Below are 50,625 nucleotides of genomic sequence, written 5' to 3'. Positions count from 1 at the left end.
CACAGTAAATGTAGTTTTGGATAGTTATGATTGGTAAGAAGAGTTTTACTATACAGTATCATTATGATCATGTTGTGAATGTTGTCTTTAATCAGGACCATTATATCACCTGTCAGTGACTGGATCTCCCTGCTCTCTAGGGATGACAACATACAATATAATTTATACAGTAATCCCAAGTAAGTTTATGAAAGATTAATGCTACTCATTTGTCAAATCATGCATTATTAAGCATATTACACAATGTATTATATACTTAATACAACTAAGGAATTATATTTAAGCTCATTAAAGGTGTAAAATGACATTTTAATCAGTAGTCATTTGTTGACATTTGTCACTTTTTTTTGTATTATTAGTGTTCTCAATTGCTCGTTTTGGATTTGATATTGCTGTACATTACAAAGGTCAGCTGTGGCTGGCACACTCACAGCCAAATGTTCCCTGTGAGGACCTCAAAATATGTTACATCATCAAAGGAGGTACTACACGTTACCATGTTTTTAATACTTTCACTTTTTTTCCCACAGGTGTGATGTGGGTGTGTATAATAATGATTGCATTCTTGTTATAGAAACACTTTATGACAGCCTACCAGTGTATGTGTCAGCGTTTTACCCCCCAGAGGTGAGCAAGTTAATGATACTAAAATGTACTTCATTCAGTATTTAGTGGGGAAAAGTCATTTCTGGTGGGTATATTTGTACTTGCTTTTAATTCCTCCTCAGGTTAAACCATCAAAATTTACAAAACACCAAACCTTTAAGGCATTAATTAGACAAAATAATTCTACTTGAATACAAAGTTTTTAATAGCCTATAGCTTTAATAGTATATTTGAATATGAAGGAAAAACGTAAATTTTGGAAAGTTACACGCTACTTTTGACCACTACTATATATCTAATGTGAGTCTTAAATACTAACCCTTACCAAAATGAGACGTGTTATGAAAACCAAGAAACAAGAAATGATTATATAAATCATATTTTATTTCTCAGGGAGAATATCAAATTTACTTGAATTGGACATTTGTTGATGACCTTGAAAACGCACTGACAGCACGTTTTAACATCACTGGGCTAGTGAAAATTGCTGATAATGGAGGAAAACATTTTCGTCTATTGTGACAAGGACAATTAAGCCATGGTATACAGCTTCACCTTTTTTCTTTCACTGCAGATCTTATTGAATTTTGCTAGTAGGGTGATGAAGAAAAAATGTAATGATTCCGTCATCATCAAAAGTTTATTCACTTTCATGTCATTCAAAACCTGTATATGACAATGAAGATATTTCGAGAAATGTCTCAGTGGTTTTGTGCCCATAAAATGGAAGTCAATGGGAGTCAATGTTGTTTAGCAACCAACACTGTTCGAAATATCTTCTTTTGTGTTCTGCAGAAGAAAGAAAGTCGTACGTTTAGAATGACATCAGGGAGTAATTGATAAAGGGGTTTCATTTCTATTAAAGTCAGATGAATTATACATAAATATAAATAAATAATTCTTGTTAATAAAAATATCTACATCTTTACAAAATGTAAACAGTAATTGATTGTTTCAATGATTTCTTTGAATTAGACCTTTACAATAACCTGCTAATCTTTTTTTCTGTGAAGTTTTCCTCTTATTCCAGCAGTATGCTCAATCTCTGCATGATGCCATATGTCCTCTTAAAAATATTTTTTGTGGCTTTACAGACAATCCCTTAGCCAGATGTTTTCTTATTCATTTGATCTGTATTTTTATTATTTGATCAAAGCTTATGAACGTGTAAACAAAGTCCTAAACATATGCTATTAAATGCATGCTTAGTAAATTATCTCATGACCAGAGTTCCTTTTTTCAATAAGTTTCCTCTTCACAAAACCGCTGGTATTATACAAAGGAAAAACCAGTGACGGGTTGAAATTTAAAGGGAAGTTATTACAATGCAGTACATTTTAATATCTCTGTAATAGTGTAAGACCCATTCTAGACGCGTATTTACCTTGAAACTAGTTCTGTGTGTGTGTCAGTCAGCTTCTAGGCAGAAAAATCATCACACTTATACGACCATTCAGACAGAGGGATTTTACCACTGGTATCGCAAAGGTTTACCGTTATGGTGTTGTCAAACCCTTTAGCTTTTCTTTGTTTTACGGCAGTATGGTCTTGTATGCCCTCAGCCTTTGTAGAGAGAAGAGTATTGTGCTCCTCCGAAAATTTTAATGTTTGGTACACATATGATGGTAAGTTTTAATACAATTACTTTTGTTTGATTTGTACAAAAAAATCAAATGTCATATGTTAAAATGTTGCGCAAAGTTTATTTTTGGTTAACAGTCAATGTTCTCTTCAATCAGGTCCCTTGTATTACCTGTCAATAAATGCTTCCCCCTGTTCTTTTGGAGTGTCCCTCTACAATGTATCTTATACAGGAATCACAAGTAAGTGAAAGTTGAATGTTCTGTACTGCGATCACCTAGAGTTTATATAACATCAATTTTAAGCCATTATTATGTAATGTACAATTCCATAAGTTTATATCGTACTTTGAAGAGAGCTGTTGGCATTTGTCCTTTTTTGTTTATCAGTGTTTACAATGGCTCGTGTTGGATATCACTGTGCTGTTCACTACAAAGGTCAGCTGTGGCTGGAGTACACACAGCCAGATCTTCCTTGTGAGGATGCAAAAATATGTTATATAATCAAAGGAGGTATACTCCACAACGCAACATTTTTATTTATTTTTCAGTAATACAATATGATCACTGATATTTCCTTTCTTTGTTTCAGAAACTCTTCATGAAACCTTTCCGCTGTATGTGAAAAAGATGACTGGCCCTGAGGTGAGAAATGAACAGTAGTGCTTCATCCATAGCAGAATTATATAATAATTGCAGAAATTGTACTAGTTGTAAAAATAGTATAATATAAAAACGGTGTACTGTATATAAGCAGGGCTACTTTTAAAATGTATTTCACTACAGATTACAAAATACATGCTTTAAAAAGTAATCTGTAAAGTATTTCGTTAGATTACACAAATTTTGTAACTTAATCTAAATACTTTAGAATACTAATAAGGTACATCAAACAAAGGGATCACCAAACAGAGGACTTGGATTTCCTCTGCATATTACTTTACACAATACCAGTTTTACAGTTTTCCCTCATTGAACATTATAGTCCAAAATTGTGTCTCACAATACTAAGAAAAGAAGTCAGAATTGTGAGATATAAACTCAATACAGAACTCAAGCATGAATACAGTCGTTGATCATTCAGGTAATGACGGACAATAAAGATTCAAGGGTATGTACATTTTTTAGTGTGGCAATTTTATAAAAATGAAGTCAGTTTGTCTTGTGGACTATATGTAAACTTCTATTATATGAAATAGCTTATTCAGGACAGTACTAAATAAAATTGCCATGCAATTTTTATATTTTGTTAATTCAAATTTTGCATATTCGGCAAGAAGTATGAAACTTATCAGCATAACTGTAGTTTAGGATGCTTTTGCAGATTGTCAGAGTCAGAGAATCACAGACTGCTGTTTACATTAATAACTGTTACAGTTTATAATAATGTTTAAATGAAATAAATGACATTAAAATTCAAAGTAATCACTTTTTGGATGTAACTGTAATGTGATTACCCATTTAAAAGTAACTGTAATGAAATACAAATTTTGCATTTTAAATACGTAACTAAGTTACATATATTTCGTTACTCCCCAGCCCTGTACATAAGCAATAATCATAATTGTTAGAATAACAACAAAAATAATAAACAATATACAGTAAACCATGTAATAAATAACGTTACTGTTATCGTATTAATAATAAAAAAAACAATTTTACATTTCAGGGAGAGTATCAGATATTTCTGACAGTGATCATTATTGATGACCTTCAAGGACCATTGTCATTACGTGTCAATCTCACTTTAGAAGTAAAAAATGATAGTAAGAAAAAAACATTTTTTCCACAGCTGGGAGTGCTATAGGACAAGCTGTAAGACACGGCTTCCTTTTGTCTTTCTGATATATTCTTTCATTACAGCAAGGCAAGCCCTTCTCCAAGTGTTTTGAAGTGTTATAAAGAACATCTAGATTTAGCCGTCTACCATTTTTGGATCTTCTTCTCAGCATTATCAGCTGCTGAGTATTGTCATTCATTGAAGAACAGGCCCCTATTTGATTTCCAAGCTTGAACAGACTGAAATAGTTAAAGCAGGTTAAAATAGGAGCCCTGGGTGGCTTTATCCGCTGGAATGAATGTCTTTCATCAGCTACCAGCAGCTCTTGTTCATTTCTTGTAAATGTGTGAGTCACCGCCTTAACTAGAGACTCGATCAGAGCAATGTTCTGTCTGCACTCAGTTTATGTTTAGGTTAATGTGTTGTTAACGTATGCAAATTGAAATAATTCATTATGCTATGTGAAAGCCAGTTATTGTCAAAGTTCTTATTGATTTTTTATCAATCTGTATATTTATGTATATTAATGACTGTGACTAGTCACAAAAAGTTCTGTTGTATTTATAAAACACAATCTGTCGTATATGTCTTTTTAATGGCCAAAGATGAGGAAATTTGCCCAGCACAAATATGTTATTCACCTATATGTAGACTGGAAAGTCAGGGCCTGGTCGAGCTCTTGTCAAGAGGGTTGGGTGTGAGGTGGCGTATTCGCAATGGGAGCCATGTTACATGGCTGACAAGGGACAGCAGGTGTCACAGGACAGGTTGACCTCGCAGCTTTGACCCTGGGGGGCTATCAGTCTAGATCTAATGGCGGGAGGTGTGTGTGTGTGTGGACAGTGGGTGGAGCTAACAAATACGCTTAATACGGTGGCTTCAGAAACTTCCACTGCATGTTTGAAAAAGGAAGTTGAGTGTGTAAAAGTTCCTCACAAGATCAGCTGAGAAATGGAATATTGACACTGTAAGAACACCCACATTCTCCAAGTGAATATGTGTCCAGTTTATTTTGGAAAGGAGTCGACATAAATTCATACTGTTGCCAGTTGTACATCCAAGACTGTCATACTTGATGTAACTAAGCAATAAAAAAGATTTGAACAGTTCACAATGTCTCTTTAACCATACAATTTTCTTTAGAATAAGTGATGACTTGTGAAATATGAGTCAGTGTATGTAGTCTAAAATGGCTGAGGTTTTTCACCGTCTCCCATTCACATACCATGAATTCCCTGTAACCGACGCTGTTCGACCTTGACAATTCTCGCCGAAATGTTTCTCACAGGCTCTAAATTTGTCTCGACCAGTTGTGTGTGAGCAAAATGATGCAAACCTTTGTCATGAACGTCGAGGGAGTTCCATTATAGCTGCATGTGTCATGTGAACTATGTGACATACCTTTGTACGTTCCTCTTCCTGTTAGTGCGTCAGTAGGAAGTTATTGATGCACAACATCAAGTGAGAAGAATCTAATGGCTGCTAATGATGAGAAATCAATCTCTTTGGGTTATGCCTTTTGGCGGAATTTCCAGTTGAACCTCAGTATCTCTCTTATTTTATACTATAGTGCTTCTAATGTGCAACAGGCACTTTCTATAAAAACTTCAGTGCACTACAGGGTCCATGTTCACATGCAAAAAAAGATCAACAAAGCAGCTGGTGCGTGACCTTCCACTTCTTGCCCTCCCGTGAGCTCAGAGGAGGAGCGTTCGGTCATAGGCTGGCAAGACCCTCACGCCGCTCAAATGCGACCCTCTCCCCGCCAACAGCAGCTGCTTTGCACTATTTTGGTCTTAGGATCACCACAGCAGACCTCCAGACAAGGAACAATTTTCACAGCCGAGGGGGAAGGACTGCTCTAAAATAAAACATACATGTGCGCCTATAGGAAGATTACATGAAAGTATTGGGAGTCCCCTGCTCAGGCTCTTGCTTGTCTAATCATTTTGTCTTTATTAACAGTGGTCATTGCATAAACTCATGTGACTACATGTGAGACAGAACAATGTTGGGACATGCTTCAGAATTGTGCATTGTGACATTTTTTAATTATAATTGACTTAGATTTTCAAAAAATATATATGTGCTTATGTATGTTCATATAATGTTTGTGTACGTGTGTCAAAATCATTCATATGGGGGGAGAAGATCATATCAAAACCTTTATCAACATTTTTCAATACGTTCAACCTTAAAATGAAAATACATTCAAATAAGTTTGACAATGTAAAGGATTTAAATATAAATATATATCAAATACAGCATTTAAGTTAAATACCTTCGTTTAGAAAATACTCGGTGCTTTGCGTAGATGCTAAGAAACAAAATGACAAAAATTTATTGGTGGAAGAAAAGCCAAATGTCATGGGGATCTTTTTTTAATTTCACATTAAATTGCATAATTTTATTTTTTTAAATTACACATACATCTAATATTTAATAGGTTGGGATTGGAATAAAAACATACATAGAAAACAAAAAGCAAAAAAAGCCATGTACATAGCCGATGTGTGTAAATCAAAGTTTTTTCCCTGGCCACAAAAAAATCTTCCATTAAAAATAAGTAATACGATGATAAATCTCCCTTCTCCATTCTGATGCTCCTCTTTTCTCTCCTCCTTTTCTCTCACATACTTTGCAGTCTGACAAAACCCCTGAAAAACAGTCACCCTGTTACTGCTGTAATTTACACTTCACACGACACATACAGCTCCATATCCTCTTGTCTATGAGCCCCGAACAGAAACCAGAGCCGCAAAATACACCATGCACACAGGATGTTCAAATCAAGCAGAAGGTACAGTGCTGTAGAGTAACTCTAGTCAAGGCCATTCAGCATCCAACTGTTGACTAAAAATATTCAGACTTTGTATATAAAATAGATCTATTTATATGTATACAACTTTCATTTAAATACCAGTGCAAAAGCACTATGTGCACAATAGTTTCAATTCACATCCTCATGCACCACTTGACCAAAATAATTGAGAATAACAGCAGACTTGCACAAAAATCCTAATTAAGACAGTGTTCAAAATCACATATTTTCTGAGGTAAACTAACACGGTTGCAAATGCTTTAAATGCATCCATCTATACATTCGCGTTCAGAACCAGTGGGTCAACCTGATTGCATTCAACACAAATTTGCAGGCATAATACAGCATAATACTGCACATGTCGGGTTAAAGTGATACTTCACCCAAAAATAAAAATTCTGTCATCATTTACTCACCTTTAAGTTGTTCCAAATCTGTATAAATTTCTTTGTTCTGATGAACACAGAGAGAGATATTCTGAAGAATGCTTATAACCAGACAGATTTTGCCCCCCCACTGACTACCATAGTAGGAAAAAATACAATGGTCGTCAAAAGTGCCCCAGAACTGTTTGCTGTCCTACGTTCTTCAAAATGTCTTCTTATGTGTTCAACAGAACAAAAAAAAAACTATAAAGTAATTTTTCCTACTTTGGGAGTCAATGGGGGGCAAAATCTGTCTGGTTATAAGCATTCTTCCAAATATATTTCTCTGTGTTCATCAGAACAAAGAAATTTATACAGATTTGGAACAACTTGAGAGTGAGTAAATGATGACCGAATTTTCATTTTTGGGTGAAGTATCACTTTAAGGGGTGGTGCGAGGGTCTGGGGGTTAGATACCACACAGTCTCAGGCCATGACGTTTAAAGGTGCAAAACCATGTAATCATTACTAATTTCTCAAAAAAAAAAGAAAGCCATGCATTACCTATAGTAAATGTACAACATCAAACATAATCCCTAGTTTACAAAAAAACACAATTCTACAATATGAATTTTTTATAATAAATAAATAACATCAAACCACGCACTGCACTGTTTTCTAAAGGGCCAGTCTTTAAAATAATTTGCGTCTGCAGATAAATAATACTTGATTTATTTTTCTATGGGATATCGTTGTTTTAACGCAAGACTTGCCGGTGACGTGCTGTTATTTCACTAGAGATAGTTTTGTCATTGGCAGCTACAGTAAAAGTACAGCAAAATAACACAACAGGAAAAAGAAAACAGTCAAGACGAAAGTCATTAAACCAGTACCATGCACATGGCATGTCACGGATAAACCTCCTAAAACAGGAGCAGATGTTAGACAAGGCTGCAGAGATGGGTAATGGAATAAGACTGGCAAGTGACCCTTTCAAAATGTGCATGGTGTTTTCAAGCAAGTGGAAAGCGGACACTGGTACACGCTTCTGCTGCCCAAACACACTGGCAACCCAGCCCACATCTCCCCATTTAAAACGTCAGTCGGTAAATTAGTAAGGCAGCTGTTCACTTTCGTCAGCTAAAAGTGCATCTCCGAACATATCCAGTTAAGTCCCCCCATTCCACCCCTCCCCATAGCAGTGGGGTGGTCATGTACTTGACTGGGTACGGCTTGGATCAGCAGATTCTTTTTCTTTCCCAACGACTGCTTGCTTCAGCTTTCAGAGCCCAAGCGAGTCACAAATCATCGCCAGAGGAACTGGGCTGGCTCATGCCAAATGGTCCAGGTTTCATCTTTCTCCCGTGATTTGCTCTAATTCCAGTCGTCCAGTCCTTTGCCTGTGTCTGAGTCTGACTGGCGCCATTTTGTTTTAAGTGCCATTGACGCAACTGCAGAGAATTAGGGGCCTACGCCGCTAGTTTTCATGAGCTCACTGAAGGGTCGAAACAGTTAGAGGGTAAGTAATTATGTTGAATAACATTCTGGCACAGCTGAAAATACATGGCAAGAGTAAGGTAGACTACATTAGCGGGTGACTGACATGGGGGCATAAAAAAAGAGGCTCTGTGTGAATGGAGTAAACCTGCAGTATCCTTCATTACAAGAGTCTTACCTGAGTTTAAGGTTCCGTCAAGTGAGAAAATGGACAAAAATAATTGCCAGTCCAATATTTATCAGCATCACTAGCATGACCAATATTGAGTTGGGACCCTGAAAAAAGACAGAAAAGACACAAAGCTGTAGATGTACAGTTGACTGTCATGACAATTCAAATGGATGCTCTACATCTCGCAATCCGGAATACAGGACTTAAATGGATAGTTCACCCAAAAATGAAAATTCTGTCATCATTTACTCATCCTCTTGTCATTTCAAAGCTGTATGACTTTCACAAAAGAAGATATTTTCAAGAATGTTGGTAACGAACAACAGCGGTAGCCATTCACTTCTATTGTATCGACACAAAACCAATGCAAGTCAAAGGGTACTGTCGTTGTTCGGTTACCAACATTCTTCAAAATATCTTCTTTTGTGTTCATGCGGATGAAAGAATGTCGTACAGGTTTGAAATGAAAATAAGGTGAGTAAATGATGACAGAATTGTCATTTTTGGGCGAACTATTCCTTTAAAACTGAGGTTTGTATTTCTATAGATAATAAATATTAATCAAGACGATTTTGCACCTTAGTTGATGCACTGCATTGAAACTTTCTATACATATTTTGGTGCTTTTGGACTTTATTAGCATATTATATTAAAATAATAAAAGATGGCTATATTGAATATCGTTTTCATTTGGTGACACTAAAGGCACATAAACTACATAAATCTGCTCTAACTGAGGTTAGACAAAGGAAGTCATTTTTTGGTCACTTACTGATTCCTCCTCAACAACGTCTGTAGTAATTTCCATGCTGGCTTTCTTAGTTTCTGCTAGGCTCTTTGGCTTCAACGATTCCTGTTTCTTCAGTTTTGGCTCGGGTTTGCTCTCTTTGGGCATCACCGGTTTGGGGGTCGGAGCGCGATACTGCTTCGCAGGTGGGGGCATCCTGGCAAGCGCAGTTGAAGTCTCATGGTGTTCCTCCACCTCCAGCTCGTCAGGTGGGATCATGACATCCGCCTTCACATAGTAGCCGTGATACTGGGAATGCAGCTCACCGTTCCCAGGGCTGGAGGTGTGGGCGACCGGCGCCGTTGACTTGTAGGGTTTAGGTACAGGTACTACTTCCTGTTTTACTTCCTGTTTGTCTGGTATCCTGGAAGTAGCATTGCTAACACCCGCTGCCTGGTTTTCAGCAGCAGGGGGCTTGTTTTCTTTCGTGGCTTTCGGGGCGCTTCTGTTAAAGAAGGGCTTTTTCTTGCTCTGGGGCGGCGAGGGGGGTGGAGTAGGACCTGGGCTTTGGCTGGGGGACTGGGTTGGGGTCGTGCCTTTGCGATAAAAGTGCGGACTTTCTGAGGGCGTTTTCTCTTTCTTCTCTTCTGGGACTTCTTTAATCTCGATGGGCTCACTGGAAAACCTCTGCTTGATATAGTCTGGGCCTTAAAAAGGGTATCAGGAATATCAGAACTATAGTGTTTGATTTAAAGCAACTCATCAGAATCTTAAAAAGTAAAAGTTCAAAAGTTCAGTAATTATTGTATGACAAAAAAGGATCAGGCATTTAATGCTTTGAAACGAAATGTCAAGAGACTTGAAGCTCAGAATGAAAAATGACACCACAACAGATGCAATTTCAAATTTTTACAGTCTCAGTCTGTTACTGTTTATGCAGGAATGGACATTAAGAACTTTGCCACTTGCTTTATGATTCAAGTGTGAGCTTCCAATCATTCACCAGATTCTCCGGACCACAGATATGGCCTCACAGCTGACATGGTTGGGCTTTCTAGATCTTGCACTGGACCGTGCCCAGGCATAGGCCCAGGGTGTGACATAAAGTGCACTGTTTATCAGCCATTTCACAGAGCTGACGTGTGCTACACGTACAGCTCAGCTGCTAAGAGCCTTGATGACAAGCACTCTCAAAAGACTGCCAGGACATTACAAGATAATATAAACAGAAGTTATTCTGATAATGACTAGGGCAGAAAAAGTTGCCTGTAAGATGGAGGGTTCTTGACATCGTGACTCTATAAACTAAAAATGTATAAACCAGCAGCAGCCCATTTAAGTTTTATTATGTTGGCATACACCTTACTTTGACTCAAAGACAGTAAACCAAATTGTGTATTGAACTAAAATCAGTGTCAGTAAAAAACATCTACAATTCTGATCCAAATCATTATTTAAGATGTATTTCTAATTTGACCTCTTTCTTTAACATAGAGTAAAATGGAGTGGAACAAAAATGCGGAGGTAACAGTGCTACACTAAAACTCTATTTAAAATATCTTCGCTGTCCTTCTGAAACCTTGTATGTCCAGATTCACTGTTTTTCAGAAAATGAACACTTTTTAAACCATCAAATACTGTGTTATTAATACTTTTTATCGATTGGATATTTGCAAAACAGTGACAAACATAAAGGGTGACTATGATAACAATGATTTATGGAAAATATAAAAATCACGAAATATGGAGATACAAGGTCTCAGAAAGACAACAGCGATATTCCACTCAAGCGGTGCCTGTTTGTAGAAACGTCTGACCTTGTTAAGAAAATCCCTTACACTGTATCTCAGAAGATAAAAACAAGCAGTATGCTTTATACTTTCTGTACGAGGGTTGTAGTTTACACACAGCTGCTCGGTGGTGGTGAATTAGCAATATAATTCATTGGAACAAAACTACACATTTCAAAGAAGTCGTATCCTTTCAGAATCTTGTTTAAATATATTCTAACACATACACAACTTAGAGCATGGCACTAGCAATGCCAAGGTCATGGGTTCGATCCCAGGGGATTGCACATAGTCAGAAACAAAATGTATAGTACAATGCAATGTAAGTCGCTTTGGATAAAAGCGTCAGCCAAATGCGTAAATGTAATATACTAACTTCATATGACAGACAGCACTAGCTGGCCATACAGACCTACAATCGGGGTGGGTGTGAGGGATTGAAGGATTCTACTCGCAGGGTTTGGAAACTATCCTGAAACCATTTGGCAATGTATGGACAAATGCCAAAGGTTTAGAGAGGCTTTATATGAACAGAGATGTTTCAGAAACTCTGGCCCAAATAATATTGAAAATGAGTCAAATTGAAAATAATGATAAGGAGAGAATACGAGCATATGCATATTAATGTATATTGCATGTCATCAAACACAAAGAAAAACAATCCATGTTACTCAGATAAAACAGGTAATTGGTTGGGAGAATATTTCAATGTTATATAATATCAGCAGCCTTCTGCACGAACACTTGCTGTCAGTGTGAAAATGCGCCCCTCATGTTTTTCTAAATAATTTGAAAGCATTAAAATAAGTCTGGCCTGAGAGGGGCAGCAGATAATTTATGCAAATAATATTCATCCCCTTCACAACTAATTTGCAATCGTATCTGCTCTCTTTTTCTCTGCTTGACGGTGAAAGCAGGAGACACTTGACCCAGACACAAAGAGGACATAATTAAGAAGGGGCCAGAGGGTGGAGAAAACGTGTGTCTGCGTGTGTGAACATACATATGTATAATAGAAACGTGTTTAGAATAGAACGTTTGATGTTTCGGTGCTGGCAACACCAGGATATGCATTTACTGATGTCTCTTCGGATAAATGCATCTGCTAATGCATAAATGTAAATGAACGTGTGAATGAATGTGATACCTGGTTGATGAAAGTTGGGGGACAGATCTCTGGCCACAGCTCTGGCGATATCAGAGTCCTGGCTGCCAGACAGAGCGGCCTGGTCTGCCGCTTCCGCCTTAACCCTGGCATGTGCGGTTCTAAGTAGAGAAAAGAAACAGAGCTTGAGTCAGACAGCTTGGAAGATAAGAAGAGACGGGAGGGTGCATCACTGTGAAACCGCCCCTGGTACCATCAGACACAAGCACTAGTAGCTGTATGGGCCTAAAGCACTGCTCACAACCAACACACAAGGATGCATTCATTCACAAATGAACAAGTTACTGTACTGTGTGCGAGTGTCATTTTCTTATATGTATAAAAGCCAGCAGTGCTAGGAATAGAGTTAAATAGTATACACTGTTGTTTTGTCAATTAGTATATATTCCACAGATGAACAATTTCATTTATTCCATTCCATTTATTCTAATCTATAAAAAGCTAACTTGGCAGTATGATGTAACATCAGCCCAAATATTGCATAAATAATTCATCAGAATAAAACGCTTGATGAATTGATGTGACTTGAATAGTAAACAGTTTATAATGGCATTTAGTGTGTTTATACAGATGTACAGTATGTACTGTATATGACCCAAACAGGTCCTCCATATCTTAAATTTTTTGTTGAAATATGACAAATGTTAAATGTTAGTTCTGTCTCCTCCCTAATGATTGAACAATTGCTAGACGTTCTTCCAGCATGTGCACCAACATTTTAGCAAGCTGTGTAGTCTAACATGAATGCATGATGCAGGAAATGAATTACATCATTGTGATAACAGGCATTTAAGGACTTGACCCATCATGAAACATTCCAGACATAGTATCTTTCGAAGCCCATCTACATGGCAACTGTTATGCTAAGCTTGCTTTTAAAGGATCACAGTCTTGGTGAAGAGCTTTGTAGTCATCATCACATTCTAAGTATTCATAAATTAAATTCAGTCTAAAGCTCTGGATGAATAAATTATAGGCACTATTTTCTTTTTCTCTTGTATTGTCTCTACACTGCAAATAAATGTAACTAAAACGTTTGTTACAAATATCAAGTTGTATTTGTAACTTATAAGATGAAGTTAAACAAAATATAACTAGTCAGTTTAATATAATTTAAAGGCACTGTGTGTAATATTTAGAAGGATCTAGTGACAGAAATGCAATATAATATACTGTACATGTCTTCAGAGGTGTTCAAAGCTTTACAAACCTTACATAATTCATTTTATTACCTTAGAATGAGCTATTTCTATCTACATACACGCGGGTCCCCTTACATGGAACTCACCATGTTGTTTCTACAGTAGCCCTAAATGGACAAACTGCTCTACAGAACGCGTTTCGTAAATATGTTATCTCCTTCGGCAAAGAAGCGAAAAAGCGCCTACATCTTTGTCCTGTGGGAGCCTTTTGAACTACAGTTTTATAAGTTAAAATAGGTGACATTTTTACGGTGTACTCTACCTAGTGTAGTATATACTTTACATATCCATGAAATAGATAAATGCAGCAATATTATTAAATGGAAGCTTGAGCAGCAAAAAATATACTGCAAGCTTGGATATGGATGTTATGTAAGGAATAATGTACAGGCAGTCGGTTGTTCCGCAGAAATAAGCCCGGCAGTGTGAGGGTCTTGTATCACACTGAAGGGGCTTATTTCATGATAACAGCCGGCTGCTTGTACATTATCCCGCTTATTACTCGGCTACTTGCAACACGAGAAAAAAACTGGACATGAAATGTGAATTTGAAATATTTTATTAGCTCATTTTAACCAAATGCAGACCTTCTACGAGGAAAAGTCGTTTACTTTCAGTTTTAAGGTAAGAAACGACGTTCAAATGTCACGTACAGGCAATTTGGTTTAATCATTTGTAAATATAATGTCATAGCCTATATGCTATTAAAAGACATATTTATATTTAATTTGTCAAAAAAAAGTGTCCAAATGATTTGCTGCATCCGGGTTACCGTGTCGTATTAGTTTTGAGCAGTTGAGAATAACGAACCTGCAAATGTCGCGACTGGCCAATCAGAATCAAGCATTCCAACGAGCCGTGTAATAAGCTAAGATAGCAATAAAGCAAATATACTAGAATTCAGATGTTCATGTAGAGAAAAAGTGTCTCTAATGCTCTGTGAGCGCAAGATTAATGCTTCATTAGGGCTCCTGACAGTAAGGCCACATCAGCTCGGTTCCGCTCAACTTCCTGAGGAGATCCATCTACCTCACTGGGCTACAGTATTGAAGGTTTAAATGAAGCCTCTTACAGTTTTAACAATAATTCAACAACAACAAATAAACCCTGTCATTATTTATTTCTATTTTCCCTTTGAATTACTTGTTGCAAATCTGTTCATCACATAAAGCTATCATATAACTTCAGCAGAATTAAAATATACTGTAACTTTTGGTCACTAAATGCTGCAATTTATACATACTAGGGGTGTGACACGACATCTCGCAAGATCCAATGTGTCTCGCGAGATGCGACTGGTCTCGCGATAACACAATTTCCTTATGCAATTGGTATGATGGAGTGCTGGGCTCGAAATTGCGACCATTTTAGTCGCACATGCTCCCAATTAAAATAGAATATTTCATCATTGAGGATTCCTTCAAAAAAGTCTAAAAATCTTGTCTCGTTATCGTGAACCCAGGCTCGTGTCTTGTCTCATCTCGTAAGATAAGTGTCTCGTCACACCCCTCATACACACACAAAACTGTTTAACATTATAAATCCATTAGGGTGAGTACATGAGTTTTATATAGGGATGCACCCATCCGATACTCTGGATCAGAATTGGGGCCGATACGGGTACTTTTTGCTGGATCGGGTATCGGACTGACGGGTTCCATTAAAATCCGATCTGTTGCGTTACCCATGGATGTTACTCTTAAGCGTCAAAAAATACTAACTATCAGGAAACCAGCGTAAAAGTTCCCTTTCTGTTGGTCTCTCGACGTTGTGTCGAGACAGAATGGGGTTTGAACTTGAGAACCTATCATCTCTGACTTGACTTTTAAAAGGCCAATGAAGTTGGCGAATGGCATGAGCATGCCAGTCTCTGCCCCGTACATACAGGTATAAAAGGAAGATGGTGTGCCCCATTCATTCACCTTTTGTTCTTCGGAACCTGCGAGGCTACATGCTGAGCAAATTCATCTTTGACAGCGCAATACTGCTGGATTTACGACGCAAGCAGCGGATCGTCCCCTCTTCTGTGACTTTCCCCTGGGCGTTTTGGCAGAGGCAGAGGAGTCTAAAAGAGCAAATTTCTTTCTCTCCGCAGCGTGTCTCTCGACATGTCTTGCCGCTGTGCTCGTGGATGCGGCGGGCTCATCCTGGACGGGGACACACATGATACCTGCATCACATGTTTGGGTCTCCAGCATGCTGAGGTAGCATACGTGGATACTGCCTGCCCGCACTGCAAGCAGATGAGTATCAAGGTGTTGCCGTCATGGGTGTCTGTGTTCTGTCTGAATGCAGCCACCACCTCGTTTGCTTCCCGATCGACGACGTCTGCCGCTTCGACGCAGCCGTCTGTCTCGGCGAGCAGCGAGGGTGATATGGGGATTCCCATGGACGATAATCCGTCAGCCACTCGCTCGCGGACCGTTCGTGCCCCGTCATGCTCGCCTAACCCGTCCTCATGAGACAGCACAGAGCCGTGCACGTGCCTCTTCCGTGCACTCAACTCGAGTGTGCAATGAGGATGAGCTGTCTGTCACGGCATCGGAGGGCGATTTGCTGGCATCACACCTGGATGATTCACTGGACCTCCCGCCTTCGGGTGGTCGAGCCCAGGATGAATCGGACGTGGAGATGTCGGCCATGTTTGCCTGGGCCGCCGCGGGCATCGGGTGGCAGTGCACAGCACCACCTTCCACCTCAACGCTCGCGGCTGGATGCGTGGTACCTGGAGGTGCATGAAGAGCTCACGAAGACGTGGAACGCCCCCTTCTCGGCGCGTTCCCGTCAGATGGGCTCTGTCGCTCTGACTTCCCTCGACGGCGGGGCAGCTAGGATCTATGTCAACCTTCCCCAGGCTGAGCGCGCTGTTGCGGTGCACCTTTGCCCGCAGACAGCTGCCACCTGGAGAGGTCGGCCTAGGCTCCCCTCCAAGGCGTGTAAGTTCTCGTCCGCACTCGTGTCGAGGGCTTACACTGCTGCGGGCCAAGCTGTCTCCACCCTGCATGCCATTGCCGTCCTGCAAGTACACCAGGCCAAGGCGTTGAAGCAGTTGCACGAGATAAAGTCCTACCCAGGGGTTCTGCAGGAACTTTGCACCGCCACTGACCTCGATCTCCGGGCGACTAAGGTGAAGGCATGAGCTGCTGCAGAGGTAGCAGAAGTGGTAGCAGAAGTGACCCTGACGGGATGAGCCCAGGGGGATTGAGAACCACAGACCCGGCGTCAGTCATTCCATCGCTGCCGGGTCCGAGTGGGTAGTGAAAAGTGCTTAAGTACTATCCACCTCTGGCAATAAAAGATAAAAATATGCAATTCTACTTTCTATGAAAAACCGTGCTAGTATCGGATCAGGATCGGCCGATACTCAGAATTCAGGTATCGGAATCGGCACAGGAAAAAGTGGTATTGGTGCATCCCTAGTTTTATATAACAATGAGTTTTGTATTTGGGGTTGAATATTATATAAAGTGTATACTACAGAAAAGCAACATTTCACTGATCAGCCAAGTAAAAGGCAGCACCTTCTCAAGGTGTTAATTGACTGGATTTAATGCAATATTCTTTGGAGTTTGAGCCAAAGAACATCTCCTTGACGACAGAAGGAGCACTTGCAGAAATTCAGAGGGTTTTAATTTGGCAGTCTCTCCCCACACTCGCCCACTCTCTCTATATATCACACACAAGAGCTCAGATAATGATGTGAAGAACATCCACTGAGACAACACATGTCATGATTCTGATCGTTATCTGGCCAATCAGCCGCCGAGATCATTCTGTACATTTCTGGATGTATTCTCATGCTAACGTATGTGAATGTCTTCACTGATGAGTCGGAAATGTTTGACAGCAATATAAACACCATCACGAATAAATGAACGTGAATTGTATAAAGAAATTAGAATTTGGAAACTTGCACACGCACGTATGGTTTGTCTTTTTGTAAACAACTTGCGTCAGCAATCTGAAAATTAATTTGGCAATTAGCAGATTCACCACATCTAAGATCACGAGAGAGATAACATACTGTATAGAGAAGATAAATTAAAATATCCCCTACATAAAACGCTGAGGAGGACAAACAGAAAATTGTTAATCTGTGCAGGTAATCTGATGCACAGAGTTATGAAATCTCTCATATGAAATCACTTTATAAAAAATTAAAATATCACCTCAATACCCCAAAACTATGGCAAATGCTATATTGTGCATAATAAAGATTGTGCAAATGCAAAGATTATTGTGCATAATAAAGCAGAAAGGTAAACATTATTTGAACAAAAAAATACTTTTAACAGTTATTTACAATAAAACTAAGGTCGATATTAGCTACTAGTGTCGTCAATTAAAGAAATGTACAAATGAGTGTTACAGCAATAACTGTAGTGACTATTTTGACAGAAACTACAGTACATTTGTGTAAGAATGGCACTCAGTCCCAAACTGTGTACCTTGCTGAACGCAGAATAGGCGCACACACATACGTACAAACACACAGCTCTAAACCTGAGTGCTCTAACAGATGATAACAGAACTCAGTCCGGCTACTGTATCAGTAACAGCTACAAGACTATATTCTTGTCAGTGGTCGAGAAGTCAACTCCTGCCTTGCCTTATTTAGTAAGGCTCAGTGCTGACACACACTGCACACATGTGTGATAGAGCACAGAGCTGAACAACTCTCTCTCCCCCTCTCCTTTTTCTAGGCTCCTTCAAGGCAAGCCAAAGCAAAGAGTCTCCACACATTCCCTGAGCCCTCACTGTGCTTATCACTTCTCTCCACAACAATCTTCAAAGGCACTGCGAGATATTTAATTCATCCTGCTGCTCTGGGACATATTACTATTTCATTAGCTACACGGACTGTGGAGCCCTTATTATAGCAGCTTTCATTAAAATTCATATTCTTTCAGCTCATCAGAATGAGGCGCATGGTAATGAATGAGCTCCGTCAGGCAACAGCGCGAGGACATTGCTCTCGTGCTGACGGAAGAAAGAGAATCACTGCGCTAATAGAGTAAAGCAAACTCCATGACGTCTTCTTTAGTTCAAAGTGTTAAATACACGAACATGGCAACCAAATAAAAGATGAAGGATGTTAAATTAGGCTTCGTGTTGTCATGCATTTGACTGTCTGGTTCATTTAAAATGAAACTACAGAAATGTGATATGCCATACAAGTTGTGTATGTGATGTAGTATCTTGTAATATACTGTATGATGAATGCATGTTCTTATTTTTATATCTATGAAATACATAAGGGAACATAATCTGTAAAAAGACGCAGATGGGACGCCAGAAAAAAACTACAATGTACATGTTTTTCATAGTGTTTTATATCCAACATGTAAATTTGCAGTGTCTTCCTGTTGAAGAGTTAAGCCTATTGCACATTGAGTCAGAAATTTGCGTCAGAAATTTTCGCACGTTAAAAAATAAATACGACCTCACGTTGTGTCAATCACATTTACACACTGCCTCCGATATTTTCGTCCGTCATAAAAAAATTCGGACCAATTCCGATTTTCTGCGTTTTGCGCATCCGGCAAGCATTTTGAGTGGCCATTTTGAACAATTCAGAGACACCGTACAAACGAGAGCCAAATACGAAAAAACGCATATGAAAATTTCGGACTGTATGTGCAAAGACCTTAAGTGTGAGGGCACATTAAAATACTTAAGAAACCTCTGCCACGTCAGAATCAGGGTTTAACACTAATATAAGCGCCGTCAGCTATAGTTTAAACGTGCATGTCCTTACATGAACTAGCGATACCACTCAGTCCAAACGACAAAATGATAAAGTCAATTTTTTTAACGGACTAGGTTCTTCACAACCCGCTTGAGCTTGCAAAAAGAATCAATGTACAGTATGCCTTGAGCCAGCTATTAGCGGATTTATAGAATGGGAATGATTTGAAAAATACGTTGTAAAAGAAAAAGTTTAGACGCTACATTCTGACTGACTGAATGTGTTTGAAGCTGTGGTAAAATGACTATAAACGCACACTTGTGTTGTGACCACACATTGTATATTAATGGTCCCTGTTGCTTGGCAACTGCAAACTCTCACCGTTATGACATTTAACTATTTATATTAGCAAAAAATTTGACTGTTTGTTACAGTAAACACTGCTGTCTTTGTCTTTTGTCTATTACTATTGTCGCAGTGTATAAATGCACAGGTTTCTATGCAGTACAGTATTTTTACAGCACCTGTTACCTGTGGTAAAACCACTGACATACATCGCCTCGTGGCTTACTGCTTTATTTAACATTTCCTCCACTTGTCCATGTGCCACTTCAAGGGATTCTCCAATCACAAACGAAAATTCTGTCATGATTTACCCACCCTTCAAGTTGTTCCAAACCTGTATAAATGTCTTTGCTCTGATGAACACAAATGAAGATATTTGGAAGCAACTGACAGTTCTGAGGCAACAATGACTACCATAGTAGGAAAATTTACAATGGTAGTCAAAAGTGCCCCAGAAATGTTTGCTTTCCTAAATTCTTTAAAATATCTTCTTTTGTGTCCAACAAACAAAAAAGAATACAATAATTTTTCCTAATATGGTAGTCTAAGGTGCCACTGAAATGTCAGTTGCTAACATTCTTCCAAATATCTTTCTCTGTGTTCAACCGAACAAAACATTTTTAAACATGTTTGGAACAATGTTAGGGTGATTCATTCATGTCAGAATTTTCTTTTTAGTGTCGAGAATCAATAATGACATGTTAAATTAAACAACAACAGCAATGCAATTCAATCCCACAGGTACCATTTGATTTACACATACCACCACATCACGTACTGTAGTTACATAAGTGGATCTTCTATGTTTTATGGTCTACTCATACATCAGTTTTTAACTTTCCTTTCTACGCTTTGTAAAAAAACTCTAATGTATAAAAGTACTGTGAGAAAGGTTATGCCATTTCCTATGAAACTCTTCTAAAATGTTATGATCCCGACTGGCGCTCCCGATTCCTCTGTGACTTCATTCAGCACATCCTGTTGGGCATGCATTGATTATGTGATCAGAATGAGAGCTATGGCCGAGGGGCATGTGATGGCACTCATGCAAACAGACTATTCAACTAGGCTCTACTGCACAATAGCTGCATGCTCGTGTGTTTGTCTGGCCATCCCTTCTTGTGTTATGTGCTATGCTGGAACTGGGAGGTAATTATTGTGATAAATATAAATCTGAGGTTAGTAAAGACTGAAGTCCGGTCTCATTGGCAAGATTCAGAAAGAGAGAAAGCAAAAATGTTGTGATTGCACTCATGAATGTGTTTGTGTGGTGTGTAGGGTTGAAGTAAAGGAAGCATTAACCTTGATGTGGCAATTTCTACTTTCGTTCGGGCAATGGCGGACGCCCTTATAGCTCCTTCCACCGCACGGTCCACCTTCTGCCTTGTCTTTGTGTTCTTAAGGGGAATGAGCTGCTTCTTGATGCCACGCACCAAAACGTTGTTTTTATACTTCCCCTCTTCCTTCGTCCCGTCTGGGAATATCGTGCACCCATAGCCATGGCGTTTGTTGTTCACCCACTCTCCCTCGTATTTCATTCCATTGGATCTCTCGCTCACGCCGAAACCATTGCGCTTGTCGTTCTTCCACTCGCCCATGTACGACTCTGTGGTGGTGGCATCAACGTTGTCCTCAGCAGGCAGGTATTCGTCCGCCACCTCGCCGTCACCGAAACTGATGGTGGAGTTGGCGTCGCTGGAGCTGATGCGGCTCATGGTGGCGTCGCTTCGTGCCGAACTGCGTTTGCTGGAAATGGAAGAGCGTGAGTCAGACTTCCTCAGCTGTTTGAGGCTACCAAACAGCGAGCCCCGTCTGAACAGGCCCTTTTTTTTACCGGAGCACATCTCGCTGTCGCTGTGGAAGTTCAGAACGAAGCCGCCGCGGGTGCCAGCTGGGCTGTCTGACATGTGGTCGTGCAGAACGGAGCCGTTGCTCTGCTCGCTGCGGAGGGATGCCAGAGAGGTGCGGAGCGGGGAGCGGATGACGGTGGCCATGCCGTAAGGCACGCTCTGACGCACGCCGTAACCGTGCCGCATGCCGCCCATCCACTGGCCCTGGTATGTACCTGGCAAAGGGATTAGGGAGACTTTATACTAGCTATTACATAACACATAATACAGGGATTAGAAATGAAAGAATACACCAGAGGAACTGACATGTGGGAGTGCTTTGATGTTTATTGGGCAATGTTTGGAATTTACGTATCAAGGCCATTTAAACTCACCTCCTTACATCATATGTTTTAATCTATTAAAAGACAAAGTGACTTCACACACATAGAGTTACTGTCACAAGCCATGATTATAATTTCATATGGATGGCAAAATGTTTAAAAGCTAACGTTTTTAATGCATAAATAAATTAGAATTGAATAATTTTCAAGGTAATAATACGCCTGTGTGTCCACGCCATGATGACGATGTGACGAAGTGAACGGCTCTGTCTCCTATATCTCATATGCCAGTCTGTCAGACCTAACAGCTTTAACAGCAGAGCCGGCGCTATTTTAAAACTTGGAAGTAATCTGAGACATTGTGAAGTTTGTGGCTCCGGCCAATCATAACTCTTATTTATTTACCTATTTACCTCATTCTTTATGATTCTGCGTATCTCAACACCTCTACAGCAATAATGCTGAGGAGCTAATATTCTAATAATAGGGAAACGAGTGGAATAAAAAGGAATTGTGATTTATGGAGTGCAAAAGAGCCTCTCCAGCCAAACTCAGCTGTAACTTTATTTTCATGGTTTTTGCAGAGGATGTGAGTGAGTTATGAGTTGCCGGTAATGTGTGACCCTGCCTCATAAATTCAACAGCAGGTCTCACTCTCAGACAGCACTACATTTCATGAGAACGTCAGATCCTTGTCTACATGTAAAATTACTTTGCTTTTAAAATGATTTCATAATATACTATGCAATGCATGTGTTATTGAATTCGTGTTCTATAAGCACTTTGTTCAAAGGTTGTTTCAGTATGAATGGACAAGAGTTTTACTTGCATTTAATTAGACAATTTCTTTAAGGGATACTTCACCCAAAAACGAAAATTCTGTCATCATTTACTCACCTTCGAGTTGTTCCAAATCTGTATAAATTTCTTTGTTCTGATGAACACAGAGAAAGCTGACTTTCTCTGGGACACAGACTACTATGGGAGCAATGGGGGGCAAGATCTGTTTGGTTATAAGCATTCTTCCAAATATCTTTCTCTGTGTTCATCAGAACAAAGAAATGTATACAGATCTGGAACAACTCGAAGGTGAGTAAATGATAACACAATTTTCATTTTTGGGTGAAGTATCACTTTAACCCAACCTGGTCAATTCTGACTGAGACTAGCTTTCATTTTTTTAAGATGCTGTATTATTTTATTTTATTTAAACAGGTAACTTAAAAAACCAGAACAGGTGGCCATGTAACAGGTGGAAAATTTGACACTTTAATTTAGCCTATATGGTCTGAAGGAAAGAAAAACCTGAGTTCCGGTTTTTTAAAGATGTATTGTTCACTGTAAAAAATGATTTGTTGTTTTTTGTTGTTTCAACTTAAAAAAATAAGTTACCTTGTTGCCTTCAAATTTTAAGTTAGTTCAACTTAAAAATATTAGTCAACACAACTAGTTTGCAACAAATTCATTAAGTGAACTAATATTTTTAAGTTGAACTAACTTAAAATTTGAAGGCAACAAGGTAACTTATTTTTTTAAGTTGAAACAACAAAAAACAACAAATCATTTTTTACAGTGTACTTTAACGTTTCATCTTCATATGTTTTACATTGTGTCAACGGTTAATTATTGTTCTTCACTTAGAAATAATAGAATAAAACAGAGAATATCTCTGTCAGAATAAAACAGAGACAAGAGCCTGTCTGTTGGTCAGCTAGTTGACAAGAGTTTTGATTTGACATGTTGCAGATGTAACTATTATTAGACATGACCTATGTGAGCAACGTTGCTGACCAGTCCAGTTATGTGCCATACATCAAATCAACTCTACTTATTGCACATATTAGGGTCCAATTGAGGAGGGTCTAATAGTGAGACACTGGCTCTGATAGGCCGTTTTTTTAAGAGTTTCATAAACCGTGACCTCAATTCTGCAACCAATAACGCATTAACCCTGACTGCTACGTTATTTACAATGTAAAGAATATTAAACAGGTCGGGCCATTTTCAGTTGAACTCACCCCCATCGCCGTAGGTCTCGACCCCATAGCCATCCTGCAGTCCGTTACTCCACGTGCCTTCATACCTGGCAGGTGTATTGAGACTCTGTCGAACCCCATACCGACCCTTAAATCCGTGACTCCACTCACCACGGTACAGCCACCTCCCCTTGGACTCAACGCCGAGCCCGTGCCGCTTCCCCTGAGCCCAGTAGCCCCTGTATGTGTTCCCACTGGGCCAGGTGTAGACCCCGACTACCTCGAATCCGTTCGACCAGGACCCGGAGTATTCGCCCTGACCCTTGGGGCCGGTGCAGATTCCGTGTCCGTGGGCTTTTCCATCCTCCCATCCACCGCAGAAAGTGCCGCCATCGTCGAAGTCGAACCGTCCTCCCGTCATTCAGATTAAAGGGTTGAAATGAGAGCGTTTGCGTCTCGACGGCTGATCGTGTGACGGATGCTCGACAACGACAATAAAAACGGGGGATATGTTAGGATGCGAGCGCAGTAATGCGGCGTGCTGGTGTCTGGTGGAGACGGGTGAGAGCGCGCATGAGTGCGAGTGTTGGCGGTGAGTGAGAGGGAGGATAGCGCACAGGCGCCGGAGCCGCAGGCGCTGTCACTGTCGCCGTTCATGGCTTTTTTTATGATCCTCTCCCCCCTGCTCGCTTCACGGGGAGGGAGAGAGAGGAGACGGGAGTCCAAAGCCGGGCGAGTGACACCCAGCTGATGACGTCCGTACTAAGGCCCCGCCCCGCCCCGCCCTCGCTTCGTACACGTTCGCATATTAATTTCTCATTTTAGGTGACTGTACGTTCCTGTCCCTATAGACGCCGATAATCAGATAGATAGATAGATAGATAGATAGATAGATAGATAGATAGATAGATAGATAGATAGATAGATAGATAGATAGATAGATAGATAGATAGATAGATAGATAGATAGATAGATAGATAGATAGATAGATAGATAGATAGATAGATCCTTACAGTCGGTTGCTTATGTAGCAAAGCTCCGACATCATTTTGTTGACAGCTATGTTGAGCAAATTGCAAAATGCATTTTGTCAAGACAAAAATGGACTGCAGCAGACCTTGAGATTTATGGATCTGGCATAGACTTTTATTGCTCCGAAAATCTTCTGCCAACAGTAATACCAGTTTGGACCAGCAGTCCACAATTAAGTCTATAATTATGCTGCATTGCATTGGTCATATCCGTGCTGTATTATTGTAGCTACTGAAGAAAACAGTGGTAATGTTGTCACAACAAATGACAGGCAGTCACTGTCATGATCAGATGTGGCCACGCTCATCTGTGATGGATCTACAACAGCGGTGGTAATGACTGACCACTACAAAAACAGATCCTTAAAATGTATTATGTTTTTGTGAAGTTTTAAAGATCTATTTAATTATCAACTAACTGTTTAAAAATAGAAATAAAAACGTATGCAAAACCAAATTCTGTAAGTAAACATGTTAAAGCAGATGCAGGTTCTATATCATGATTCCACACTGTAGCGATTTATAGATCAAAGGAGTTATCAAATGTGATAATGCTATACAATGTGCATACAATAAATGTAACATAGCTATCAATTAAATAACCATGTCTACTAACTGAAGACAGTATGTTAGTCTGAAGTTTGTTGTTTCCGTATAGACTGATTACTTGGATGATGGGACACAGTTGCTGAAAGATGAATGAACTTGTGCCATGCGAAAGGTGACAAAGAACGTCACCATCAGTCCTCAGAATAGAAACTCTGATCCACGTGGACAGTATTTTACAACAACGCTACAACAATGAACACAGAAATACACAGTCTACTGTCGTGTTATTCAGAAACCAAAAGCTGACAGAATTCACGAGAAGTAGGTGATAAATTGAGTTGCAGATTTTACAGTAGAGCCAGATCCTATAGGGAAACTTTTGTCACTTTTTACTTAAATTAAATTTAAATGTAGACGAATGCTATTGTATTTAATGTATAATGTTAAAGTAGCCCACAATATGATACCTCATATCTCTATTGTGATGATGTCATCTTCAGGTTTGGGAAAGCTCAATTGAAAAGAGTTACCAGTATCATGAAACAAATCTAAAATATGCATGACAAATAATGATTCAATTAATATAAGATGTTTAGTCTACAAATGCGATGCCTATGAAGTAGTCTGACTTGGTTTGCTTTATTGTTCAAAATTATTCACCCCAGTAAAACAAGAATCCAAGGATGTTTTATCATAATTCACCACAAGGTGTCAGTGTGCGCTTGATATGGTTAAGTCTGGAAACACCATAGTAATCTGCAGTATATTTACAGATTTCCTATTTCATTTTGGACGCTGCTGTTGCTTCTATATCCACATTCAGTTTATTGCCATGCCTGACTGACTGCTTCAATCATTTTGTAAAATGATATAAAGTGAAGTGCATGACTCTTCCTGGTTCTACATGGCCAAATGTGGTAAGTGCCCTTCCCAAAGAGCAGCTGTGTTGACTAGAGCAGTGGTTCTCAAACTTTTTCGTTGTAAGGCCCCCTTTGTGTTAAGTGCATCGCTTTGCGGCCCCCCCATATAAAGACGTATAATCTTAAACTTAGAATTATAATTAAACCAAAAACATTCAGTTATACAATGCTGGAACCTCAATTCTTTTGGTTGGTGGTGTAATTTTTCTGATGTTTGATTGCATAAAATCTATGATAAATTTCTATATTTCATAAAATGCCACAAAATCTGTGGCCCCCCTGGATCCATCTTGGGGCCCCCAGTTTGAGAACCACTGGACTAGAGACACAGCCACTCCCAGGAAGAAAATCAAAAGGAGCAGTCTGTTTTAATATAGGCACAAAATATGTATTCTGTTTTATGCAATAGTCATGTAGTGTTTTGGAGTTAAGCAGAGCAACTGAATATTTCTTGCTTGCTCCATAAACCAAACAATTAATAATGAATAAAATGGCATTTTTTCAAACATTGTTCACACCAAAGCTGAGTTGCATCATGGTTATCCAATGGTTGGCAACATAGTAATCCAGCACAATATTTTTCTTTTTTCCAGGCATGAGCACCTGTCAGAATGTGCAGTGAAACCATCAGCTGTTAACTGGTCATTTGCAAGAGCTGTTTCATGCCTCTCAGTGGTTCTCACAAAGGCTGAGCCCTCTCTGTTTGTTTGGGAGCACTACAGTGAGACCAGGCCTCAAACTAGAGGGAAATGGAATAGCAAGCCAACAATAACACTCGCTAAGCACTTAGATGGAACCAGGCCAGGTTCTACGAGGGTGCTTGGGGGTGCTAAGCATGTGAGCCTGTCTCTTTAATTGTTCACTGCCTGTTTGTAGCGTTCCACTCTGAAAGTCAACTCTGCTAGCTGTCTGGTAAAAAATAAAAACATTTATCGTCCATGTTGTTCTAAAACGATGTGTCGATTGGGGTATCGATTGGGGTGTCGAATGTGTCGATTTAGGACATCAGAAATTGGCTAAATAAAGCCCAGACAAGCAAGATGTTCGTCAAATCCCAGCGAGTGCCGCCGACGGCACAGAGTGATCTAGGTGATGAAGAACCTTACACGTGACATGCTTACAGAAATACCCCAATCGACCATTTAGTAGTGGCTGTGGAAATATTCATTCATTTAGCTCTTCAATTTGTATTTCTCTTCCGTTTAGGTGCTGTGTCCGCTGTGAGTGAGTTATACATACATTGTTTACATGGTTTTAAATTAAATTATTTTGTTAAATCTCATCCCTAACGAAACATTTTTTTGGTGTATTGATTACTTTTTTACTACAGTAGCTTTTAAAAAACATTGTTTTCGTGGTTAATTTTTGTAAGGGAGGTGATCTATTTCTTGGTAATGTGCCATTGTTTACATTTTTAATGAATTTTACAGATTTTGTTCTTATTACTAAATCTAGGTGACATATATATATATTATATATATATATATTTGTAATATATGGATAATACCGTGTTTGGTTTGGTGGTAATATTTTTAGTTTTATTTCCTGTTTATGATTGCAGGCTATTTACAACATAATATATTTAGATATTAGTGATCACCCTCTATTTTCAAAAGCACCCTCAGTGATTTGGTTCTGGAACCGGGCCTGGATGGAACAAAGACAAAACCACTGCTGCCAGTACTGTGTCCCTGGAGGTACCGCAGAAGCAATATTCTTATTGATAAAGTCATCGATGGCCTGTGTGCCAAAATAATGATTGAGCCTGTGCTAAATAAGGTTGAAGGTCCTGGTATCTTTTTTACTATACGGTAATATTTGCTGTCGAAACACAAAGAAAGTGTAAATTACATTTGGCTGACACTTAACTGCAGTCACTTAATAAAGTGCATCCGACCATCTGACAGTACATCTTACAACTGAGAATCCAAAACTCTGGATCAGGTGTTGATATTATGTGTGTGGTGTGTGTGTTTCTTTATACTATAGACAAGTTAAGATTTATTAAATCAATACTGTGTGTCGTTTGTCCAGCTATTGATAATGTGCTGTAAGCATGTGCTTTGTTGTGAGTGGAATTGGGATTTACTGTATTCTGTTTTAGTGTTCATGAGCATGCATGTACTGTATAAATATAAGCAAATGCAAAAAAACCATAATTGAATATGAATAAGATTATGATTTATTGTCTGCCAAAAAAGACTGTTTGTGAGGACACTGGTCTCCAAAACACAGGGTTTACACACACACGCAAGAGGACACATCAAATAAATCTTTCTCTGTTTTGTTTTGTAGTTGTTTCTCAACAAAACTGGTCAGTGTCCAATTGGCCAAACAGCTACAATTGTGTCTTCATAGCTTAGATTTGTTTTATCCAAGTGAAGTCATGGTTTACACTAATTCAAAATGTGCAATAAATTTACAACAGAACAATGGACCTGACATAGTTGCACACAACACAGAAAATATAAAACGTTTGGGTCATTTTGTTCGTGATTAATTACTGTTTTGCTGATTTATTGCATTGTTCAGGTGGAGGGGTAAATTTGATATTCTGCTCCTTATCAAACCCCTCATATCAGCTTGAATTAACATGGTTGCATGACATCATCTCCATTTTGAAACTATGATTTCAAGCAGGGACAGCATGAGTTCTTGGGATTATGTCAGTTGTTATTGTTTAAACAAACCGGTTTTAAAAGTACACTGTTTCCCTTTTCTTTCAAAAATGGTCTGTGAGGCATTGAGAATTAGATTCATTGCTCATTTCTGAAATGCATTTTATTTTAGCTTCATTTCATTTGGCATGCACAAATTTCTCATATTGTGTCATTTCTATAACTGGTTTTAGTTGTGAATGATGATAGAGCAAAGGAATTATATTCTGTAAAAATAGTTTGAGTGTTTATAAATCCTGTTAGATCTATTTGTGTAGTCAAATTCTATATATGGTTCAAAGAGATCCTTTTTGGCAGACATGTGAAATGAGGAATAAAAAGATGTTAAAATGCTGGAAACCCACACACATCCCCACATAGAAATACAGCTACAGATATAAAGCATTGAAATTCATATCAATCAAACCCTTTGTTATGTTGTATCCACACTCACTTGACATAGATTCAAATGATAGAAAAGTAAGAATAACATTTTATTATTACATTTACATGTATCTTATTTTGACATACAGTATTAGAGTATGTGTGCTTCTTTGGAAGCACGGAAACAACACTGCACCCTAAATTTTGGTAAAAGTATGGTATTGCAAGTGATGAAAGATTTAAAACAGTGTCTGTTAAATGAGGTTTTATCTAAAGTAAGTTTCCATCTTGTTGCTCATACAGTAAATGTGACATTTTACGACAATAAACATTAGCTTCTGTTATTCTACAATGTACGCTATAATTCACATTTATGGAAAGTACTTGCTTTAGTTTTCGTTGAGCAGTGTTTTGGTCAGAACAAAACCAACTATTCAACAAGAGGTTTAGGAGACAGTCAAAAAGTGAAGTCCGTGGAGATTCAATGCTCAGTCCTTTAGTCAAGTTTCTTTTAACATGAATGTAAATGTGTTAGGAAGGATGGGCAAGAGATGCAGGGTCACAAAAACTTTATTTCAACCAAAAAATAGGATCAACACAAAAACTGGCTCAAAAAAGGAAAACTAGGGACAGGGCTCGAGCTCTCGGCTGGGGAGAGATAAGGGGAGAGGCCAAAAAATAATAAAATAATATCCCTGGAATAACTGGACAGAGTTCGCGTAATCCTGAAAGGCCGTTGCCAAAACCCCAAAGGGAGATTCTAGATAGGTTCTGTGAAAACAACCCCGAAGGGAGAGTCCTTGATAAGCTCCATGAAAACACCCCAAAGGGAGAGTTGTAGACAAATCCCGTGCAAACAACCCCGAAGGGAGAATCTTAGACAAGTTCTGTGAACACAACTCCGAAGAGAGAATCGTAGACAAGCTCCGCTTGGGAAGGCCACGAGAGGAGAGAAGAATCCTCCGTGAGAGTCTGAGTGCCTCCAGTAAAGGGACGAACAGTCATCCTCAAAGCGAGGAGATGGGGAGAACGGGAGTCTCAATCCGCCTAAGGGAATTCCTCTGAACAGCCAGCCAGATGGAAAACCGGTTTTGCCAAGACAGCAATCTGAGTGGACAGGGGAACACCAAGCAGGGTGCAAAGAGCTCTGGAGCCTGGACAGACAAGAACGATTAAATACTTAGACAAGACTAGATTAAACAACAAGACTGGATAAGTACTAGACAAGAAGTCAACGGGTTAGCAACACTAACGGACTGACACGGAACAAAGGAACACAGGGAATTAAATAGCGTGAGAAGAGATGGCGGGAGTGGAAACCGTTGTGACGATTAGCGGGAGTGAAGTCCGGTGTGAGGTGATGAGAGGATAACGAGAGGGGCGAGGCAAAAACACGCGGACTCCGAGCACATGGAGAGCTGTCAAAACAACCCCCCATGTGCTCGACAAACTCCAACACAAACACCAACAAACAAGACAAGCAGGTGATCAGACCTGGGACCTGACAGTACCCCCCCCCCAGCAACGCCAACAGGCGCTCTAAGAGGGGGCTCACCTCGTCGCCGATGGAAGTCCGCGATCAGAGACTGGTCCAGGATGTCCCGAGATGATACCCAACTTCTCTCCTCTGCACCATAGCCCTCCCAGTCCACCAAGTACTGGGCACCTCTGCCACAACGGCGCATGTCTAGTAATATCCTTAATGTATAGGTCGGAGAGCCATCCACTAGATGAGGGGAAGGAGGGGCGGGTCGATTGCTGGTGGGAAAAAGGGTTGAGGAGAACACAGGTTTAACCCTGGAAACATGAAAAACAGGGTGGACCCGACCAAGGGATGGGGGAAGTCTGAGCCTGACTGCCACCGGATTAACCACCTTGGAGATGCGGTATGGACCAATGAACCTGGGGGGTGGAGAGCCATACCCGCTGACCACAGACATAAGTAGGCAGGAGGAGAGGACCGGTGGCAATCATCTGCTGCCTTGGTCTGTCTTTCGGTCTGGGCCAAGACCCCTCTGGCCTTCTCCCAGGTGCATCGGCAGCGCTGGACGAAGGCCAGAGCAGACGGGACCGCAGCATCGAGTTCCTGTGATGGAAACATGGGAGGATTATACAGAACACTCAAAAGGGGACAGCTGGATGGCAGACCAGTCTGGAAGAATGACCCCACTGAAGGACATCAGGACGCAGCGCAGCAGGCCCTGACAACCTGCCCTCTGGACACTCTGCCGGCACTTGCAACCCTCGACCGGCCTCCACCACCTGTCGCTCGATGCCCCAGGAGAGAGATCCAACCACCATTCCTTTAGGAAGGATGGCCTCAGCCGAGATCTCCCTCCCAGCGGCCTCGAACTGACGAGAAAGGGTTTGAGGTTCTTAGCCCCGGGCTGGTACGAGAGGGTGAAGTTAAAACGGCCAAAAAAAGAGTGCCCAGCAGGCTTGGCGCGAGCTCAATCTCTTGGCTGAACAGATATATTCCAAGTTCTTATGATCCGTCCAGACCAAGAATGGCTGTGCTGTTCCCTCCAACCAATGACGCCACTCACCCAGAGCTAATCTCACCGCTAGCAGCTCTCGGTTGCCGATGTCGTAGTTGTGTTCTGCAGGGCTGAGGCGGTGAGAGAAGAAAGCACACGGATGCACCTTCCCATTATGAGGGGACCACTGAGAAAGGACTGCACCGACCCAGACATCTGATGCATCAACCTCTACAACAAATTGGAGCGCAGGATCTGGAACAGACAAAATAGGTACAGAGACAAAACGGGACTTGAGTGAGTCAAAGGCTACCTGAGCATCTTGATTCCACCTGTAGGGCACCTTAGTGGAGGTTAGCACTGTTAGAGGCGTGGCCGTCTGTCAGAAATTCCTGATGAATAGCTGATAAAAGTTGGCAAAACCCAGGAAGCACCGCAGGGCCTTACGAGAGTCAGGGGTGGGCCATTAGGTGATAGCCTTTATCTTAGCGGGATCAGCCTTGATTCCCCTTGAGGAAATGATATGGCCAACGAATGTAACTGACTCGGCATGGAATTCGCACTTCTCCGCCTTAACAAATAACTGGTTCTCGATCAGAAGCTGGAGGAACTGTCTAACATGCTGGGTGTGCGTCTAGAGAGAGGGGGAAAAAATTAGTATATCATCCAAATACACAAAGACAAATTTATTAATCATGTCACCCAGAACGCTATTGACAAGGTCCTGGAAGACGGCTGGGGCATTGGATAGAATGGAGAACCAGGGAAGAAGACTTCTTAAGGAAGAACCAGATATTCGAAATGTCCCGTGGGTGTGTTAAATGCCATCTTCCACTCGTCTCCCTCCCGTATGCGGACAAGGTGATAGGCGTTGCAGAGGTTTAACTTAGTGAAGCCCGGGCTCCCTGCAAGAGTTCGAAAGCAGAAGACATGAGAGGTAAGGGGTACCTATTTTTAATAGTGATGTCATTCAGCCCTCGATAATCAATACAGGGCCGCAGGAAGCCGTCCTCCTTCTGGACGAAGAAGAAACCCGCACCGGCCGGGGAAGAGGAGTGTCAAATGAGCCCAGCTACGAGTGATATACTTGTCCATAGCCTCTCTTTCAGTACCAGATAGGGAGTAAAGGCGGCCCTTGGGCAGAGAAGTGCCTGGGAGGAGCTCTATGGCACAGTCGTAGGGGCGATGCGGAGGAAGAGAGGTAGCTCGGGACTTGCTGAACACCATGCTGAGATCGCGGTACTCCACCGGGACACCTGTGAGGTCAGAGGGCTGCACCTGCGGAGCACAAGACACAGAAACGGGAGAAGAGGCAGGACCCAAACAAGACACATGACAAGACTGGCTCCAGGCTAGAATAGAACTGTTCTTCCAGTCTAGGTGAGGATTGTGCTGTACAAACCATGGATGTCCCAGAACTACTGGGCTCTTTGGGGAATCAAAGATGTACAGCACAATGTTCTCACTATGGTTACCAGATACAAGCAGACTTACACTGGGAGTGACGTGAGTGATAGTAGTGAGTAGACTGCCTGCCAGCGACCTGGCTTCTATGGGTTCGGCGAGAAGTACTGCCGGAATCCTCCACTCTTGAGCCATGGCAGTGTCTATGAAATTGCCCTCAGCCCCTGAGTCAAGTAGAGCATGGCCAGTGTGGGAAATGCCCCGGGAAGAGCAGCCTGAAGGGTAATTGGGCACGGCGAAAGGAGAGATTGAGCAAGGGATTGAACCCACCAGGACTCTCTGTCTTACTGGTGGGCACGGTCTTTTAGTGGGCACCGGAGAGCAAAATGGCCAGGCTTCCCGCAGTACAGGCATAGGCCTTGGGACATGGTAGTTGTTTCTGCTGGGGGGTGAGGCGGAGACAACCCAGTTGCATGGGTTCAGAATCCGTGGTGTTAACAGCGGGAGCTTCGCTTGACAGTAAGGACTGGTAACGCCAGGGAAGACTGGAGAGATGGCGTTGCTGCCGTCGTGCGGCTCTCCACTCGAAGAGCGAGACTGATGAGCGCCTCGAGTTCGCTGGGCATGTCGAGAGCGGCCAGCTCGTCAGCAATGGCATGATTGAGACCCTCAAGGAAAAGGGCGGCTGCCAACGTCTTGAGGCGAATGGCGATGTCCGTCACGGAGCCCCCCTCCTGTCTTAGCCAGGATAACAGGGCGACCGCTTCATCCCCTTGAGTCATGCGGTCAAATAGTCTTACCATCTCGATCAATTCTTACCATCTCGTAATTCCTCAAATGCGGAGCAGAAGGAAGCCTTGGCATTCCACATGGCCACTCCCCACTCACGAGCCCGACCAGAGAGTAGAGTCAGCACGTAAGCCACTTTAGATGTCTCAGAGGCATAGCGGCGAGGCTGGAGGGTGAAGACCAAAGCGCACTGTGACAGAAACTCCTGGCAAGAATTCGGGTCGCCGTCATATACTGGGCGTGGCGTGGGGCTCGGGTTCACGGTGGTCGGCTGCAGCAGCGGCCGAACTCAGCCAAAGTTCATCAAGTCGGGCTGCGAGCTCAGCTATCTGGCTATTGATAGCCCCTACCTCCTGGGCAATTGCGTTAAACTGGGTGGCCTGCTGTCCCAGCATAATCCCTTGTTGGGTGAGAGCGGAGGGGATCTGGCCCTGCTGACTCCATACTGGTCAGTCCGTTCTGTTAGGAAGGAAGGGCAGGAGTCAGATGCAGGGTCACAAAAACTTTATTTCAACCAAAAAATAGGATCAACACCAAAAACTGGCTCAAAAAAGGAAAACTAGGGACAGGGCTCGAGCGCTCGGCAGGGGAGAGATAAGGCCAAAAAATAATAAAATAATATCCCTGGAATAACTGAACAGTGTTCACGTAATCCTGAGAGGCTGTTTCCAAAACCCCGAAGGGAGATTCTAGATAGGTTCAGTGAAAACAACCCCAAAGGGAGAGTCCTTGATAGGCTCCATGAAAACACCCCGAAGGGAGAGTTGTAGACCAATCCCGTGCAAACAACCCCGAAGGGAGAATCTTAGATGAGTCCCGTGAAACCAACTCCAAAGAGAGAATCTTTGACAAGCTCCGTGAGAACACCCCGAAGGAAGAGTCTTAGACGAGTTCCGTGAACACAACTCCGAAGAGAGAATCCTAGACAAGCTCCACTTGGGACGGCCACGAGAGGAGAGAAGAATCCTCCGCGAGAGTCTGAGTGCCTCCAGTAAAGGGACAAACAGTCGTCCCCAAAGCGAGGAGATGGGGAGAACGGGAGTCCCAATCCACCTAGGTGAATCCCTCCGAACAGCCAGCCAGATGTAGAACCGGTTTCACCAAGACAGCAATCTGAGTGGACAGGGGAACACCAAGCAGGGTGCAAAGAGCTCTGGAGCCTGGACAGACAAGAGCGATTAAATACTTAGACAAGACTAGATTAAACAACAAGACTGGATAAGTACTAGACAAGAAGTCAACGGGTTAGCAACACTAACGGACTGACACGGAACAAAGGAACACAGGGAATTAAATAGCATGAGAAGAGATGGAAGGAGTGAAAACCGATGTGACGATTAGCGGGAGTGAAGTCCAGTGTGAAGTGATGAGAGGATAATGAGAGGGGCGAGGCAAACACACGCGGACTCCGAGCACATGGAGAGCTGTCAAAACAACCCCCCATGTGCTCGACAAACTCCAACACAAACAACAACAGACAAGACAAGCAGGTGATCAGACCCAGGACCTGACAAAATGGAGTTTTTTGTTTGAAAATATATTATTTCTTCTCTGCACAGAAATGTGATGTGTAAAAAATATTTGCAAGGCACCAAAATTACAAAATTTTAGATTTACAACATTATATGATTCAGAAAATACATCTCTTAATTTATCTGGACGATAGATTAAATGGGGCCAGTGAGTTTATAGTCGATATGTGTGAAATCCAGCTCAAGGCTGCACTGTTAGACCGACCACACTGAATCTCCCTGCTGCATGGTTTTGGCCGAAGACATTAGATTGTCATACCTCAAATGGTTATTTAGTACTTTATAAGCCACAATAGCTGACATGATACTTAGTTCTCTTTACTTGATTACAGATTCCCACACTTTTTTATGATTTTTGTCGGTTGCGTGGGATTCATGTCTGGTGAGAGTTTTGAGGTGATCTTATAAATCATTTGCTATTAAAATCCTGATGAGGAAAACATTACAGTGCATGGTGGTCACAAAATGATGACTGATGCTAAAATCCATCACTGATATCAGCCTAAAATTATTACATTATTATAATTATCACATTAAAAGACACTCCACCGCAGAATGAACTTAGTTTGAACAATAATTTAGAGTTACATTAATGAACTGTCATAGAGATTAAAAATTCAACAGATCTTAATGGACTTCAGTCCCATACACTAATGTGCTGCCTTTAAAATACAATTGTTTTCATTTCAGTGTTCAACATGATAATAAATCTCATACATTAATAAATAGCCGACAAAAGAAAAGTGTAAACCATGTTCATGATGATTTAGATTGTGTGTTCATTCTATTAACAGCACTGCACGTCGTGAAGTGAGTTCCCTTTGTGTTCCAGGGAATTCTGTTGAGTGACTCATGATGGTAAGGGAGGTCCTTGATAACTGTTTTCATTTTCAAGCTGCAGTCTAGTGCTTTTATGGAGTTTTAAGAGGGTTCTTGTGCTTGTAGGCTCCCTAAAGGGGCAAAGGCATCATATGTCAATAAAATGCTAAAAGTTGTAATTGTTATTGCATTTCCCAATTGTCATAATTGTTTTGTGTGATGTGGTTTTTGTGAAGCGAGAAAAATGTCAGAGGTGACATTCGGCAACCGGCAGTGACAATAAAGTTTGATTTGTTTGTTTTTGGTTATCTCAAACCCTGATGGTTTGCCTTCTGGTGCTTTATTGTGTTCTGGAGACACTCACAGTATAGTGAAATATTTTTCAGTGCAAATTGTCATTAGGCATTACGGAGTGAAGATGAAATCCAAAAGACAGCTTAAAATAAGAAAAATAATTTCTCCAAGACAAAAGGTGATACATCGTGGATCATGCCTTTGATTTGAAACTACATTCTTTTGAGTTCTAGCCCACATCTATAACTCCAGGCTAAATATGAGCACATGCTATATATAAAATGTACTTTCTGTACATCCATTTTACTGACAAAATATAGAAATCAAAATGTTATATCACTAAATCAGATATAAATATATATAATGCAATTTACATAAAGTTTTATTTTGATTGGAAATAATGTTCGAATATGTTTACAAAAATCATAAAATCAATGTTTTATTTTAAAAACTGGATCATAAACAATGAATTTGCTTTGTATACTTTCACTGGTTGTTTCAAACTGGACTGATAGTTTTGGCAAACATATTGTAATATCTCATTGGTACAAATCAATGGTAACTATAACAAATACTTATTTTGGACGATTTCTACATTTTGGACAGGGAACAGATCACTTGATGTCACAATGAAACATATTTTTTCAGTACAAATGAAGTCAGCCATAACTGTACAACAAATGCTTTTAATTCTAATAAGTAGTGGGATTCATTTCAATCCTTGTATCACACACAGATCACAGCATGTGGTCATGTGTGTGATTTCCAAGTCAGAAAAAGTTCTTAAAAGGATTACTGAATGTTGTATGAAGCACAAATCATAAGTGCAGAAGTTCTGTATGCATTATACTGTATAAATCAAGGTGATTTTTGTTTGTAAGATTTTCAATATTAAATATGTATATAATGCCAATATTCAATCAAGTATATAGTGTTAGTAAATCACATCTTAAGCTACTTTCATTTAATATGTTAAGACATAATTAGCATTTGAAAAGTGAACAGGGTTAACAATAACCGAACTAATAATTTTTCAGTTCAATCAAAAATGACTCAAATATCTAAAATCTAAAGGTTATAATCTAAATTGTGCTCAAGGCTGTGAGATGGTGCCTCTTAGAAAGAGAATTCAACACAGGAATTTATACAATCATCAGCTATTGGATAAATATATGGTAACAGGATGAACATTTCAAGACATTTGTCAGTCAAAATGACTAACAACAAAACATCAGGTAATAAAAATGTGACTTAAACTTTGTTCTTGAGAAGTTGATTTGTTTAAAGATTGATGATGTTATAGTTCATTTCAAGAGGTCACAGCGTACATTTACTGGGACTGTCTAGGCATTCAGAAAACAAAGATTAAAAGCCAAGCTGCTCCAAATGTTTTTTTTTTAGAATATAAACAATAGTTAAACATAGAAGCGATTTACTTTAATGGTTCGTATTACAGGTTTGTCATTTGGACATTTCACCAGGTCCCATAGAAAATGGACATGCAGGGTAATGAAGCACTTTGTCTATGAGCTGCCAACTGTTGGGAGACATCACTGGGTGGAGGTTATGGTTTGGCAGGACAAATTGCCTCTTTTCTTTCCACTATTTTCTATATACCCACCGTTACCATGCATCTACAAAACGAATATGAGCACTATCATCAACTATTAATTAATCTGAAAATACATATGTGTTGCTTTAAGAGTTTATGATCATATGATTCGAAGCAGGCAAAAAAAAAGTTTTATATCATCTTAATACTGCTGAAGTTCAGTCTGTGTGAAAGGCGTTCTTAAACTGAAAAGCAGCTCAAATGGTTCTACCATTAACAGTAAAATACAATGCAAAGATGAAATTAAATCCGCCAGGTTTCAGGTGAAGTATGAATCAAATTATATTGATCCTCTTTATTCATCTGGTTTCATCCTTGCCTTTTTAGTGTTTTCTTTTACAACTAGAACACAATGTGCAATTTCAAATAATGCACTTTCCAGATACCTTTATTTCTCAAACGATTCTTTGTGTCCTTTTCCCAAAAAAATACTTTTAGTGATGCTGTCAGTTTACTGAATCAGAATACAAAGCAAAGGTAGAAAGAAACAATCTCTGCTTTTTGACAGATTCACCAGCATCTACGGAGTAATCATATTTTGGTTTTCAGAGAAACATAACACCAGCCAGCTATATTTTTAACTATTTAATTAAAATTATTCAATTATTTCTTTTAACAGTTTAACCCCAAAACTTTAATTAAAGGCAATGCTTGGACACAATAACAATATTACATTTGGACTGAAGAATTGAAAATGACACAAATTCCAAGAAAACCTGCAACTTCACAGTTCAGGAGAAGAGGGGGGGGGGGGGGTTGAAGGAGAAGGCGGTCGTACGTTGCTCATACTCAGCTTCCACCTGCCAAAGAAAACGATATGCTCTGAAGGGCTTCTTAACTTGGCTCAACACACACATGCTGGCAAACTTGCTTTTTGGACAAGTGTATCTGCATAATGAATTAAATTATTTTTATGTTAATAACATAAAATGTTAACAATCATTTTCACTAAGATCGAATCCCGTTTGTAATGCGTTAGTTTCCTTACGAGATGCATCCCGTATAATAACCAAAGGTCCATCATTTCGAAGCATTTACACATTTAGGTCCTGACACATTTACACCAGTTAAAGGATAGCATTTCGGCTTAATCAGAGTAGCCTACAGTTCAGGTGATCGGAGAAAGCTGAGCACCTTGCGCTTGCCTCCTGAATTCCAGTATAAAAGCCAGAGGCAGCAGTGGAGGTCAGAATAACTGAGAGGCTCACCACACATCTAACAGAGCTCATGTTTCTAGGAATACGAGCACTTAAATGGTAAGGTATGACATTGTTGATAACTTTTAACATCGTTCATAATAATAATAATAGCCTAAAAATAAGAAACATTACCGACAATTGTATTTCATTTCGAATGTCGTTTTTTTTTGCAGATACGAAAAATATTTCACCAAAGAAGGATGAAGAACGTCGACTTTTTTAGCAACTTGTTGCTTTTATTTATAGTTACTGATGCAAGCGCGTGGATTGTCAAAAATGCGACGGAAACCCTTTCTAGAGCCAACATCTCTACCAATAAAACGGAAGTTGGGGGTGACGGACTGGCATCTATGCCAAAATCGAGGCGAAAACGTTACATTTCACAGCATGATATGTTGGCTATTCTGGACTACCACAACAAGGTGCGAGCAAATGTTTTCCCACCTGCCGCCAACATGGAGTACATGGTAAGCAGCCCGCTCTCCTCTTGTAGTCTACCGAACGTCTGTATCATGGTATATAACCCATACCTAAACTATATGTAGTCGATGATGCTTTTAAATCATTCGAGAGCTCCTCCTGCTGGATGCAATGAAATAATATAATAGTTTAAAACTGCGATTGAGTCATTACCTTACAAGGTTAAAGGGACAGTTCACCCAAAAATGAATGTTCACCCTCACCACAGAACACAAAAGAACACACTGGCCCCCCATTGATTTCCATTGTATGAGACATTTTTCCAAATATCTTCTTTTGTGTTCCACAGAAGAAAGAGTCATAGGCAGGTTTTAATGACATGAGGATGAGAAAAAAAATAATTTTCGGGGTGAACTATCACTTTAAACAATATGTCACAAAATATTTCAGCTCTGAACTGTGTGATATGGATCTTATATGGATAATTATTATTAATGGACTTAAAGGATGGATGATATACTTCCCCTAGGTGCTAATCATCACAAATATACAAACAATAAAACAATATTTTTCACTGCACATCATTTCTTCTATTAAAGGTTTGGGATGAGGGTCTGGCCAGGTCAGCAGAAGCTTGGGCAGCAACCTGTATTTGGGAACATGGACCTCCTTATCTTCTCCAATATCTGGGTCAAAACCTCTCAGTTCGAACTGGCCAGTAGGTATTACTGTACTTCGAAAGGAAATCTTGCTTGCCATTTATAGAGAAACTGCACTTCGTTGTTGGATCAAGAAGAATGGTGCTCATTTAAAACTTCAAATATCACTTCAGCATTATCAAACTGCAATCTTTGGACATAATTCAAGGCAATAGGCCAGACCAGAATTTTGTGTTTTGGCTGCGGTCCTGTGGATTCTGCTCACCCAAAGTGTTTCTCCTCTTGCCAGTTACCGCTCTATTCTTCAGTTGGTTAAACCTTGGTATGATGAGGTCAGAGATTATGCATTTCCATACCCACGTGACTGTAATCCCCACTGCCCCATGCGCTGTTACGGACCTATGTGTACACATTACACACAAGTGAGTTTGGGTTCAAGACATAATTCAGATAAAGTGAACACTGAAATACTCCCCTCCCATGACTTTGCTCTTAATGTTACAGATGGTGTGGGGATCAAGCAACAGAGTTGGATGCGCCATTCAAACCTGTTACAATATGGTTGTGTGGGGCTCTGTGTGGAGGGAGGCAACATACCTGGTCTGCAATTATTCACCGAAGTTAGTCACGTCATTATAGTTTAATGAAACTCCAGCCAATCTTACACACCAGACAAAGAATCTTGTTTATATAGCCAGTCTGATAAATGCCAGCACATGACTGCAGTGTTTTTCATTCTCATATAGCTAAAAAAAACGGTCTGTGTTATATTTCAAAATAATCTTATTTTTCAGGGGCAACTGGATTGGTGAAGCACCATATAGAGTTGGTGTACCATGCTCAGCCTGTCCTCCAAACTACGGGGGTTCATGCAGCAACAACATGTGCTTTCCTGCCATCAACTCAAACTTCATGTACTGGTTTAAATAAGCTGTTATTGTTACAGTAATCTAATATAGCTTTTAAATACATACTGTATGCGTTTTGTACCACAGATGTAGCTGTTTTGTATGCGTTACTGTAGATTCCAGGTGGTGCTAATGTTAAAGGGATAGTTCCTCCCAAAATGAAAAATCTGTCATCGTTTACTCACCCTCGGGTTGTTTCAAACCTGTATGAATTTCTTTGTTCCAATGAACACAGAGAAAGATATTTGGAAGAATGTTAGCAATTTTCAGTTCTGGGACATCATCCACTACCATAGTAAGAAAAAGAATATTGTGGGGTTTTTTGTTCTAATGAACAAATAATGAGACATTCTGAAGAATTTAGGAAAACAAAGAGTGCTCGGGCACCTTTGACTACCATTTCTCTAAGGTAGTCAATGATGTCCCGGAACTGAAAATTACTAGCATTCTTCCAAATATCTTTCTCTGCGTTCATCGGAACAAAGTAATTTATACAGGTTTGAAATAACATAAGGGTGAGTAAATGATGACAGAATTTTCATTTTCGTGTGAACTGTCCCTTTAATGTAGTCTTAACACGACTGCTTTTAAGGTCAGCCATCATATTGGTGCTCATGGGCAGGTTATCTATGTGGGTTGATTCTCTGGTGCACAGATCAAGCCTGTGCTGATCACTCTTTAGATTATACAACAATGTTTATATCGTACTGTTTATGTGCATTTGTTTTGTCTACCATCAGGGGTTTTCCAAGGTGCTTATACAAAACACATTTAAGCTAAACATTGGTTTATGTATACCTCCACTATACTGGCACAGTTATTCAATGTCAGTTTCAGTAAAACCACACTGAAGTGTTTGTATTAATACAGTAACATTCCATGTATTTTACAATATTAGTATTTGCTGTCCAGAGGGCTTGTAACGGTCTTAATCCTCTCTTTTGATAAATTGTGTTGTGTGTCTGTGTTACATTTTACCATGGTAAAATGCTTCTCTATGGATTGTAGCTCTGAATTCTGAATTGGATTTGCTTTTGAGTTCACATTCATATTTGTTGTACTGTAACATTGATCTAGTGACAACTAAACTTGTTGTGTCAAACTCTGTTACACTGCATTGTAAGTCTATCGCATGATACCCAGTTTTGTATTTTATGTAATACATGTATTTTACCAGCATATTGTAACGGCTCATTGAAATTATTGTGACAATATTTGTATTCCATTTCTTTATTAAAGACAGGTTGATCATACGTCCCTTCATGAGTTCATGTCCCTAGCTGGAACAGAATAACGCACATTGATTTGAGACCGTTTTTTATTTTGCCCCAATATATCAATAAAAAATACAGTGTGAGTGCATACGTTTTGGCCTATGATAATGTGTGAAAAGAGACGCAGTTAAACAAAGGTACGTTTCTCAGACTCTCAAATCAGAAGATTTTTCTATTAGGTTGATTTGGATAACTGTCTAATATAATTTTCTAGACACATATTGGTCACTATTTCACTATTTTAGGAGGTGGCTAAATTGTATGAATTAGCACGATATAATTTGTGTGCTTTGGAACGATCTGCTTTTACCCAGTGAGGTTAAGTCTTGCCGTACCATATTTCACAAGTACATTTAGTACATTAGGTATAGAGTATTCATGCAAGCTGTTTTCCTGTATGCATATTCAAAAGCAGGGTGTGTGTCTGTCTTTATTTGTTTGTGGTTACAAAGTTTTCCAGTTTTCTTGGTTCATGGTTCACCACGGTTTCTCCTCGTTCATAAGGTGTTCTTTTATGTCATTTGTGTTCCTTTTACTGCATGCCTTTATGTTAGCTGAATAATTCCAAGCTGTGGTTACAGTTACACATCTCAGATTTCAAAGAGAGATATCTGAAAATATTCCCGATCACTGTGCCAGAATGATTTATTTTAAACATTGACCGAGTGGAAAGAAACTGAAAGACCCTTACCACATAACAAACTGAAACTACAGGTCAAAATCCACTGCATACATTAAATGAGCCTATATGCACTCTAAAGCTACACATTTACATTCTCAAATAATCATTAGAGAAATGTCAATAAAAAAAAGTTTACAGTTTGACTTACAAACACAGATACAGGCTACCTCAGAGTTCTTACTAAAATTGGCCTAATATACAGTAAAGGCCACATTTCTACGACTCAAGAAATACTAGATTATGAGAAATGAAATATCCTATACGAGATTACTAGAAATACTAGATTATTATGGGATATAAAAGAATGGATTTTACTGTAGTTATTTAATTGATATTACCATCCAATTCCATGTTCATGATGTAGTAAAAGTTCACGGAGTTCGACTTTGAATTCATGCAGTGACGAAACACTTAAAAAAGTTACGTAACGCTGCCATCTAGTGTTTGCCCATGTACTCAACCTAGGTTTGTATTTATGACCTAACACATCACATATCATATCATCTGTGCATATAGTTTATGGGCCTATATGTTGTATCTATTGTAATCGGCAGTGTCATGTGTCAAACTCATTGCATTTTATAATAAATCGTAATCCACTACATGTCATTTGGTCCATGATAGAACGGTTTCTATCTTATCTTCTGCTTCAAAGGTCCACATTTCTCTTCCATCTAATTTTCACTACCTCATTTTTCTCTGTGGCAGAATATACGAGTCCCTATCAATAGGATATATATCACATGAATTAATGAACCATATTAATAATATTATTATCATACTATTATCATACAAACGTATTGTTTAAAACTATACAGACAAGTCGATTGCAGTAAAAACATTAAAGAGTAAACGAAGTGCCTTGTCTTTGCGGTGGGCTTTTCTGTGTGGGTGTGGCTTCAGAAGTCACGCCTCACTGAACTAAAATCTCCAGTATAAATGAGAAAAGCAACCCCACACGTTTAAACATTTGAATGCACATTATTTTACCACGAAAAACTATTCACAACTAAATATGGCTCGTTATTTGAAATTCAATATATTTTAAGGCGACTAAAATAGATTAATAAGCGTATTTAAAATAATTGCATTGGACATTATTGTTGTAGTAACTCAACACCGGACCTTGACTACCCATCCACGCGCGGAACCTGGAACAGAAGGTAAACTGCTGCTTGTGAAGAACGCTTAACATTTCTTAAAAATAATTGAATGGTGCTGAAAGGATTGAAGAGTAACTCCAGTAGGCATAATATTAATGTATCTAGCATTAGTGAAGAGCTTCTCATATAGAGCTGAAGATGCTACACAGACTTCAAAGAGGTTTGCGGTAGTTTTAATAGAGAACACGACCGTATGAAATATTGCATGTGTGTGGCAAAGGCGTACAGACGTCTATGACAAGAGGGGAATAATCAGCGTTTCATCTGTGAAAATGCTAAGACAAACTTTTAAACGGTTCATTCGAGTGCATAAATGCATTTTTATTATTGTCGTATTGTAATGTCACAGCATACAAATCTGTAAAATGTTATATTCAGGCCTACATTTGAAACAACATTTTTGATTTTACAGGTATAGGAGGTACTGCTTGGATTTTGTAACAAGACAGTTGAAAGAAATATGAATTGTGGACGTGAAGATTTCCTCGGTGGTTTTGTGCTGCTTCTGACTGTCCAAACTGTCGTCTCCATGGTGATTCCTAATGCCACCCATTTAGAAGCTATGCTGGAAAGGTACACGGACAAGGATGAGACGTGGTGGCACTCCAAGTCAAGGGGCAAGAGAGCAATTTCACATGGTGACATGCAGCTTATACTTGACCTGCATAATAAACTGAGGGGTCAGGTGTACCCCCCTGCCTCAAACATGGAATACATGGTAAGACCACCTCATGCAAGTGATGCACCGTTGTGATCAAATATTTATTGCAAAAAGAAAGATGTCTTCTGAAAAATGGATATAGTCAGTGTTATTGAAACTGCGAGGGTCCTGTGTGTGGCTTGTGTTAGTCATCTGACTGATGTTAGTTTGAAGTTAAATGACGTTTAAATGGCATTTAGGGGGGAAAAACTTGCCAGTAATAGATGGTTATTAAGCTTTCTTAAAAGCAAATTTTATTTGATTGTCACAAAACGAGTGAAAAAAGTACAAATCGAGTAAATCTTCCAATCATTCTGTAACGCATGCGTTTTGCAGGATAATAAAAGAAGGACTCTCTGCATATGCATTTGAAACACTGAACTACAGTCGAGTTTGCGGTCTACAACAAACATTTTATCCCATCAGGGATGCCAAAATGCAACTTCTCCTTCCCACATACTGTGGCTCACCTACTGTACATGGCACTTAGCCAAACCTCTCATTGCTTTCTGAGCAGTGTGGGCCTTCACCAAATATGACCTGATACTTCTCAGAACTTTCTGTGGTTGCTTCTTGGCACTGGCAAGAACGAAGACTAATGTTGACTTTGACATTAAAGAATAAATTCAAATGTAACACTCCTAAAAAAAGAGTTTCATCCTTGCCTTAAACACTAGGTCATAATGCTTTCTTCTCATACTTCTCAATCCAGCTTTAATGTGCAGCTAAACGCATTTTCTAGCACGCACACACAGGTTATTTTACGTATATGACTGACACTCGCAATCAGCTGTTAAAGAACGGTTTCAAAACTTTCTTCTTGGTAAATTGCTTTTGAGCTTTGATAACATCTGTGACGCTCTGGGACTTATGTGTTCAATCTGTCAAACCCCAGAACCCCGTATCTCGCAGCAAAGTTAAACAGCATGCGTGTTTGTGTGGGGCCCAGGTAGGGGAGAAGACATTAGCTACCTCCAGTCTCGGCAGTCCTCTGGGTAATTATTACTGTGAAAAGAAAGTGAAGAGAGGCAGTAAGGATGCGTATCTCCCTTGGAATGCACTCAGATGGCTGGTGTAACAGCAAATTAGGCATCACAACAATAAACAATGACGCGTCTCAATGGCCACATAAAATACCAATGGGCTTTGCATCTCCATGCACATTTCAGCTAAAGCCATGTTTTGACACAATAAAGGTCTAGTTGTTACATGGACAATTATGGTAAAAGTGTACGGTACGTGTTGATGACAATCTTGGGCCTTTGCTTGGTACTGTGGTCTGCAGTGGCCGTGGCTTTCAAAACCACACTTTATACAACGTGTATTTAACTTCATTGTTTTAATCAGTAAGAATACACAATATGCGTCCTCCATTTAAGATTACAATGAAAATTCTTTCAGGAGATTTATTGTGTCATTTCAAAAGTCAGAATTATTAAGGCAACTGAAGAATAGTGTTTGTTGAGGACTGCCTGAATGGAATGTACCTTAGCTGTGCACACGTGGTACATATTAGCACACGGCAGCGAACTACGCATATGTAATTTTAAATTAATCTTTTTCTTTATAGAAACGGTTAGATTCCTATGCATAAAAGTACTCTGAAATGATTATTTTTTACAAAACCATTTAAACTCCCCAGGTAAAACTGTGGAGATCCTAAACACGGTTTTAATGCGTCTTTTGTCCCATGCAAGTGAAACCCTAAATTCTTTATGGTTTTTAACTTTAATTGGCCCAGTTTTAGATCTGTATCAACCTACTGTACTGGTCAAACTAAATAACCATGCATTGACGTACATAGGCTGGACTAGTTTCGACCATTTGCCAAGTGTTATTTTAAAGGTATTTTGCCGTTTAAAACATTTGTTTCATTATATGTTGAAACGTTTTACCTTTCTACTAAAAGTATGGAGCACAACAGTTGAAAATGACAATCCCATTCAAAATAAAAGTTAATGTTCTGGCAGCTGAATGGTTTGCTTATGGCATAACAATCACTAGAACCAAAAGTGGGCGGTCTCTGCTGCACTATGCAATAACCAAGTTACCTTTATCAAAGCTACAATCCATAACTACTTTTGGTTGAAAATAAGTTATCGAGAAAGTTCCTAAAAAGTTAGTGTTCAAAACCCTGATTTACAACAGTAAGCTTATAATAATGATTTATTAGTTGAGCTGTTGGAAACGATTTCACAGGAAATGTCAGTATGACAAAATTCTGTTATTAATTACTCACCCTTAAGTTGTTGCAAACCCGTGAATTTCTTTATTCTGCTGAACACAAAAGAAGAAAATTGGTAGAATGTTTGTAACCAAACATTTCTGGGGCACCATTGACTACCATCGTAGGAAGAAAGGCAGACTGTGGGAGTCAGCGATGCCCTAGAACTGTTTGATTTTCCACATTCTTCAAAATATCTTCTTTTATGTCCAACCATATAAAGACATGTTTAAAGTTGGGGGTGAGTAAATGATCCCAGAATTTTCATTTTTGGGTGAACTATCCCTTTAAGTACATGACGTCACCTGCAATTTTATATTTCAAACAGAGATGGCGCTAAAAGTTGTGAATTGCAGCTTTAACATTGATAAAGTCACCTCTGTGCTGTGACAGGTGTGGGACACTGAACTGGAGAGGAGCGCTGAGCACTGGGCACACACCTGTCTGTGGGAACATGGACCCGCTCACCTACTGACCAGGATTGGCCAGAATCTGGGAGCTCACTGGGGAAGGTGCTAAAAATACTTTTAAATGTTATTTCTCATACCTTAAAAATATTGGTGACCAATTACGAACTCTTCACCAGTATACTAACTGTTATTGTTTTCAAATGTCTTTAGAGACAGGCCGCCAACCTTTCATGTCCAAGCCTGGTATGATGAGGTGAGAGATTTCAGCTACCCGTATCCACAAGAATGTGACCGGTACTGTCCCTACAGATGCTCTGGGCCTGTCTGCACACATTACACACAGGTAACATCACCGGCTCAACCAAACTCGACCAGCGAACAAATGAACCAGTACTGTATGTATATTATGTTCTTTGGTCAATTTATGATATGATTTGGTTTCAGTTGGTTTGGGCCACAAGCCATAAAATTGGCTGTGCCATCAATGTGTGCTACAACATGAACGTATGGGGCATGATCTGGGCCAAAGCTGTGTACTTGGTCTGCAACTACTCTCCTCCGTAAGAAAGCGTGTTTTGTTTTGAAATGTGCAATATGCCATGATTGGAAACAGACATTATTCTTAGCTTTTGTTTTGTAATGTCTCGTTTGTTCTCAGAGGTAACTGGTGGGGACATGCACCATACAAACATGGAACCCCATGCTCCGCCTGTCCTCCCAGCTATGGTGGCGGGTGCAGAAACAACCTCTGCTATAAAGGTACAAGATAAAATAATAAATAATAAGTTGATTTAACATGCTGTTTTACTGGTTTAATTATCCGTGTACTCATTTATTTTGCTGGTGTGTTTTAAAAGCAAGGATAACAATATTTAGCAAAGAAATATTTGTAAAGGACTAAGGCTGGATTTATCTGATGATTCCTGAAAAACTGAATGAAACTGTTCTCTCATCAGATGATGGCAGTCACATGCATTACACCCCTGAGACTGAGGAAAACAACTATGTCGAGCCAGAACCTGAGCCAGTCCGAAGCCATGGCTCTCACTACAGCGATCAGTCCGTCTCGACACCGTCACCCAATGAGAACATTGAGAGGAATGATGTCACCAGTACTTCACAGATGTGTAAGATTATATGTCATTCGGTTTCATGGCATGGCTTTTGATATTAATTTCAAATATTCAGTTTGGTCAAACCGATTTTGTTTTCTTAATCTGAACTTTAGGACTGACTGTTAACACTATTATTTTGTAGATGATGATGAAATCTGTTGGTTCAAACATAATGTCCAGTATCCTCTACATCAGTGGTTCTCAAACTTTTTTTGTTGTAAGGCCCACTTTGTGTAGAGTGCATCGCTTTGCGGCCCCCCAAATAAAGACTTATAATATTAAATTTAACATTTTTATTTAAACAAAAACATATTCGGTTATACAATGCTGAAACATCAATTCTTTTGTCTGGTGGTCTTATTTTTCTGATGTTTGATTGCATAAAATCTATGATCAATTTCTATATTTCATAAAATGCCACAAAATCTGTGGCCCCCTGGATCCATCTCGGGGCCCCCCCAGGGGCCACGGCCCCCAGTTTGAGAACTACTGCTCTACATCAGTTATACTACTCTCTACTATATTAATGATGTAAGCACCGGCATTATGCCAAGTGCATATGAGAATGATGGAGGCATTGTGTGCATTTACTGTATGCATACTGTACATAATGTGCAATTTATTATTGATAAGAGTGTGGAAAGAATAAAGTTAAACATGTCAAATATGACTTTTGTCACGTGTTGTGTACCTTGTATGATGTGACATACATCAAAATAACAAAAAGCACAGACATGTGATAGTATGGATGCATTTCATTGGCTTTCTAGGAGTGTGTTTGCAAACTAAATGAGTTCAAATTGGAGATAAACAACATTCTCTAGAGTTTAGAACATAAGAGCCAACAAATAAAATCAGTTTACTGAGAGATATATGACACACTTGTGTTTAAAAATGGACTATTGTGTTTTTTCTTTTCTGAAGCTCAGCAAGTAGAATGTGATACTAGATTACGTGATCAGTGCAAAGGAACTACTTGCAACAGGTAAAATACGTTGATTTTGACATTGAGTGTAATTGGATTACAGTGCTATGAATTCGTTTTTGACTATTAAATCTTTAAACAGGTACGAGTGTCCACCAGGCTGCTTGTACAACTATGGAAAAGTTTTTGGATCAGGTCATTATGACATGGTAGGTGATACGTTTTTTTAAATCACATCATTCTCTCATTGTCAACATCATCTAAATTGTACTAGTTGTGCATTTTAAGGCCGTTCTGTTAGATAGATGCCGAGTTCTGGGCATTTCTCATTAATGTGGCTGTTTCTCCAGCAATCTAGTATCTGTGGCAGCGCCCTGCATGCTGGAATAATAGATGACGATGGAGGCTGGTTAGATATCACCAGGGTGGGCAGAAGGCAACGCTTCTCAAAGTCCTTCAAAAATGGAGTTCAGACTCAAGCGTAAGTCACAGACCTCCTGTGTTTCATACTGCAACAGACTGACCAACTACAGCCCTGACTTTTCATTTTCATGTAATCCTTTAGTAAAAATCAGAGTGCCAATGCCTTC

The 50,625-nt window shown here is 39.8% G+C and overlaps 3 protein-coding genes across 5 annotated transcripts in view; 2 read left to right on the top strand and 1 right to left on the bottom strand.

Moving 5' to 3' along the window:
- Window positions 1-6,342: 6,342 nt before the first annotated feature.
- jph1b (junctophilin 1b) lies at window positions 6,343-24,631 on the bottom strand. Of its 3 annotated transcripts, none has more exons than XM_057334435.1 (6): window positions 23,931-24,631; window positions 21,042-21,804; window positions 12,486-12,604; window positions 9,594-10,255; window positions 8,828-8,925; window positions 6,343-8,705 (listed from the first exon to the last, which is right to left on the bottom strand). In XM_057334435.1, exons 1-5 carry the CDS (start codon window positions 24,307-24,309, stop codon window positions 8,845-8,847), a joined length of 2,004 nt encoding a protein of 667 aa, XP_057190418.1. In that variant the 5' UTR covers window positions 24,310-24,631; the 3' UTR covers window positions 6,343-8,705; window positions 8,828-8,844. The 3 variants fall into 3 exon arrangements, with proteins under 3 accessions (XP_057190418.1, XP_057190417.1, XP_057190419.1); XM_057334434.1 differs by having other exon boundaries at window positions 6,343-8,647; XM_057334436.1 differs by having other exon boundaries at window positions 6,343-6,623.
- A 15,124-nt stretch (window positions 24,632-39,755) lies between these two features.
- Window positions 39,756-41,669, top strand: pi15b (peptidase inhibitor 15b). The gene is made up of 5 exons (XM_057334775.1): window positions 39,756-40,022; window positions 40,575-40,693; window positions 40,924-41,056; window positions 41,139-41,254; window positions 41,429-41,669. Exons 1-5 carry the CDS (start codon window positions 39,756-39,758, stop codon window positions 41,562-41,564), a joined length of 771 nt encoding a protein of 256 aa, XP_057190758.1. The 3' UTR covers window positions 41,565-41,669.
- Window positions 41,670-44,480: 2,811 nt separating this feature from the next.
- Window positions 44,481-50,625, top strand: part of crispld1b (cysteine-rich secretory protein LCCL domain containing 1b) — an 8,734-nt gene continuing 2,589 nt past the window's right edge. Inside the window, exons 1-11 of the mRNA XM_057334362.1 lie at window positions 44,481-44,661; window positions 45,074-45,379; window positions 47,979-48,097; window positions 48,206-48,338; window positions 48,440-48,555; window positions 48,654-48,754; window positions 48,952-49,122; window positions 50,035-50,095; window positions 50,178-50,244; window positions 50,386-50,516; window positions 50,601-50,625. The exon at window positions 50,601-50,625 is cut by the window's right edge and continues 19 nt beyond it. Of these exons, the coding sequence (XP_057190345.1) occupies window positions 45,122-45,379; window positions 47,979-48,097; window positions 48,206-48,338; window positions 48,440-48,555; window positions 48,654-48,754; window positions 48,952-49,122; window positions 50,035-50,095; window positions 50,178-50,244; window positions 50,386-50,516; window positions 50,601-50,625 (1,182 nt within the window). The 5' untranslated portion in view covers window positions 44,481-44,661; window positions 45,074-45,121. The remainder of the gene's footprint in view (window positions 44,662-45,073; window positions 45,380-47,978; window positions 48,098-48,205; window positions 48,339-48,439; window positions 48,556-48,653; window positions 48,755-48,951; window positions 49,123-50,034; window positions 50,096-50,177; window positions 50,245-50,385; window positions 50,517-50,600) is intronic.

Source organism: Triplophysa rosa, linkage group LG5, assembly GCF_024868665.1.
Source record: "Triplophysa rosa linkage group LG5, Trosa_1v2, whole genome shotgun sequence".
NCBI classification, from domain to species: domain Eukaryota; kingdom Metazoa; phylum Chordata; class Actinopteri; order Cypriniformes; family Nemacheilidae; genus Triplophysa; species Triplophysa rosa.
Note: the sequence above shows the minus strand (reverse complement) of the source record. Positions and strands in the feature narration are given on the sequence as shown.

Coding starts and splice junctions, on each gene's coding strand:
- jph1b (XM_057334435.1), bottom strand. CDS start 24,309: ATGACGGGAGGACGGTTCGACTTCGACGATGGCGGCACTTTCTGCGGT. Junction 12,605..21,041: donor GTAGAAATTGCCACATCAAG/GTTAATGCTTCC, acceptor TTCTCTACTTAG/AACCGCACATGCCAGGGTTA. Junction 8,926..9,593: donor ACGTTGTTGAGGAGGAATCA/GTAAGTGACCAA, acceptor GTCTTTTTTCAG/GGTCCCAACTCAATATTGGT.
- pi15b (XM_057334775.1), top strand. CDS start 39,756: ATGAAGAACGTCGACTTTTTTAGCAACTTGTTGCTTTTATTTATAGTT. Junction 40,694..40,923: donor CTCTCAGTTCGAACTGGCCA/GTAGGTATTACT, acceptor TCCTCTTGCCAG/TTACCGCTCTATTCTTCAGT. Junction 41,255..41,428: donor GTCTGCAATTATTCACCGAA/GTTAGTCACGTC, acceptor CTTATTTTTCAG/GGGCAACTGGATTGGTGAAG.